A 60,948-nucleotide genomic window follows, 5' to 3' on the forward strand; every position below is an offset into this window, starting at 1 on the left:
ACTGGGCCAAGGAAAATGAAGTTGTGGGTACAAGGGACAATCTGAGCCACGCCTAGGGCCGTGGCCCTAGCGGCCCTAGGCCCTAATCCACCCCTTCTGTTAGGAGTCACTTCCAATAAAAATGTTTACGTCAGATTTATGACAGCACTAATCAAGGACATGGTGGCATGCAGATTAGTTGCCCCTGTTATTTTTCTTGGGCTATGCAGAGTAGTTGCGGCTGGAATTAGGCTGGGTGAGCCATGCATAAAGGGACGAGAATCAAGGGATTAAGCTGGGTGCAACGACGGATTGTTTTTTGTTTCCAAGCCCACATCGTGTCCAAAGCTACAATGATATGCTTTGTGGGATAAAATTTGAATCCTAGAACGACATGTTTTTAGGACGGAGGTACACTATATTTAGGTGTATACAAATATCTATGCACCTAGAAAAGTTAAAATAACCTATAATTTTTGGAATGTAGGGAGTAGTAGAGTGGTGGGTTCAGCGTCAGAGTAGCTCCAATAGACCTTCTAAACAGTTTCTACCCTAAATTTAAAAGGCCCAAGTTAAACACTCACACTCCAGCAGACCCTCTACTATGCTCCCCATTTTTGGAAAGCCTTCAATTTTCCCCCTCCACCCTCAGTTCCTAAAGGTCTCTAAGGATCCCATTTATGGAGACCATTGCTAGAGTTCGAGACATTTTTATGACCCTTAGAGCCTCTATTGAACCTGAGGTTTTGATATGATAACTATTGTTGGAGTTTCTCTCAGGCCGTCTGTACACCCTAATTACCCTGACAAAGATGTCGATGTGGAAGTCAGAGTGTCAACGGGAGAGATGAGAGGACAAAGAGAGTTACAGTGTATGACCCGTATAGTGTCGACAAAAATTCCATGGAGATTCTTTCTGGCAGGTACGAAGGGCATGAAATAAAATAAAAAATTACATATGTCAGTACTTCTCCTAGGATTGTTGTAATTGTTGTAATCTCTTAAATGGCATACACTATGTGTATTCTCTCCAACAAGCAACAGAATAGTTTACAAATATCATAATTATGCTGCAGGGAATCGGTGCTCGTAGCCTAAGAGGAGGAGGGGGTGAATTAGGCAACTTAAAAACTTAACCTATAGCTTCCACTACTTTGCATCAAAATATAAACTAGATCATACTATCTAAATGTGCAATCTATGGTTGATCTAGGATGAAACCCTCATCCCAAAATAAGTTTTGCAACCTATAGCCAATCCTATCAAGATACTACTATAGGAAAGTAAAGGTACACAAGTTGCAAGTATGAAATGCGGAAGCGTAAGGAGGAGATGAGGGGAAATAAACTTTTGACACAAGAATTTTTTCCATAGTATTAGCAGGCAATAATCCACCGTCAATCCATGTTAGCAGGCAATAATCCACCGTCAATCCATGTTGTTGAAACATATTGCTTCCCGGTCACCAACGTTCAAGAGGGAGCCCAAACGGATGGTACAGCCTGTGCTAGTTAATTACATTGTTAATATAATATTAAAAATGAGGGTTAGCACAAACCGGATCCGTGGCGCAATGGTAGCGCGTCTGACTCCAGATCAGAAGGTTGCGTGTTCGATTCACGTCGGGTTCAAAACCCCGAACTAACCGGATTACCTTTTCTTTTGTTTATCAACACATTTCCGCCTCGCAACCTTTGTGCTCTGATTTTTTTTTTTGGCACAAACAAAACGAAACGTCAGACGGCCCAACCCTTTTAGTAATCCGGCCCATAGGCCTGCCTCTGGCGCTCCCAAACCTAAACCCTCACCACGCTTCTCGATCCTTCTTTCCTTCCTCCATCTCCCCTCCTCTCCGACCTCCCTCCCTCCCCTTCCGCATCCGCACGAACAAAGCCGCGCGAGCGAGGAGCAGACGAACCTTCACGACTTCGAAGCCTCTCCCCTCCGAGCAGCAGCCATGGCGACCGTCATGCAGAAGATCAAGGACATCGAGGATGAGGTAACTACTGAGGAACCCCAGCTAGAGCATCGCCAGTTCGCGACGCTAGGTTCCCAGCCATCCGTCCGATGGCTGGTAGATTTGCTCTCCCTAGCGGTTACGAGGTGTGTGGTTTTAGGAGTTGTAGCTTAGGGGAAGTTTCGAATTGAAATGGTTTTGATGCGGACTGGCTGTGATTGTTGCATGGCGCTGCTTTTGCGATTCAATAGGTACTTTCACGGTTCGGGATGCGGGGAATACTAATTAGAATAACCGGGTTTTAACTTTTTCGGTTCCGATTTGAACGGTTAGATTTCACCGCGAGGAGCCTGTTTGTGTTTTGGTGCGGTGGGATTGTTCTGTTCATGTAGCTGTGTGCTTGGGATTACCTGAGCTGGTATTATTTGTGAGCACAGATGTTAACCCTAGTTCCTGGACTTGGGCCTCGATGCTGAAGTTGAGTCTAGTGAGAAGAGAACGGATGTTAACCCTAGTTCCTGGACTTCACCCTAGTTTGTGTAGCATTTTTTTTCCTGCTTTCTTAATAGGTTGAAATGCTTCCAGTCTCCTGGGATAAACGGTACTAGTTTTGATCAGAGGGATTGTTCCTTTTGCTGATGAATTTAGATCAAAATGTCTGGAACTAATAAGGCTGGCCTTCAATTGGTTACATGTGGACTTATGGTGAATATTGGCAAGTGGTGGGGCTTCAACGCTAATCTACCATATATGATCTGGCTTTATTCCTTGTTGGATTGTTGGATTTGCTTGCTTTTCTATGTCTCTGATGCGAAGCTGCAGGTTTTAGGTCAACACCAATGTGTGCACTTGCAGCTTGTGTTCCATGGCGGTAATTGATGATTGCCACGTTCCTGCCTCTGTTGAATAGATACACGTGTAGTTGGTATCTCAGTTTTTGAGTAATACTTAATGTTGGGAATTGAAAATTTATTCTCATATATCTCCTGGGCTCCTGTTGCTGTGTTTGAAGGACTAGGAACCGAGTTTTTAGTTTAACTGCCGATGATAACCATATTCGTTCAGTTTCTGATCTCTATACTGATGTTGCCTGCTTTTCTTTGACTATATGCAGATGGCAAGGACGCAGAAGAACAAAGCCACTGCTCACCATCTTGGCCTTTTGAAGGTGTGATTTAAACTGTCCCTTATTTTCTTTCGGAAAACTTACCTATGGTGAATATCTGTCACACACTTTATTGATCGCATGCTGTAGTTGTCCAAGTTCTAACTCCAAAAAAGCCGTGACTTTGGGCAGTTAAGCTGTTTTCTAATGTTCATGCTGCCATGTTTGCAATTAAGAACATTCCAATACATTTTATTGTCATATGATACTTATGAGACTGTCCTTTTGTTCAGCAGAATTTTTTTTCGTATGTCAACAGAGTTTGTCTTACTAGGTGTTCATTTGGCCAGGCTAAACTTGCAAAATTACGGCGGGAGTTGCTCACTCCAACATCGAAAGGTGGTGGCGGTGCAGGTGAAGGATTTGATGTCACAAAAAGTGGAGATGCACGTGTTGGTTTAGTTGGCTTTCCTTCTGTTGGGAAATCAACATTGCTGAACAAGTTGACAGGAACATTTTCTGAGGTTTGCTGCACCAGTGCCTTTTGCTTATGTCTAAGTTACTAATTAAGGTTTATCCAGATTTAGCTGCACACCTTCTGTATTAGATAAGGGAATACTCAATGCCATCCTTGCGCAATGTTTTTGTTATACTGTACAATCCTATGGATATGCTCCTAAGAATACTGCATACATGTTAGCTTTAGTAGGCACTTAGTCTGATTCTACTTTCAGGGATGCATGCAAGTTCTGGATTATCCCTGTCATTTCTGAAATTGGAGTTGTTAGAAACAAAGTCGTTTCAGACTTGCTACTCTTTTCGACCTCCCTACAGACCAATATTTCCTGAACAGAATTACTGTTAGTTTTCTGTATATTTAATGACTGCTTTTATTCTTTTTTTGTTTGAAAAGGTTGCTGCTTACGAGTTTACAACTTTAACATGTATTCCTGGAGTCATCATGTATAAAGGTGCCAAAATCCAGGTAATTGTTTTCATTCAGAAAAGGAAAATATAAGTTTTTTCTGAGCATGTTCGATCTTAAATAATGTTTGGTTGTTCATTTCAGCTTCTAGATCTTCCCGGGATCATTGAAGGTGCTAAAGATGGAAAGGGTAGAGGAAGGCAGGTAATATTTAAAGTTCCAAAAGTTTCTTGACGCAAATTCTGCCTTGAAATCAACCTAATTGCAATCAACAATTTTTCTTTTACGTTGGCCAAAATATGCTTGTCAGACTTATATGGCGTATATGGGCTTAACTGAGTCGTTGCATAGTATGCAAGGATTGTTGTATCCTTACAAGTATTTCATGTGATGTTCATAAGAACAATGACCATCCACATTTTCTGGAAGTCATCTGAGCACCCACTTATTGTACAATCATATGTGGCTACAATTCTATATAAAAACCTGCACCTGCACAAGCACTGTTTAATTTGAAATTTGAATTTCACTTTCTAGTTAAGAATGCACAGCTTTACTTTGTATGGGAAACTAGCTATGCTTTCAGAAGTACCAGGGCAATTAACTAGCCATATTCTTGAAGGTACCAGAGGCTGAATGAGTTCTTTATCCTGGATATTCTGTGTTATAATTTAAATGAGCTTCTCTTGTATAAAAAATGATGAATGTTAAAGTTGTCTATTTTGCAGATTATTAATGTTGTGGCATCTGATCTTATTTACCTTTTTACGCAACTATGCTAATATGTTTCACTAAGAATTAGTTTATATGATCTTACATCCTTTTGTTTTCTCCACCAGTAGTACTCCCCCAAATAAAATAGTTGTGCCGATTGCCGAACACTATTGTCTTATAATTCCCTGTGCTATTCCCTGTTCTGTGCATTCCGGATTTGCCATTTCTCCTCAGCTCAATAGTTTCTTTGATCCCAGGTTATCAGCACGGCTAGGACATGCAATGTTATTTTGATTGTTCTTGATGCTATAAAACCAATAACCCACAAACGTCTCATTGAGAAGGAACTTGAGGGATTTGGAATTAGGTAAGTTTTCAACATGGATACTTTTGACAACTACTAAACAGCTTGGATATAGTGCTCTTGGGATGTTTTCTTGTTTTGTTTGTTTGCACTTGTATGGCATCAACTAGCCATTAGCAGCTACCTACATGCTAGATTCTGTTTTTCCCCTGGGTGTTTCACTCACATTTATTCAATTGCATCAAGGTTATAGTGCCAAAGTCTGTGTCTTTCATGTTATCATGTTCCTTTTACTATAATGCTATGTTATGATTTTGTCCCTTTGCTTTCTTGACTAATTGCAGTTGTTTTTCTTGTGCCCTATATTCTTACCCACTGAAAGAAGTTTTGAACTGTTTGTTCTTTTCATTGGTGGTAGGTTGAACAAGACACCACCCAATTTGACATTCAGAAAAAAGGACAAGGGTGGAATCAACTTTACATCAACAGTGACAAACACACACTTGGACCTTGAGACAGTAAAAGCCATCTGTAGTGAGTACAGGATCCATAATGCCGATGTCTCCCTGAGATATGATGCAACAGCAGATGATCTCATAGATGTAATTGAAGGAAGCCGCATTTACACACCTTGCATCTATGTTGTCAACAAGATTGATCAGATAACTCTCGAAGAGCTGGAAATCTTGGACAAACTTCCCCATTACTGCCCAATTAGGTGAACATATACCTGGTATCTTGCTATGTTTGGGTCTCTTGATTTTCCTCCCAACAACTAAAGCACTTCCTTCTGTGTTTTTTCCTTCTAAATTTCTTACAGTGCTCATCTTGAGTGGAATCTTGATGGACTTCTGGAGAAGGTATGGGAATACTTAGATTTGGTTAGGATATACACAAAACCGAAAGGGCTGAACCCAGATTACGAGGATCCTGTTATTGTGTCATCTAAGAAGAAAACAGTGGAAGACTTCTGCAACAGAATCCACAAGGATATGGTGAAACAATTTAAATAGTGAGTGCAGTCATATTGACTCTTTAATAAATATTTATTTACTCTGTTTCTCCCTCTTCGAACGTCAACTAATCTCACAAAACCTTGCAGTGCTCTGGTATGGGGTTCCAGCGTCAAACATAAGCCACAGAGAGTTGGCAAGGTATGCATTCAACCAGCATTATGTTGCATTGCACCAGGTTTTAGGTTCTGGTATTGATTCATAACGCATATGTGCAGGAGCATGAGCTTGAGGACGAGGATGTTGTCCAGATCATTAAGAAAATATAGGTATACGGTGGAATGACAGCTGTTCTGCAAAACTGGATGGAGCAATGAGGATTTTGAGTAGCAGCCTCATGGGAAACACCTTGAACACCGCCTTTGCTTGCTGTGATGGTTTTATGCCCTTGGTTTGCCTATACTGCCTTGAACAGAAGACAATGCAGACATGTTTTCTTTTGCCGCTGAGTCATGTAGCTGTGATGTTCTCCATTGCTGCTTGCTTGGTGCCATGTGGAGTCAGTGAGTCACAGATGTACCAACTACCAAGTGTCCTGCCGCTATCGTTGAACACATGGAGAGATGCTCTCCACATCTTTAGAGGATGATGATGATAAGATGATTCCTGTACTGCAAGTGTTCCTGCTTTGTTAGGTGTAACTTATTTAGTGTATCACAAGTGTCACAGCTTCCTTTGTACTTACATTTTCCAATGATATGGCGGTATGAGCTTATTAGTAGCGTGGATTCCGTATTATCCTTGCGATGATGAAAGAACGTTAGGATGAGTTGGCACATTTATTATTTATTATGATTTGGTCGTAATTGCAGATTGCATGGCTGAGTCGTTTGTTGCCTGTTTGATGGCGATTGTCGTGGTGCTAGTTGCTACCAGTAAATTAGTATTATAATTGTTAATGATTTGACTCTGATCCTAATCCTGTGTAGTGTAATGGAGATTGGATATGATGTGTTGCGACGATCCAACGAAATAGAAGACTGTACGGAGCCTCGCTGTTCCCCGTTGCATGTGACGGTGTCCTGTCCTATTGGCAGTTGCGAGTTGTTAAGGTGGTCGTTGTGGGTAGGTTGCGAGACGAGCTGTACGAGCATGTTCCCCCCGAATGATTGGGTTTCGTGCGCTTCGTGTTGCCCTGCGCGTAGTAGATCTCTGTTTGGTAGCCTTGTCAGCCTGTCAGGGTAATCGGCAAGGTGACTTTAAACGGGGTGATGCTACCTTCTCTGGAAGATACGGTTCATACTTCATCGGAACCATTTGGTCCTATTGTTTGGCCCCTGTTACCATGGGCAATTGGCTTGATATAAATGTCACCAAATGATCATGCCAAACTGGTGACAATAACAACAGTATATTGCCTCACATGTAGCATCTGGCTCATTTGGAGAATGTCATGTGTGCAATGTTAACATCAGGGAAGTACAAGAGGAAAAGAAAGGGACACGTTTTTCCTGTCACTGCTTGACACGTCGTCATTGTCCTCCGGAGCCATGGGAACTGGGAACTGTGCACCTGAACCTAGCAATTTCTATCGGGGTCGTTGGTGAGGTCCCCTTCAAGTTCCTTACGTTCTTTAGAGAAAAAAAAAGGGTAATTATTTGTAGCAAAAAAAATCTCCTCAATAAACAAGGATGCCCACATGCAATAATTCTTCTGCCCTGGCACCTTCCCAAATCGAAAGGGACGGCAGCAGGGGTGAGACGAAGCCCATAAAGGTGTCAGCTTCTCTTCTATTCCATTTGGTTTCCTCCTCATTCCCCTCTATAAAAAAAAATCTCTTGCACATCGTCATCTGATCCTTCCTTGCAAAAGAGAAATCTTTTTTCTGCCCTCTGCTATTTCGCCATTTCTGTTCGTCCCATCAGACGAAATCCCCATCCCCCCAACCGGGTGTGCGTCACTGAACAAGAACACGACCGATTCCTGTTCCCTAGATCTGCGTGGAGGCGGCGAGGAGCCTGAATCCGGCAAAAGGGTTCGAGGTTGGTTGGCCGGAGCGCACGAGCCCGCCGTCAAAAACCCAATCTTGCGGCCGTGCGCCGCCGCCGCCGTCCTGCGGTGACAAGGAGCAGGCAAGGTCGGCGGAGATGGTGCCGTGGGAAGGGTACGCGAGCGACGAGACGATGGGCACCTTCGCGCCCATCGTGCTCTACTGGGTGTACGCCGGCGGCTACCAGCTGATCCTGCACCGCCGGCCGCTCGAGCGGTACAGACTCCACACGCGGGCTGAGGAGGAGGAGAAGAACCTCGTCAGCCTCCCCGCCGTCGTCCGGGGCGTGCTCCTGCAGCAGCTCGTGCAGGCCATCGTCGCGATGATCCTGTTCATGGTAAGCAGATAGCCGGCTTTCTCATTGTTCATTTCCATACGTTCAGTTCAATTAGTTGTATTGCCACTGAGACGCACAAAATCAAGTTCAGAATCATTCAGTCGGTGCAGATTAAGTTATCATGCTAGTCTTCGTGTTGGAAGGTTGCCAAATCGTTCTTAGTAGCTTTTGGTTTTCCACCATTTACGTTTGCAATTTAAGAAATGAACAAATATAGGTGCCACCATGCTGCCATTATTGTCTGAATACAGTGGTTAATCATTGACAAGTCAAAAACAATTGGAAACTTTTGGAATGTAGGGTCACTTCTTTTGCCCTTTTCACGATGACTCTTAGCCTCTTAGGTAGTTTAGGCTGGACAGAACTGAACAAAGGGAATGTTGCAAGCTAGGGGCTTGGACATGTTGAAGCCAATCATCCACAATTAGTATATACATCATTGTAGACTCATAGCCGTATAGGCAGTCTGCTTGCTTTAGCATTTTGTACATCCAAAATTCATATGGCAAATATGTTATGTTTACTACTATCCTTCGACCATGGTAGATGAGTCTATTTCCTTCTTTGTTTCCCTTCACTTCTGGCCTTTGCTTTTATGCTTCTACATTTGTATTTTATATTTATTCACTGGCTACTTGTTAGCCTATCCACATAAATAAACTCTTTGAATATTTTAACTATTTTTGTTTAGAGGACTGCCCTGCCTTTGATTTTATAAACCCCTGATGCAAAATGTGTGGAACTGGTAGAGTACTTTTCTATTTCTGTAGAACTTTCTCAACCATGGTGCTTGAACTGACTCTTTTTGATCTGTAAATATTCACATACACTTCGTCCACCCAAAGTCCCAACCCCCATTCGCACCACAAAAAATAATATAAGATTAAGCAAAACTACCAACTATTCCATAAGCATAATAGCTTATAAGTCAATAGACTGTTGAACATTGGCTCCTTCATAGGCCCGTAGCATTGTTAAAGGGCCGTTGCATGTTTGTTTGTGGATGTTACAGCTTTCTTTGTTTGGTGTGGAAATTGGCTTCCCACCTGTGTAGCCTACCTGTTTATTTGTATGCATTGGTTTTGCGAACCTCATGCAATTCCTGCATTTTGCTTGTAGCTGAGGATGGTGATGGTGAAATTAGGTTTAGATTATTGTTTTTCCCTCCCAGGATGATGATGAGTTTCAAATTAAACATGAATTTGCGTTTGACCACTCTAACCCAATTCTACATGATTATTTGCAGGTCACTTCGGATAGCTCAGTAACTGTAGTTCAGCCACCTATCGTCGTTCAGATCTTTCAGTTTTTAATCGCAATGCTCGTGATGGATTCATGGCAATATTTTGTGCATCGCTACATGCACCAAAACAAGTTCCTCTACCGGCACATCCACTCTCAGCATCATCGTCTCATTGTTCCATATGCAATTGGGGCTCTCTACAACCATCCATTGGAGGGGCTACTTTTGGACACCTTAGGTGGTGCCATCTCCTTCTTGGTATCTGGTATGACACCAAGAACGGCCGTGTTCTTCTTCTGTTTTGCTGTCCTCAAGACAGTCGACGATCACTGTGGACTTTGGTTGCCCTACAACATCTTCCAGAACTTGTTTCAAAATAATACCGCCTATCATGACATCCACCATCAGCTCCAAGGAACAAAATACAATTACTCCCAGCCCTTCTTCTCAATCTGGGACAGAATACTCGGGACCCACATGCCGTACAACTTAGTGAGCAGGAAGGAAGGTGGGTTCGAAGCAAGACCGTCGCGAGACTAGCTTGAGCTCAATGCAAGTGTACAGATCTCCGGTGAAAGAGTAAGATATAATGTTGGGCCTCCCTTTCACATGATTATTAGAAGCTCACAGGGGCCCCATCTAACTTCTAAGATGATGAAACGGCAAACAGTACCAGCGCTTCTTTCGGCATCTTGGTCCAATCCATATGTTGCTTGGGTAATGGGAAGAGACTGAAGCTTGCATCACATGTTATTCGCCTGCAGTTCTTCTAGTTGGAGGGTCCACTTCAAAGTTCAAAGCTGGGAATGCGTGTGACACTGTGTGGTTTGTATGCATGGTTTTAGCTGTCATGGTTCCCTTTTATTTTTCTTTTTGTGCAGAGCTTCTATTACATTGATGTGCAGATAGTGTATTTGAAAAATCACACTTCTGTATGTACCCAATTATTCGTGTAATTTAATCTCTGGGCATGACGGGTCTGACTTCTGTACTCATATATCCTCCCCTCCTTTTCTCGCCTCCTGATGGTTTGTAGGCTGCCTGAAATCACGCCGGCTTGTTTAGGCTTGCAAGATGCTACATTATCCCTCATTCGGCAAACAATTTTCGCAATGGGTATTGTTTGGCATGCTTCCAACTGAGAATGATTGCAGCCTAATTTCTCTTGTACCTTAGGGACCCATTGCCATCAACACTAGAACCTGAATGGGAGAACCTGAATAGGAGATGAGCGACTGCTCTTCGAATGCTGGGAAATCCTGAAAGGGAGATGTCGAGTGCTCTTTGCATGATGGGAAAACTTGGCTTCGTGGATCGGAGACTGGGCCGTGCAAGTCTCACCTGCCGTTCGTTCAGTTCGGTGGGCAAGCAGCAGCAAGCACCCACGAGGCAGCCCGTTGTCGCGAATGGATCGAGCCGGCTGGTGGTGGAAAATGCCGTCGCGCGGCGGGGTTTTTTGTTGGGTTCGGTGCGCAGCCGCGCGACTTGGTTTTCCTAGGTGTTTGCGTGCGCCGGGGCCGAACCAACCGAGGATCCGCCGTGGGCTACTAGTGCCTAGCCTAGATGATGTTGTTTTCGGAGGACTAGCCGCGCGGTGCGGGGATCGGAGGAAGCCACTCGACTAGAGGTGCTCGAAATCGCCAACGGTGCGCGGTGCCGTGGGTGTTTCGTGGCGCTCCTGGCCTTGCTCGGCCGGCACCGTACCGGCCTGCTGCCCATTGCCCCGCTGGCGGATCGAGCTGTGGCTACGATGCAAGTGTTACTGTTGGCCTGTTGCGATTTTACAAGGACGGCGACTGTTGCCATTCGCTTGTGAAAACGCGTTAGTTCAAAAAGATGGAGGCAGGTGTCGAATTAATGAAGCTCTTCCATGCATAAACACGGATGGTCTGCCAAACTGGAGGAGATCGATCGAGTTGAATGAACAGTAGTGATCCCCGTGGGTGGCTCGTGCGCCGTGGCCTTGCATGTCCCCGCGCGGCGGGTTGTTGGCACGTCTGGTGTCGCTGTCACCGGACGGCTCACCGGCGAGCTGTTCCCGGGAAGGAATCCATATCGTGCAGATGCCGTGCTTATCCGCTTCCATCTCACAGTAAACAAACGCACATCATCATCAGTTCATCATCGTCGCCTGGATCAGTGGAAGCTTTGAAGCAACCACGCTTTTACGAGTCCAGACAGCGCCAGCGCAGCAGCTTCTTCATTTGCACGACGAGACTTGACGGAATCACTGATAGGATATGCCCTAAGCTCGTTTTCTTTTTCTTTTTAACCAACCGCCACGAGACTCTGCCAATTTCATAAGCAGAGGAGAGTGTACAGTCCACTAATTAAGGGCTAGGCCTAGAGCTCAGTAAGCTGACAAAGAAAAACTCCCAAAAATCTTAAATGAAGAAACGAGTGTTAATCTGAGTTTAAAGCTACTAGTAATCTGTGTTTAATGTAGCAGTAGTAACAATATTTCACTTGAAGCAGAGTTCTATAGTTCATAAATTATTCCCCTTATTACTACTGCTACTGCCATCTTACACTACCATATACTCCATACTGTATATAGATTGTGATATGCACATGATCAAGCTAAACGACGCGGATCCGGAGAAATTATTAGCTTAAGCATTGGAATTCAGAAGCCGCCGTTGCCATCGTCGTCGTCGTCCTGCGAGTAGAACTCCACGATCTCCGACAGGTCATCAGCGGCCGCGGAGTCATCTTCACCGCCCACCCCCTCTTTGCCGCTGGCGCTGGCCTTGGTCGCCAGCCACAGCAGGTGCTCGAACAGCAGTGCGTCCACGGCCACCGCGACCCCGCCGCCGGGCGCCCGCCTCCCCGCGGCCGCCAGCAGCCGGCGCACCGGCCCGGCCTCCAGCACGGCGGGGTCGACGTGGAACACGCTCTTCGCCCGCTCCCTCGTCGTCCCGACCTCCACCCTCACCGCGGCTGCAGCGCCCTCGAGCGCCAGCGCGGAGTCGAGGCGGCGGTAGCCCCCCGACGCGCGGTGGTGGGAGCGGGTGAGGAACGCGTAGCAGCCGGCGGCCGAGGGCCGCGGCGACGGGGCCTCCTCGTCCGCGGCCGCCGCGCCGCCCTGATGATGCCGGTGGTGCGGCATGGCCGTGGCGGGGGTTCCTTCTTCCGCCGCGCGCGCCGAGCTGTGCCGGCGCCGGGAAGAGGCAAGAGAGATGCGTGCGCGCGAGGCGTTTGGCGTTTGCACTTTGCAGTGTCGTAGTGTGTTGTGTTGGGGTGCTTTTCTTTTCTTGGGCCGGCGCGAGCCATTTATGCCGGGGAGGGAGGGTTGTGGGTTTGGAACTAACGGTCGGCTGGTGTGGGAGCCGGGTTTCCTGTCCGGTTGGATTCGGATCGCCGGAGGTGCCGTACTGCTGTCTGCGTTGGTTGCATGGATTTTCCTTTGCCTACACTAAGGCATCAACTTTTGATTCGAGTTTATCTGATAGAAGGACTCTTAAAATTAGAACCAAGAAAAAGATAAACTCCGGAAAACGATGGACTATAAACCAAGATTTCCATTACTTGGACTATAAAAAGCAACAGGAAGAAGCTGACACCGTCTTTGGGGGGGTCTGCATGGCTTCTGCCCTGATGGAGCAACGAGAGCTCCGAGCTGCTGCTCGTCTGTTACAGAAGTTTTTGTATCTGTAGAACCTTTGCCGAAACAATTTGGGAGCGTCCTGTATCTGTAATGTGCTGAGAACTCTGACCTTGAGTCCTGTTGCAATGCATACGGACGGGGGCGTTCATGCCCTGGAATTCTAAAAAAAAATGCTCAGCATTCTAGATGGTGGCTGGTAGGCCTAATCAATCGCACTGATAATTCAGTATTCCAATCTCCGGCCGGCACGGCACTACGAGCACACACCTTCCACCCTTGTCCTTTTAGATATATCCAAGCTAGCCTACTATCATTTTTACAAAAACCGGGTCAGCTTTGTGATTAGCGTCCAATAGAGCAGAGACATGGAATCGTCGCCGAAGCCTGTCGGAACGATGGGACGACGATTCCCTGTCAAATGTCCAAACAGCAGGAGGCCAGGAGTCAACACGTTTGGTGAACGAATTGCCCGCTCGCGATCAACCCAGCGATCGGTCGAGACCTCCAGGTGACGGCCGTCCGTGCGTTGGTTTCACCGTGTCCGTGTACTTGCGAGAGAAGCAGATCGTGGCCAGGTAGGTCAGGTCTCGTGGTCCGATTGCGCTTCGCGACCGGCGATCTTGGCTGAAACCATCTGCGTGGAGCCTGTTGCCTTCAGCGTGCGTCCTGCACGTACTCGGCCTAGTCCGGCGATGTACGCCATCTGTAGCGTGCGATCAACTCTTCTCTGCCATGTCTCGTGAACACTGAAACATTTTACAGTATGTTAGCTGCATGCGTGTAAGCATACGAGGAAATCGAGAGATTGAAGAAGAAACACGGGCTAACACAAGGGCTACATTGTGTGTTGGCCATCGGTTGGTTGGTCGGCTCTTTTTTCTTTAACCAAGCAGCAGCCTACGTGGCGTGACACGTACGCTCGCTCCAGCGGCGGGGGCGCCTCGGCCCAACACGTGTCGCCGGACGTGTCCGCCCGCACGAAGAAAGCTCCCGGCAAATCCCATGGGGGGGCGCCGGACGGACATCCAGCGTTCTCCCCCCAATCACCACCAGCTGCGATCGAGTCCGCAACAATGCGCGGCGGCAAGAACAGGCGCGCGGCGAGAGACGGCGCCGCCGACGATGCGGACGACGCCGCGCGGCCCGCGGCGAGCTGCATGGCCGCCACCATCGTAGCCGTCGTCGTCCTCCTCGTCGTGGCGTCGGCACTCCTGTTCCTGCTGTCGCCGCCGGGGGCGCCGGGCGGCGGCGGTGGCGGGGAGGGGAAGGGCGCGCCTCGTGAGCCGGTGGAGCTGGCGATCGGCATCGCCGGCCACGAGCGCTGGCTCGACGCGCTCCGCGCCTGGGCGAAGCTGGCGTGCTTCAAGCTCCGCCCGGCCGAGCCGCGGTAGGTTTTGCTGCTGCTTCTTTTACCTTTAGATTGCGAGATGTAGGCCTATTCTTCTCATGGCGTTTTCTGTGGCGAAGGTACGACGTGCTGCGGAGCCCGGCGTCGGTGAAGATGGCGGCCAAGGAAAGCCTGGAGATGGGCAAGGAGACGGTGAGGCACTCGGCGGAGTCGGCGGCCAGGGCAACCGAGGAGGCCCTGGAGAGGACCACGGAGAAGGTCAAGAGGAAGGTCTCGCTCTCCCCCTCGCCGTCAGCGCGCCGCCGTGATGGAGACCTCTGAACAAAACTTTTTTGTTTCTTCCTTCAGAAAGCTTTGGGTTCTGTACTGACCATGTACTCTGTAGCGTGTAAATGTGTCAAGAACGTACACTGTACGACGTCTTGCAAGCTTTGCGACGTGTAATCTTTTCCCTGTACCATGTCGCCATGTCGGTATGAGATGTTAACCTGCTGCGATGTAGAACGATGCTTGCAAATTCAGTCAGCCAGTCATCTGGTTGGCCAGGATGCAGAAATATGCAGACGAAAATTCAGCCAGCCAGTCATCCGGTAGGCGTATAGGATGCAGAAATGCGGATGAAAATTCAGCCAGCCAGTCATTGGTTTCGCATACAAGACGCAGAAAAGCAGACGAAATGTCATGAAGGAAATTGCCACTGTACCATGGAATACTTCCTGGAGCTGAGATACCAAGTTTGCAAGGCACAAAGTTTACATCAGCCGATCAACGAGAGGAAAATGGCTGCAGACTCATCTACCAATTCATACCAGGATTCACCTCCAAGCAACGACAAGCAAAACGGGTCAATTGCCGACCTACTCAAGTATAGCATAATTTAAATTTCCTCGCTCAAAGAGAAGAGAGATTCTCCCCTAAGGAAAAACTAGAAATAACCATCCAGACTGCAGACAAATTACTGCTACATACTCAGGCCTATGAACACAAGAGAGGTACACAGAATATACACGGCCAAGAGACTCCATTCACTTTCCATATCGAGGATGATGGCCTTGTGCTCATTCAGGGCAGATGTCCCTGAAAATGGGCAGCCTGCGGTGACCACGGTGGTGACTGTAGAGAGCTTCAGCTACTTCCTCCTCAGTTGGCTCTGCAGGTTCAGCTGACGCCTGGGCTTCAGGTTTCGGCGTCGAAAACTCTGCGTTGGTTGCCGGGATGACACCATCTTCTGGTGATCGGAGGTCGGCAGGCAGCTTGATGGAGTTGGAGGGGCCTCGAGCTGCTGCAGTAGGATGATCAGCAGTTGCCTGATGCGGAGAAATGAAAGGAATGCCGTCGTCGAATTCCTGGAAACCTGGCGCAGCAGCAAGCCTGCCAGCCTGTGCAACATGAGGCAGCTCCATCTGTCAGCGTAAAACACAGCAAGAGAATTGGATTAAAAGAATGGTGTTAGTTCACACATTTTTGCCTGTGGTTCTATTGATTCACAGTGATGCTGGATAAACAAGCTACCCTGCATGAGGTTTGTTATATGGAGGCTTAGCTACATCTAATGTTGCAAAAGAAATAGCTTTATTCTGCACTGCATCAAAAGACCTGAATATCTAATAATACGCCACAACAAATGTCTACAGTTTATCTACCAACAATGAGTGGAAGGAAATGAGAACACAAAAAAAATGTACTGAAGCTTAAAACATTACACATTTTTATCTGGTTGGCAAGAACAACTAGTAATGGATTGGAACCTCATCCAAATCTAGTACTTTTACAAGAGAGAAACAACAAGATTTTTTCCCCTTACAGCAAGAATGACAAGCAATTATGCGCTGAACATAAATAACAAGAACAATCCAAACCTAACTTTACGAGCACAGACATTACAATAAAAATCCAATTCCACAGTGATGCATCTCTAGATCTGTAGTTATCTCTATCAGTAAACAGTGGTGAACTAAGAACTGGTAGTCTTGCCACAAAAACCGAGAAACGTCTGCAGTTCAAGAAGGAAATGAGAAAAGAACTAGTGCTGAAACTAGAGAACTTTGAATATTTCCATATTTCAATAAGAACATTGCAGTGCAATGTCTATTCTACCAGTCATGTGTATGTGTAACATCAGGATTTTTTTCTCTCATCAGGCTAGCAAGAACCTCATCCAAAACACTGATGAACCTCATCAAGATTTATAAGAGACAACAGCATGATATTTTTCATTCCAGGAAGAATGACAAGCAATTAAGCACTGAAGCTAAAAAACTAGAACAAAGTCAAAGCTTTCCAAAGAGTGCAGACATTAGTACAGGATTTCATTTTTACAGTGATGCATCTCTATAATCTGTAGCTATCGCTAAAAGTAAACCGTAATGAACTAGTTAGCGCCTAAGACGAAAGCATTACCAGTTCTAGGGATCTAGAAATAAGATGAACCGAAGGAAGAACTTATACAAACCTAAAAGGCCTAAAAGATAAGAACTTAATGACAAGCAGATTTAGTATAACATTTTGCATTGGAAACATATGTGCACCGATGCCAAGTAAAAATGTGGGCTACATGTAGAGTAACATACACGGAGAATAGAATCACAGATCACTATTGATACATAAATATGATGGCATGAATTAATCGGTTTGTTGCATTAAATCACAATCAGCAATCCTTAGTACAACAAGGCCTACATAATGCCTATTTGCATTTAGTTTTCCCGCAAACATGAGTTTTCCCTAAAAACAGATTAGGCAATTCCACAACACTGTCCAGCAGACTTTCATATTGTTTGAGATCAAAAGCAGAAAGCATTGAATCATGCATCCATGGCATTAACTAAACTAGCGGTCCAACCATCACAGCAAATCAGAAGCCATTAGTACTTGATGACCCCATCAGCTAGGCATCTCTAACTATGACAAACCGGACCCGACATGTCAGTGAAACTAGATCTGGAGAGCAGCACAATTACCTCACGCTTGGAGCCGTAGCGGCCACCACCAGCCGCCCAAACCCCATCATCCGCCGCCGGGTACGCCGTCCTCATCTGCGGCGGCGGCGGCGGCGGCGCCGACTGCGGAGAGTAGAGGAGGACGCGGCTGTCGAGGTCCGCGGACGCCGCGAAGCAGGCGCGGCGGTAGCGGAGGAGCGAGGCGTCGAACCCGAGGTCCAGCCCGCCCGAGGACGAGGAGGAGTACCCGGACACGCCGCCATCCCCAGCGGCGACGGCGTCGAAGGCCGGCGTGAGGTAGGTCCTCAGCGACGGTGAAGAGAGGCGGCGCTGCCGCCGCCGCGCCGCCGACTCGCCCGCCCACCTGCTGCCGGGGGTCGCGGGCACGTAATCGAAGTCCATCGCGGCGAGCCCGTAGCTCTCACCCGGAAGACCTGCGCAGTGGATCGAGGGTTAACGCCCTGCGGGGGCGAGATTTGGGAAAGTGAGGAATTCACGGATAGGGGATTCGAAATTTGAACCGGTTATTAGGGCTCCTCTTGGGGGCACTCTGGATCGAAAAAATCTACACCTTTTCGTCTCGAGAAGGCGCACGCGGCCAACGAGGCGGCGGTTGCGGAGTCACGATGAATCCGCGGCGTGCGTTAGCAAGAGCGAATTGGTTTTGCGTGGTTTGGGGGATTGGGGAAATCAAATAAAATTCTTAAATTTTGAAAAAAAAACAGTTTGGAGAAACGAATGACGAAACCGCTGCCAGCCGGATCACAGAACACAATGGGGCACGAACTAGCAGTTCGTCATGTCCAAAACCTACCGCACGAACAGGCAGATCAAGATCTAAAATGGAAAAAAAAAATCAAACGAGTCGGGAAAAAGAATCAGGAACAGATCAAATGCCAGAGCAATCTGGATCTCTCAGACACCAAAAATTCGAATGGGGATAACTTTTCCCCCCGAGAAAACCTCGGTAAGAGCGCATTGATTGGACTAGCTCTTGAAGATTTAGCATATAAATAAACAAATAAAAAAAAGCACAGAAAAAGTCCAAACTTCAAACGATGAGAGAGATTGAGACGGTGATATGAGACTGATGCTCACCTTGCATTGTCGGAAGCTTCTAGAAGCCTCCCTCAGTGCTTTCCCCTGCTCTCGCCCGCAAGGTCAAGCAGCCATTGGTGGCGGCTGCTAGTTCGCTTCGGCCGGGCGGGAAGTGAAGACGAAGTGAGGAGGATACAAAGGAAAGGGAGGCGGGCCAGGTCAAGTACACGTGCCTCTGTTCCTCTCCTCCTAGGATTCCGTTTAATTGGGCTTGGCAGGTAATGGGCCTGCACTTAGGTTACATGGGCTAGGGGCATAGCACTCCAAATCGTAGGGATATATGACCGGAATCATTCCTCGTTTTTGGCTTTTTGCAGTTCATCTTGTGATTTTCCCATTCAAGAGCCGCTCTAAAGAAATTTCCCTTCAAGAAGATACCAGGATTTTCACTATGGAGGTCAGTTTGGCAGATTGCAACTTTTACTATGTCAGTCAGTTTGGCAGATTGCATGATGTAGTCTTTGTTGACAAAGCACAGGACAAGATGCACATATCTGGAGGCCTGGGAAATACAGGATGTATTCCATTCTAAAAATGGACAACAGAATACAAGTACCCAACCACAGGAATCATACACTGTATTCAGGTTCAATCTAACAAGCCCAACAAAAGAAACCCATTACATCACACTACACACCAATCTGATATACCTCGCAACAGGAGGAACTAAGAGTTAATTACACAAAGAATATTACTTATTCTATATTTTGAATACAAGCTGTAACCACTTACACCACCACCACCCTTTTAATTCCTGTATGCTAATGCAACCACACCAATGCATCATTATATACACATCAAACAAAGCAAACTATGAGACCCTTGAGGTAGGCACACTTCATGCAAAATAGGAGTATAAGACAGCCAATTTTTGTATGTTGTGGAGCATAGCAGGCTTTGTATTCCTGGCCCTTTGGCCCTGAAAACAGGAGAAGCTTCATTTCAAAGGCTATTGAGAAGAGCCCTTTTGCAAGATGGCTGCTGAGAAGTTTCTGGCCTTGAGCCTGGTGAGGTCAGCTCTATCACAGACAGCAGAAAATTCCTCTCCTGAAAAGATTGAGAAATATAAATGTGAGCAGCTTTTGCAACGTATTTGTTATTTATACTTCATCTATGATAATCTTCCCAAATATGAATCTCAAGCACAGGTCATAGCAAGCAAAAGCTTACACTAGCAGTGAATTTTGGAGTAGGCATGTCATCAGCGTAGTCGGCGTACGGTTGGAATGTTGCAACTGTATGAGCAGGGGAAGTGAATTCCATAGATGGAAGCTTACTATCTTTCGCAACCACAGTACTTCTTGGGGATGCAAATGTTTCTGCACCAGCTTTAGTTCGGAGAACTGTGTGAGCAGGGGAAGTGAATTCCATAGATGGAAGCTTACTATCTTTCGCAACCACAGGAATTCTTGGGGATGCAAATGTTTCTGCACCTGCTTTAGCTCGGAGAACTGTGTGAGAAGGGGAGGTAAATTCAACACATTGGAGTCTGCTATCTTCAACAACCTCGTTAGGCTTCTCTGGTGCTGGTGTTTCTCCACATTCCTTAGTTTGAAAATTTGCTAGAACAGGAGAGGTAGATTCTATGCATTGAAGTCTGCTTTCTTCGGCAACCTCGCTCGAATTTGTAGATGCTGCTTTTTCTTCACCTATTTTAGACTCAAGATTTTCAATGATGTAGATGAAACAGAATCTGCCTAAGTTATGATGGACAGAGTAGGTTACCTGGGCAAGGTTCCATACTTCCAGAAAGCACATTTCTGCAAAGACTGTTATCTTCTTTGCAACTATCTGCTGGGCAAGCTTCCATCAATTCATCAGGGGCCATGCCTGGTGTTAGTTCCATTGTAGCTTGTGAATGACCATAAGACTGGTTATTGTGCGCATCAATCTGCCCATTCTGTTCCCTGTTCATTGGAATGATGATACATAAGCATCTGAACTATTTGACCAAAAAGATGAGAAATTGCCCATCATTTACCTTATGTTCTGTTCATCTTCCTCTGTATTCTCATACGGGTCTATGATAAAATCATCAAAATCTGTTAGACCAGGAGATGTAGATTCCACTCGTTGAAGCCTGCTATCTTCGGCAACCTCGCTCAAATTTTCAGAGGCTGGTATTTTTGCATCTGTTTTAGCCTCGAGAATTTCAGATAATCCGTTCTTGATAATGCAACAAAAGCTAATTGAGTTATGATCGATAGTGTAGGTTACCTGGGCAAGCTTCCATACTTCGAGAAAGCATGTTTCTACAAAGATTACTAACTTCTTTGCAGTTATCTACTGTGTGATCTTCCATCATTTCATCAGGGACCATATTTGATGTTACTTCCATGCTAGCTTGTGAAGGACCGGTACAGTGCTCATTCTCCACATCGGTTTGTCTTTGTCCATTCTGCTCCCTGTGCATTGGAATAATGATGGGTCAACAACTGAAGCAATATATTTGAGAAAAAGATGAGCCTTTATTCAAATTTACCTTATCTTCTGTTCATCTTCCTCCTTACTCTCATAGGGATCTACAATTAAATCATCAAGCTCCTCTAAGAGTGAAGCTATTCCAGACTCACTATTTTCTGACATTCCATTGTCGTCTTTTTTCACTAAATGATGTTGCAGTTGCTGAAAAAGCCAGGTATTGAACAGTTAATTAACAATAAAGTGCTAAAAACATTAATCCGAGAACTTCACAATAGCAAGTTGGTGTAGCCCCCCATACCTGCCATGCTTCATCCATGCTTTGGCTTGTATCATCAGTTTTAATTTTTGTTGCAAGGGAGCAAAGCAAATCAGCTTGCTGCAATAAAATAGCAACTTTTGGATCATCCTTGTTCATGAAATTACCCTCCTGCTTCACACCTGAAATTATTCGCGCAGAAGTGATTCAATCACTGACACAGGACATACAAGCAAAACCAAATGTTCAGAATCAAGGATGATAGACTTACAATGTTGTTCTGGACCAAGTAATGGTTTTGTGGTTGTGGTAACAAGATTGTGGGATTTCACTGTATTCACATTTTGTTGATTATTTGAAGATAAGGTAGCAAGAGGTTGCCGGGCATCTTGATGTGTGCCCTTTTCCTGTCCAAATAATCTCATATTTGGTACAATGTTCTCCTTCAAATCAGAACTGCAAGACCTAGTACCAAAATCAAATAAAAAAGTGTAAAAACATGCAGCCATTATACATAACAACAAGTTCTGCTGGTATTTTTTATACCTCATCTGCTTCATGGGTGCTGAGGAGCTCGCTGCACCAGGCGTCACACACCCTGTTTGTGTGAGAACCCTCTTCGCATTTGTGTTGGAACATGGTGTGCCATTTTCTTGGAATGGCTCGTCATCCTTGGCCCTCCTTTTGCATAAAGTAGAAAACCTATTCTTCACTGCATTATCAGTTCTGTTGTAGGTAAAAACAGAAAACATGTATCAGTTCACATGTATGATTGTTTATCTTTGTTTTCACCTTGCAAGAAAAGGTAATTTAGTAAGGAAAACCCACCTTCCTGATACAACCTTAGCAATTTCGGTCCACCTGTTGCCAAGAAGTTTTTGAGCCTGTATAACAGTAACCAGCAGATAAGAATACACCGTTCGATAGCAAGAACAAACAGTTACAAAGACAATGGCAAAACAGTGTGTACAGGAGGTTTCTAATTTCCACATGCCACCAAAGCAAATTTATCATAATATAAGTAGAAAAAACTAAATGATTGGAGATGATACTACACAGTCATGATATAATATTACATAATCTATTAAACAGCATGTCAGCCATGTGTCTTGGTAAGACACAATACAAACACATTGATAACTTAAAATCATGCTACAGATATAGGCTCCAATCAGCAAAAATGCTAAATTTCACGGTCATATTTCTATTTCAACAGTAGAAAGTCGCTAATGAAGTAACCGACAGGTAAGGCTAGCATCTAAATTCTATGTAAAATCATAAGCAAGGCAATTTCTAGACTCAAGTAAATTCACTGCCAGATGTAGCAATTAAGCCGCTGCTATTAAAACATCAAGATCTCACCTCACATAATAGCATGTCCTCTTCTCGGGACCACCCGCCTTTCTTGCACTCTGAGTTCAAATAATTGTACCATCTGCAGCAACAACCAAGCAAAAATGGAATAAAAAACATGCAAACTATGTTAGGAACCTGATAATTCTAACCAATGTTTACTCCTCCATCAGAACAAAAAGGTGTGCACCTTCTCCTGCACTGTCTGGCCGTCTTGTCCTTGAATTGCGCCGCTATAATTGTCCAGCTACCCAAATAAAAGAAAAACCCAATGAGGAAAACAACGAGGCAGCTACGATGCGATGAGTTGAGCAAAGAATGCATACTTATCGGTGCCATGAAGCGCGATTTGAGCACGAAGCACGCTATCCTCCTACAGGAAAAAAAGTTGCAAGCATCAGAATGAATTCAATCCCAGAAGAGAAATCACAAACCCACTCCATGATAGCATAAAAAGCACCGGAAGAGAACAAATGCTTAAAATTCCAAAAAAAAATCACCAGGCAATAGAAAGTTCAGTAGGAATCACACTGAAGGAAACCTACTGGTGGCCAGGGAGACGGAAAATTCCTTCAACAGTCAACATTAGGTACGGAATCCAGTAACCAAAGAGCAAAATCCCGTTCTGTACGAATTACTAAAAGCCACCTTATTCCCTCGAATAAAAAGAAGCCCAATAATTACTTCGTACATGGGTCCAACCCCGAACCCGAGGCACCAAAATTGAGGAGAGGAAAGGCACGCGCACAAAATTCTGCGAATTGCGAAGCACACAAACACGCGTACGGACGAACAGGAGCGCTCTCACAGACACACCTCGGCGCTCCAACTGACGATGTGGCGGTCCTTCTTGGCGGCGGCCCCCGGTGCGGCGTCCGGCACGGCCGCCGCGGCGGCGCCGGAGGAGGAGCTCAGATCGGGCCCGGTCGCCATGGCTCGAGATCCCGCATGTTCCGCCCGAGGGCCCCCGGCGACGTGCGACGGCGACCGGCGAGACCCGCCGGCCGGAGCGGCGCGGTCTGGTGGCCGGCTAGGGTTTGGGGTTTGGGCGCCAATGGAGGAATTTTTGAACTTGGGGTCCGGAGGAAGCAGCCAAGGGAGGAGAAGAAGCGGAAGAGAAGGAGGGTGACGGCTGGGCTGACGACGGGCGTGGATGGGTGAGGGGAATTTTTTTGCAGTGGGGTGGGGTTTTTAAAGGTGGGCGGTGGCGTGCGTGAAAGGGAAAGTCCTGTTGGGAACTGTCAACTGATGCAACTAGTAGTGTGTTTTGAAAGGAAAAAAAAAATGATGCAACTGCTCCCACGGTAGAACGGAACGGAACGGACTGCCTGGCCTTTGGACTTTGGAGTTGGACGGCTGCCGAGTGGTGCGAGACTGACACTTATGCCTCGTCGCTGGAACACGTGCATCAAAGTACGATGAGAAAAAGTTTTGCTCTAGGAGATTTGGAGCTTATTTCAAATTGGTGGTTATTGTAGAGGTTTAGATTCTGACCTCTCTATAAACAGTCTTGCAAGGACAGTTGTTTTAGTATTCAAACAAGAAAAAAAGGAAGAAGAAGAAAACATGCTACGAGCATCATGTTTACGCAACTAGAGGTGGTAACGGTTACCATTTTCATTCCGACCGTAACCATATGGACGCAGATTCAATGCATTGCCGCATATATATATCCTTATCCTACACATAAATATATAAGAATAACTTTTTAGTGGAACCCACGTGTCAAACTGTAGTTATTGTACGTTATTAATGCACGAATCATCGTCCGTCCGTACCATAAATTTCCTTATTCTACTTCAAACAATACTTTTTTTAGCGGAACTTACGTGTTAACAAACGTTACTACAAATATGCAACACGTGTAATACTGCATGGGATCCTACTTTTAAAAATTATTGACATAACAGAGTTTTCCGTACACCCATATTTCTCATGTTTCCTCTTTATCTTTCATTCACTCGATGAATTGGGTTCACATGAGTTGCTTCATGCCGTAGGTGAGAGAGGAGAGTTCATGTGTGACTCGTTTTATGGTGCCACGCTCCTCCTACGTTTTATCTACTGTTTGAAGGGTACTGAGAGGCTATACCCCAAGCATACGACTCTTGTGAGAATGATTCATCTTCGTGCACCGAAAAGGGTACCGTAGCCGCCTTCTTTCAAATTTTGAAATTTGAGTTTCAGCCTTTTGTTTGCATTTCCATTTAATCAAGTGCTAGTAGCATTCACCTTCAGGCTTCAGTTTACTCTGTGACAGTGCAGTTTTACAGTGTACGGCGGCTAAGTATGCGGCTAATCCAACCAAGTATACCAAATTTGGCCCGAAGAGAAAAGTCCGGCACTGGCACACTACAGCAGAGGGTGCCGGTTGCTCAGTCAATTAGTCAAATCACTTGAATCAGGCGGCAGATTAGTTTATTGGTTTCGTCGAGTACTCTGAAGTCTGACAGATGGGCGAGTAGCCAGACAGAAACTAGGTACGATGGGGATCCTCTACGTCACAGGACACTGCGTCCCGGTAGGTACACCCGTACAAGTATACTCTGTAGCTACTAGGAATAGAATTTAAAAACATTAAAAGTGACACGTTGGCGTGAGATGCCTCTCAACTGCTGAACTGCCGTATCCATCCGGTCCGGCTGTCCCAGCAACTTCTACGCCATGGTTTGAAAAACACGGCCGGTAATTTGAACGGCTGAAAAGAGGATTTGGGAGTTTGAAAACCGAGCATTTGGAGTCGGGTAACCTAACTAGTGGTAAGTGGTTAGTGAAAGTCATCGTTTGTGCACGGTATGCGGGGGTGATCACGACGCCCCGGCCATTCGCTCGGTTCCAAGCAGCTCATTTTCAAAAGGGGCCGCAACGGCTAATCCCGAAACTCCGGCCACCGTCACTGTCAGTGCCAGGATGCAGTGGCTCCAGAGCACTACTGTGAGTGACTGACCATTGCTTAACGAACTGCTCCATATCTTGTGAACGCAAAATGATCAAGTTACCATCACTGTCAGTGGCGGGATCCATTTGTTGTTGATCTCGCTGTTCAAAAATTTCTCAGGAAAAAGCCGCAAACGAGCTGCAGCAGGAACGGGGCAAGGCACGTCGAACGGAAGTAGCGTTAGCGTCAGCTGTCAGCTTGGCGAAAAGCCAGGTGCCGTCACTGATGCGATTGCAAAGCGGCTTTCTTTGGATAGGGGAGGACCGCAGCGCAGGACGGTATCCTATTCCCGTCCCACACACTGGGGTGCATGTGCGCTCGGTGCGTGCGTTGCGTTGGCCCTTTTGGGGTGAATAGTCTGAAGTCTGAAGTCTGAACTGTGTCCTCTGCGCTTTTCTCTTAAGGCTTCAGCCTTTTTACGTTGGTCCGTCAGGCCCGGACCCCTGTCAGGGCCGAAAGTATCCAACGAACCATAGCATCCTATGCGAGTGATCAGCAAGGACGGCGGTCAATTCAACAGCCGGCTGGCGGTCTCTGCCCGCTGCCCCCACCTCGGCCCTGTCCTAAAAACTTGGGGCCTGCTCTCGCCTCGGTTCCCGCGATCGTGTCACCTGCTGCTCCTAGCGCATCGCGTGTTCGGAAAGGAGAAACACATGGCGAGCGTGCTGCATTCGTTCGCGTGCATCTGTTTGTGCTCATCGGCCAAGCGGCAGGAGTGCGTTCTCCTCCGGATCGGAGTCCGTCGTCTCCGAGACGGTTGTCGCGTCCGATGCGGGTGCACGACCAAACCGACGCCCTCTTTGCCGATCCCGTGGCCTTCCGGTAACCCCTTTTCAATATCGTTTGTTTGGTACTAAATATCCAACTAAAATGTCTGGTACTAAATATATCATTTAGTAACTGACCGTTTTAGTACAAGGCGCTTGATCGGTATCGCTCGTTCCCGGAGGTTCCCGCACGAATTTCACAGGTTACATGAATTTCACGCATAATATGCACGTGCACGGTCTGTGGGATTCGAACTCACGACCTCAAGCCTCGCGCAAACCTTCCTTACGATCTCACCTACACAGCACATGTGATTGAGTTAGATATGCTTTCCTTTCGAAGTAAACCGTGGAGAGGCCTTTAGTACCGGTTGATAACACCGTCCGGTACTAAATGTCACTATTTAATACCGGTTGGTGTTATTGATCGGTACTAAATGGTACTTCACGGGGTACTGGTGTTATTGCCCGGTACTAAATGGTCCAGGTCTTTTACTATCGGACAATGGTATTAGTATCGGTCGGTGTTATTGTCCGGTACTAAAAAGCCTCCAAGGATCGAAAATTTCTACCCGGTACTAATTTCACGCGTTAGTACCGGACGACTTTTCGTGTACTAAGTTCAGTACTAACGTGAAGGATGAATGCTCATATTTCTAGTAGTGTTCGGGAACATCGAGGCGGTCATCTGCAGAATCTTACACATCGTGGTGGTCGTCTTCAGGACCGCTGCCAAGGTCACGGCCGCGCTCCGGAAGCAAGCTGAGGTCGAGACGCGGATCGGGCTGTGCAACCCTGTCCCACCTCTCAATTTAGGCTTCCCACCGTGTTTCATCCAACCTGGACTTATCGAGGTATATACCTACCGTTACCCTTCTCTTCCTTAATTTCGTACCAAGTAAAATTAGGCTACTGCATCCATGGGAGAGAGGAGGCCGGGGGGCAAGGATTGGGGGAGGGATGAGGGCGGACGTGTGAGATCTCGCAAGTTAGGTGGATTGAAGAAAATTTTCGGGTTCGTGCTCCATTTCACCGCCGGCTGGTGTTAAAAACCGGCGGCGCATCTTCGCCGATTTTAAGTGTTATTGCCGTATTTACTTAAAAACCGGTGGTGATACTATATCACTGCCGGTTTACCTAAAACCGGCGGTGATAGGGCGTCTTAGATGATGAAATTTGTAGTAGCGGGAAGCTCACAGCAATCCTGCACATCCACCAAATTGGTGTAAGGGGGGATGACGAAGAACCTTGCCTGCTCGTGCCTCCATCCAAGGTGGCTTGGATGACGCTTGGGGAGGAAGCACCCTTGCTCCAAACTATGGTGAAGAATAGTGGTAACCAGTAGCCACCGCCCACCATGGTGAAGCTTCAGTGTCAATTTTCAGTGCGGGCTTTAGCATGGATGCAGATATTTGGGTGGATTTGGCCTCTTGAGGTCTCATCCTTCCTTCTTGTTCTTTGAGCGGTCTAGGATAAGAGCATGTTGACATGTGGGGTTCAACTGCGTGCTGGTTCGTGTCGATGTGGCTAGCCTTGACCGAGTTCGGGATTCAACTAAAGTCAACAACAATTGACACGGGAAATGCCTATTACGATATTGTGGTTTGATCGCCTTGAGAGTAAAACAAAATTAGGTTTGTCCAGCTACCCATTATGAATTTCTTCTTACCTACGGGGCTTGGATTTTGATTAGGATAATAATTACCATAATTTAGGATTAGGTTGTTCACATTTGATAGAAAATATTTAAAATTTACTTTTTGAAATATTAAGTTAACGTAGCCACCGAATGTCAACTATGTAAATGTTTACCTCGTAAAGAAAACTTTAAGAATGTTATTGCAATCGAAGGTATATCACTCTTCCCAGACAATATAGAAATCATATAAAACTTGCTACTCTAAAGATGTTTCTAGATAAATGATATTATACATAAAGGGTATTATATGACAAGCACTAACTATTTTTAGGTGATAAAAATGATAGTGTGTATGTTTTAAATATGACCATATGCGAGCACTAACTAATTTTGATATTTTTATTAGAACAACAACAATACGATCAATTATTAAAAAAAATTATATAGAAGCCAATTGAATAGCGATTTTCTTATCACTTGTCTAGGAGTTGGCTTATCACTTGAGTATGAGAGTTGGAATGATGACGATGTGTCATGACCCATGTGATGAGAGAGTTGGATTATAAAGATCGTAAAGTCGTGCACCTTGCAAATGATATGGAGACTATGTGCTCCTATGTGTCTAAAATTGTTAGTTTATTTGCGAGTAGTTAAAAAATATTTATGATAAAAATTATGTACCAGAATGTCATACGTTTAGCAATAAAATGTGAATCTACAAAATGAAAGTATGTACACTTATAAGAATCATATATAGTATGTGTATGATCACAGTCTTAACCTCCGAACTCCCAAGCACAACAAACGCAACTCTCTAGTACTTGTGTAGCATCACGGTATTAACCTCGTGGCTCTTATAGATAAGATCTAATATGTGTTGCATGCCATATGTATCAATCTCTACAACGTCATTGCTGTGTACTAAGCCTGATCAATAACAAAAGCCGACACATGTAGTGCTTCTCTAAAATTTATAGTGGGAGTAAGCGTAGCAACAAGGTAGTCTATAGTCACCTGGATTGGCAGGAAATGGAACACTGAAAACTCTTGCATACGAAGCCCGAACTGCTTCATCAATCGAGGAACCCTCCTAGGTAGCATCTCTGTACATCGATATCATCGTATACGAGCACCCCAGCTCTTATCTCTTTAGGCAATCACAACACACATATATTCACACACAAGCAAGACATCTTGAACCATGCGGCAGAGACCATAGGCTCCACCGGTCGGACGCGTGCTCTAACAAAAACACATCTAAGGTGTAATTACATAGCTTTGTTATCAAATAGGTAGTATGGAGTGGGATAGGACTACGTAGTGTGCCAGCACTAGCTGTAATAAAGCTACATGTAAGATGTAACATCATAGCCTCGCCATCAATTAGGTATGGTGGTCTCCTCGAATCAGCAACTGGATCTAAAATGTTGCTTATTGAGCCAATTCCCAAATTCAAGATGATTAACGGGTTATGCATCCACATTAGCAATTCCAAATGTAATGCTTATAATAAACATCCACATTAGCCATTCTAAATGTAATGCTTATAATAAACAGTAGAGGGAATGTCAAGAGACTAACTAGAAGCCATGGTAGCTCGCAGGCAGACAAGTAAGAACTTAAGGGAGACGATTGCAGCAAGAACAGAGAATAGCGGAATAGAAGCAAAAACAGAATCGAATGAACAAGTGCGAACATGAAGAGACGAATTGATAAATCAAGCGAAGAGGAGAGGGGCAAGAATAGAAGCATAGATAGGTGAAAAACCATAGAGTATGCGGCAAGAAAGTGGTGGAACCAGCAATAAAGTGATATCCGACGAGTAACCTGTTATGATGTCATATCACGACGAGATTGCGGTGGCACGCCCGTTCGGCTGGGTTGTTTCCAGCTGGGTTGATAAGCGCAGCCGTTCGGCTGGGCTACTAGCACTGACATTGCTACTAGCACAGACGCCCGACCTCCTTTCCTCTTGCTCTCTCTTTCTCTTCCCCGCATCGCATCGCAATGCACTTCCTTATCGCCCCATGTCTGCCGCCATCATCCCCAGCAACGGCCTCCCTCTGTCCTCGACGCGGTATCCACAAAGCAGATCCAGCACTAGGGGAGGGGCTTTTCCCGCCAGTGCCGGACTATTCGCCCCCACCGACGCCAGGCTCGCGGCAGTCGGCGTCTCCACCGCAGCATCTCCTGCCTCATCCACGAAGCAGGGGCCCATGAGCGGACCCACAGTTGTGCATGGATATTCCTAAGCATATCTAACATTTTTGGAAAAAATTTAGTAGTTCTTAGAGATATATATACACGTATAATATAGTTAATGTCTTAAAATTGATATTCTCAACTATTTTCTGGCTCGCATTCGCGTCCAAAGTAGCCCACCCGTCCCGCCATCTAGCCTTCCCATTCCCGGGATCCCCCCCCCCCCCCCCCCCCGCGAGCCCAGAGCCCACTCCCTAATCCGGCCGTAGAGCAGCTTCCGAGCTCCAACAGACGCGGAATCGTGCCGCAGCCGCCGCGTCGCCGCCCGCCCGCGCCTCCAGGTTGCCCGCCCGCGCCGCCGCCAGACTGCCCTCCACCCGGCCGCTCGCCTGCTCGGCGCTCGCGGCGCCGGTGCGCCATCCGCCGCCCCGCCCGGCGCCCCCCGCCCCCGCGGCCCGCGCGTTCGGCCGCCGCCAGTTGGGCGAGATCCCGGCGTCCCGCTCGGCGCGACGGCCAGGCGCCCAGGCCAGCGAGGTAATCTCTTGTGAACTTTTTATGTCGTTCGTCTAAATATTTTTTTGCAATGGGCATACCCTGCTCTGAAATCTTGGGTCCGCCACTGCAGGGGGCTTTTCGTCGCCGGCGCCGGACCATTCGCCCCCACCGGCGCCGGGCTCGCGGCGGCCGCCGTCTCCACCGCAGCACCCCCCGCCTGACAAATCGAGTCCAGCAGCAGATCTCCCACCCGCCACATCCCGGCCCTAGCGTCACCACCAGAGGTAACACCGCCCCCTCCCTTTATATTTGTTCTCATTGCTCTGCAACATTGGATGAATGGATTCCTCTATAAGTTGTTTCGCACAAAATCCTCCTCAAAATGCATAACGGTTCATGATATGTGGTAACCCCATGCATTGGTAAGAATTACTCCGAGCTTGTTGGACGAGATCCTTTATTAGTTACAGTCTAAGAACTCTTGTAATTTTCGGCTATAGATATCCAAATGTGGATATAGAGGCAGATGTTTTATCCATTATCTAAAAAAGTTACAGTCAAGTGCTGTTGCTATAATTCTGCAACCATTGACAGTTGGTAATTGCTCCCAGTTTCCATTTGCTTTTGCACTTAGTTTGCATTCAGTGACCGGTCTGTTTTGCACTAATTAGATCAGTCTGTTACTTTGCATTTTACTTATACTGAGATACATTTGTAGCCCCCATGAAGCATTAATCTGACAATATTTTCTTTTGCACATATGCAGTCCTCTACAGCGAGCCTACTTCAAGTGCACTCTTGTCCTTCGCAACGGTGCCCACACTGGCATCGTCATCCACTTCTTTGTGCTCTCCCCCACCAGCCTGTCCATACAATCTCCGTTACAAACGCGCCAAGACAACTGCTAAGGCAAGTGACATGTTCATTACGTACTGCAGTCATTCAAATATCATCTCAGAAACAAAGATTAGAATCTGATTGCTCTTAGCAAATGAAGGGAAGACCCAGAACAAAGCCAACTTTCTAGGAAAATCCATCCAAGGGTTTATTTAGAAATAATCCACAGCAAACCAAGGAAAATCAACACCCACCACCGAATCCCCTCGCAGGTATGGGTTGAGAGAGCTGGATCGCAGGACAGCAGGTGGTTGACCCAGGGTATGCCGTATGCCTAGCCAAAACTCCAATGTGCAATATGGTATATATAGACTTGTCACCTAGGTGATAAGGCATACCCAAGGCACCACAAGACGCCTTATCACCTTAAGAACCATGCCATACACAATTAGGTAAACAATATTTGGTATTCATGCCTCAGTTTTCTAACGACACACAAAAGATCAGGCTGTGATCTCGGGCTAAGCTTAGCAAATCCCTAACTACTGAAATACTGAATCACATTCATATGTTAACATATACACCAATTTCATGGCAAGCTATGCAAATCTGCACAACAATTTGGCAATTTCAGGCTAAGCAATCACCACTCACCAGAGATGCAGGCTTGCACAGCAGTCAGCAGAGAGGCTGTGAGGGACTCAGCGCGGCCGCGACACGTTGCGGCGTCAGGCGTCGCTGGATCGACGCTTCGGGACCAAGCGGCGGCGGCGCGGCTGGAGGGTCGGGCAGCTCTGTGGCTGGCGCCAGGCGGCGTCGCGCTCGCGCGGGCGGGACGGGGGGTACGGCTGCACTGGCTGACTGGGAGGGAGAAAACGAACTACGGTTAGAGCTGTTGACGAGGCCGCCTGTTGGACTATTGGCCAGGTGCGGAGGCTGTGTGCCCGTGCCAGAGCGGGAAAGAACAAGGTGGGGAGGAAAGGAACTCACCGGCGTCCCGTGGTCACAGCAGCTCTCGGACAACTCGTCGCTGGGTGATGCTGCAGATCGTTGCCGACTTGCCGCCGGCAGGTGGTGGAGATCGAGAACGGATTTTGGGCCGAAGACTTACTCGGGCTCGGAACTGAACAGGTCTAAAAGGCTGAAGTAGGCTCAAACTTGAGCGGTCCATTTTCGATGCATCGGTCCATTTTCAGGCCTGAAATGTTGTCGGGCTGGCTGACTAGTTGGACCTTACTAGTATGCCCTGGATGGATTTTCCTAGAAAGTTGGCTTTGTTCTGGGTCTTCCCTTCATTTGCTAAGGCCCTGTTTGGGAACCTTGTGCTAAACTTTAGCACAGTGCTAAAGTTTAGCACCCTGAAATAAAGTGCTAAAGTTTAGCACTTGAGGTTGTTTGGATACAGTGCTAAAGTTTAGCACCTTGGGTGAGAAATGACTACATTGACCTCATTTATGACTGGCTTGGTGAAAAGTGGAGAGGAGAGAGAGGGGGCAACCAGGGAAAAAGTGGGCTTGGGACCACTTTTAGCACCCATTAGCACCTTTTAGCACCCCTTAGGTGTGCTAAAGAAAACAAGGGTGCTAAACTTTAGCACTCACCTTTTAGCACCCCTGTTTGGGAGTTCAAGTGCTAAAAGTGTGCTAAAAGTGGGGTGCTAAAGTTTAGCACCCTCTTTCCAAACACCCCCTAAGAGCAATCAGATTCTAATCTTTGTTTCTGAGATGATATTTGAATGGCTGCAGCACCTGGTTTTTGAGCAAGCACAGGAGTGGAGATGCAGAGGCTGGGGGATTTCAGGCTGCCGCCCTTCTTCAACTACCCACCTTACTTCACGTAATCCCTCCTCACTCGGGCTCTGTCCACGGCCTTTTGCTCTCTTCCAAACTCTTCAGTGAATACAAACACTAGGCCTGTGTGTGCTGTCAGCAACAATGCCACAAAGTGTTCCTGTTGTCTTCAAACTTGCAGACTGCAAGAGGAAGAGATGACTGAATTGGTGATGGCTGTAGTCATAATCAGAGTTTTCAGGGCAAAGAGTTCAATAAAAATTTGTTCTCCTAGTGTACAAGTGCTATGCTTGTTTAATGGAATGGAATAACTACTTGCTTTTATGCTTGTTGTAGTCAATTGGTTTACTTACAAATGGGATAATGGCGTAGATGGTGCTCGTTTTCTGTCTCTGAGTTTTTAGTTTAGGAAATTCACCATCTATCCAATTCATACTGATGAATTGCTAGTTTCGCATTAAGCTTTCTGGACAATATTCACAGCGCATTAATGATTTGCAGTTACATTTATGTAGCTTACCCTGCAGTAAAGTTAAATTGGTGCAAGTACTTAGGTATTCCAAATTTGTAAGCTTTTCGTAAGCTGCGCTGAAGGAAACTCACCCCATCCCCTCAGTTTTGTTTAGAGATGGTTCGTAAATAAGATATCATGTCATTCCACAGATTACGACAACTGTTCTTGTCTGTATTGGTATTTTCCTGTTCCTTAGTGAAGAACTGCAACATACTTCTTCCGTCCTGAAATACAAGGCATCCAAGAGATTTTAGGACATATTAGCAGGAGTAGCAAAAGACGCATGTACCCCTGTTGTCTGGCTCTTTTAATAGCAATTGCATATAACAAAGAACTTATTTGTCGTAATAATCCACCAATCAGCCACCCTTATCTTGTCAATTTCAGGAAGAATTAAATGAACAATCATCCAAATATGCCTACAATGCTTTGTATTTGAGGACAAATTTTGAACGTTTGGATGCCTTGTATTATAGGACGGAGGGAGTAAATCCAGTAGATGTACATGAAGATTGCAAAACTTTTAAATGTTATGATGCTCTTGTTGATTCAAAGCCAGCCTTTTCCAACAGTTCCTGTTCACAAATTTATACAGTAAGGCCCAGATTAGAATGTACATGGCTCAATAAACATACAAGCTTAAGTCTTTCTGAATCAATACCTTGTTATTCTTGAAAAAAATTACTGAACTAACATTTTGATACATGTATCTTAGTACTATCATATTAGCACACTATGTAGTTTGAGGTGTTCCAATTTCATAAACAATAGTCTTTCCGTTAGATCGTGATACTTCCTGCATATTTCAACAGCCTCTTTGAGATCCAATAATGCGTTATTACATTTTTATGCTTTGCTCATTATTAAAAATAGCTGTTTCATTATATTCAAATCTAGCTACAAGAACTCCATGTGAACTTGTTTTCAACGACTCTCTCAATACAAGAACTGAAAACTGGCATGCTATGGTAACATATTATCCCTCAGTTTGCAGCCTGTGCGCGAAACGCGGGAAAAGCAAGTACAGTTATGGAAAGATCTGATACTTGATTACTGCAGAAGTCAAAAGATACATACGATATCACTGGAAGAAGATTTCCCCTTGTTCTCCAATCCAAAGATCGAGAGTAATATGCATTCATCTTAATCCTAGTTTTGTCATATTGTTTGCTGCAGTTTTAGAGAAAGCATGTTGTATTAGAGTGTTTGTTGGTTACCTGTAAATTTGTGCTGAGCAATCTGGCATGACAGTAATTTACACAAAAGACCTATCATGAATCATTTTGTGTATACTGTACCGATCTATACACATAAAATGGTCCACCACTCTAAATTACTATAATTTTTTGCACACTTGTTTAGTCATTTCACTGCATTTACATGCTTTTTGTAATGCAGGATCTCTTAGCCACGAAGCAAAGGAAGTGTTCCTTGCAGCTCTTGTCAGTGAAGGTTTATTCTATAACCATTAATACTACTTTTAGTTACTCTTGTATCTTATGATAAATTTATGCAGTGTGGTGTCATTTGGTTTGAGATTCAGCATCTTTTTAAAATTTGTGCTGAAACTGCAGGTCGTGCAGAGTGGATGGATAAAGGTCACAAGAAGTGCCTCATTCTTTGGTTAAGGATACAAGATTGGGCCAATTTCCTAATAAACTTTGTAAGATTTCGTTTTCTATTTGCCATATTTTCTTAGGAGCTATCTATTTATGTCTGTTCATTGTGTCATGATATTTCTCTTTGCCTTGTGCTTGTAGGTAAAGGATAATGGATTGGAAGTAATGACCATTGAAGAAATACGCTCTGGAACCGATACTCGTGGAACTGGTGAGTTTGAGAAACTTTGAAGTGATGAGATCAGATTTGCCTATTTCTGTCAGGAAACTCAAAATTTGTTCAGGACTCACTTCATTGCAACTTGCAATACAGTACTCTGGCAAGATATTTACTTTATTTATACTCAGTTGTTGGTGGTACTTCATCGGGGAATAAAGCATACATCTCATAGTTCAATTGCATTTGCCCTCCTAAACTGCACTTTGCCTTATTCAGTTTGTTTCTGTTGCGTGGACTCTGTTACAGAACTTGAGGGAATCGATCGTAGTGTTCTCATGCGGGCTCTGCGGCAGTTGGAACAGAAAGGCAAAGCAGCTATCTTCAAAGGCACTTCGGCCGATGATGAAGGCGTCAAATTTTCTGTGTAAATTTCTTTGCAAATCCTCAAAACTGGCAGACCAATAAACGGATCAGTCAGTGTCTTTGAACATGACGTGAAACATCACATCCTTCCCGAGTAGCAGTATTTTTTTGCATGTTAGTATTGAGTGCTGCGGTTGCTAAACTCCCCTAGTTCATCGTTTCCTGGTTTGCTGTGGTGAAATTTGACAAGAACGGTTGAACTGCTCATGCCTTTTGTGCTGATGCCGTGGAGCTGACCCTTATCTGAAAATGCTGGTAGGCACCGGAACTCGAGAACCTTCCCAGAACTGAGCTGTTGATCACCCAGTTGAGTTCACAGAAAAAGAAACCACCACCAGCCGTCCAGGCAGAAACTGGGATCCACATCCCCTCCAGCGTTTTCTCACGCAAGAATTGGATTCCTCCGTCCCGCCACTGACAGGTGGACCACGAGGAATCAATCAGCAGCAGGCTGTCCCAATCAGTGGAATCTGTGGGCGCAGCAGCTTCTTGCATCCCCATCCACCCGTTCGATTTATTTATTAATTTATCGTTGCTCGAAAAAAGGAGAAAAATATAATTCTCCGATCATGAGCAGCAGCCAGCCACTGGCATAATATGAACCGGGGGTGGTGGGTTAGTGGATGGCAATTGGCATTTGAGGTCATTTCACAAACTGTTTGCGGGGACTTGGGGAGCCTATGCGACTTTGCGAAGTGGTGGATGGAAGACAATCGATCCAGTTAGTGAAGTATGATGGGTTGGGCCTCCCGTCCATATTTGCACTTTGCGCTGCTTTCTTGAAGAAGAGGACGACAAACTCAGTTTGCCTTTATATTTTCGCACAACTCAATTCCCCCCCAACACAAGAAGTTTATACTTAGATGACCCATTTGTATGAACAGTTCTTAAACCTTCCCACGCGACGTCTGATGGCCCATTTGTATGAACAGTTTTTAGGCCCGAAAGATTTTGTCACTACTTGATTATTAATTTTATAACTTGATTGAAGTCACCTTGTTAACAAATCACATTGCGACACATTAGCATCTATCTTTTTTAAAGGAAAATATCCATTTTACTCCCCTTACCTATTCACTTTGTCCGCTTAAGCTCCCGAACAAAACTTAGGCTCACCTTATTGCCCTTAACTATTTCATTTGATCCAATCTATCCTAATAAGATTTCTCTTTTTTGTTTCTCCATGTACGAGTTGAATTTTTTGAGCTGATATAAAACATGATGCCTTATGTAAAAAAATATACTAAGAATCTTTCATGACTATTTTCATAGGTTAGGAATATTTAATATGAAATTGATTTTAGATATACAAAACTGTACGACAAGTAATCATGAAAAATTTCTAAAGTATTTTTCTATCGTAGAGCATCAAGTTATAAGTCAAGTGACAAAATCTGAAATCAAAACTCAACTTGTATGCGAAGATATAAAAAAGAGAAATCTAATTAGGGGTAGATTGGATAAATGAAATAATTCGGGGGAGTAAAGTGAATTTAAATTTTGCTTAGGGGGTTAAGAGGATAAAGTAAATAGGTGAGGGGAGTAAAATTGACTTTTCCCTTTTTAGAAAACAGCATAAATCGAAATCCGACAGAGAAGGCAATAGGATATCAGCCAAAAACAAAAGGTAAAAGAATATAGAATAAGTAACTAATAATTAACTAAAATATCAGTAAAAAAGATTTAACATATCACTGACCAGTGGACATTGTAATATTTAAATGTCATCAGAAATGGGAAGCAAAATCCTGGTTCCATTCAGTTTTACCACAAGAACCAAGATAAATCAAGGATGCCACCCCCCATCTCTATCACTGCTGCTATGCTATGCTGAACACTGAGCTTGTTCAAACCATCAACTCAGTTTGGCAAGCATGCACGGAAGAGAGAGACATAGTAATCTTTGATAGTGAGCATACTGTTCCCGGGAAAGGCTTCCATTTCCTAAAAGGCAGCAGGCAGGTGTACCAAGGAACTTCCCCTGCCAATTTCAGGACCTCATCAGTACAAATTAATTTGCAGTTGACAACACTAAACTGACATGTATCTGAACTTGCAGAACAGAAGAACAGAAGCAAAGGTGCATTGAGTTGAGGCGCCTCTGCACCAGCTACCTCCATGCATGATGCATCATGGTTATGTTCACCTGCGCCTACATTGAAGAAAAAGACACGTAACTTAGACTCGGAATCAACGTAAACAGCGCAGCGCTGGTTAGTTCCCTGACCAATTGGCTGCGTGTTCATTTCATTGCTGCTGCCACTGGACAAGTGGACATGGAGGAGCAAACTGCAGCCGAGCAGATCAAGGTAGCAGAGACATTGAACCTGATGGCCCTCGGCGACAATGCAACCCGAGCATAGCCCTGCAGATTGGCATCGCCTCGCTGGTGCTCCCAAACAAGAGGTACGCCCCGTCGATCGCGTTCCAGGACGCGAGCACTCCGTCGAGCAGGCGGCGCGCATCGTCCACGCCTCATTCCGGGCCGTACCTAAGACCAGCATCGTCTCAAAGAAGCAACGCCATCATCGTCTTAGTCTAGGGAACTGGTGGCCAGGGGGTGCGCGTGAAGCTTCCTGCTGTCTGCGGCTGCCCTCGTGGCGGCGACACCGCGACAAGATCCGGGACCCAGCCTCAGTGCTCCCGAGCAGGCGCCGCCCGGGCCACGAGCCGTTGCAGCCTGCAGTGCTTGACACAGGTCGCCTTCTTTGCAGAGCGACTTCAGCGAGGCGGACGTGGAGTGGGAACTGGGAAGGCAAGGTGGTGAGTGCAACGGGAGGGGGAGCTCGGTGGAGTGGTCAGTGGTGGGAGGGAGAGCGCGGCGGTGTCCATCGCAATTCGCAATGGCCTCACCGGCGCGAGAGCAGAAATCGACAACAATAGCTTACAACCGCGTGTCAATTTGAAGTTGCTGCAGGGCTAGGATTCAGGAGCCCCTACCTGCCGCCGCCGGCTTCTGTCACCAGCTAGAGTGCTGGACCCAGCTCACCTCAATGGCCGCCGGGTCCCGGCCACGACACCCGCGAGTTCGGCGGCGCACCACCACCAGTCCACCTGCATCTCGGCTGCCCCCGTGCCCGTAAAAGTTGAGGAATCTCAGTCTCCGACGTTTCTGCCCCTGCTCAACGGCACTGTATGGCGGCGTGCTCCGACGGTGCCGTCCGCCCGTCCCGCCGTACTCCGATGAACTGGTCCCCATCTCCCCCTCCAGAGACAGCCTCTGTCGGTCCGCCACCTTCAGAGACAGCCTTTGTCGATCCGCCATATTCAGAGACAGCCTAGGCACTACTAGTTCCGCCGTCCCGTCCCGCTGGTGCCGAGCTTCTTCGCCGGCGGAGCCCGCCGTCGCCATGCGCCGGCCGCCAGGCGCACGCCAGGGTCTAACCCGGATTTGGGGTGTTAAATATTTGGATCGCGATTACGTTCCAGAGGGTTTCACGTAAATAGTTGGATCGCGATTAACGATCGCGATCCATTTTAAAGGTTTTTATATAAGTAATTGGGTCGCGATTAATACTAGCAATCCATTTCAGAGGTTTTGTCTAAATATTTAGATCGCGTTGATCGCGATCCATTTAAGGGGGGTTTTATGTCGGATCGCGATCAGTTTTCGCGATCATTTTAGAGGGTTTCTGTAAAATTATTGACCACGTTTTATTTCACCGGCCCGCGCCGCCACACTTCTCACCTCCCGGCTCCCGCGTGCCCGCGCCGCCGCGATCGCCATGGGTCCTCCTGCCCCCTCCCGCCCGCCAACGCCGACGGCTTCAGCGGCGACGGCCACCTCTTCGTCGCGGATAGACTCGCCGTCTCTGAAGGCCGCGCTCGCTATGGCTCTCATCCACTACAACCGCCTCCCCGGCAAAGCCGCCGCCACCGCCTCCGCCGCCGCGGGCACATCCACATCATCCGCGCCTTTCCTCCACTGGAAGCGCAAGGTCCATCTCCCCTAGCCGCAGCACCCCTCGTACTGAAACCCTAACCACGCCTCTCACATTCGATCTCCTTCTCCCGCCCAGGCCAAGGACCGAAAGCGCGAAATCCTCCGCCTCCGCGAGGAGCTCAAGCTCCTCCAAGGTATGTACGCGAGTGCCAATCCATCCGCCGCGCTTGTTCGATTAACAAACTCCCATTGCCGGGCTCAGGTAAATTCATTGTGCTGTCGGGTCAGATGGGGCGCGCGGGGAGGAGATGGAACCGCCGGTCGCCTCGTGCCGGTGCCATTTCTTCGACGGGTGCGGGGACCTGCTGCCACAGCCGGGCGGCGGCGGTGGGGAGCACTGGGTCGACGAGGTGCTGAGGAGGAGGTTCCTCAGACTGGGTATGCCTCCGATTGGTTTCGATGTGCTACTTTTTGAATTTTATGTGGGTTCTACTTGAATTTTACGCTTCTGTTCTGATGTAACAGTGCGGTGGAAGGAGAAGAGACGCCGAGTAGATCGACCACTTCCAAGGAGTAGTTTGATTGGTTAGTTTCAGCTTGAATTTACTGAGTCATAATTTGATGTTGGGCACCAAAAATTTTAAGAAACAACTTTGCTTTGGACTGCAGATCTTCTGTACCCATCAAAGTACAGTAGAAATTTTTTTCCGTGTTAAACTCACTTCTTCTGACTATAGGGTTCCTATAGCACGAGGAAATATTATAATTGTTTAAGCTGTACTTTCAATTGCTTCACTTGTGCAGATCTCAACAGTGAGGATGAGATGCAGCAGCTTAGCATGTCGACTGATTTCCTGGTGGAGCTATCAGACGGCCTTTTTGCCAAAGTACAATTCTACCATCTGCTTGTAACAAAGATCGTTTATTCCACATTTTTGAAGTTAGATTTACTTATGCAGAGAGAAGCTGCCCCCTCATTTGTTACATTTTCTCACCAAGCAGTGGATTTCATTCTGGGTAAGTTACAATTGAGCTGTTGTGTGTTTAACGAATCTGACCATTAATCTGATACAAAAAGGTGAATGCCACAGAAATTATTGTTATTCAAATGGCAAAGTTTACTCATGTTTACTGTGCAATCTATTATTTGATTGAAACGATCATGGCTAATCAATTGGTAATCACTTTACCTGCTCAGCTTCACTGAAGAACATTCTATCATCAGAAAGGGAGAAGGAGCTAGTTGGGGAGATAATCGATGGTTTAGTGTCTCGTTTGATGAAAAGGATGTGCACTGTTCCTGAAAATGCTGGTACTTCAGATTCAGGTGACACCTGTTACATTCTTAATGAGTTTAATATATTTTGCATGTGTTTTTTCCTCGGGAGTAGCATAAGTAAAGTGATACCATGGTGCAGTTTCATTTTTTTGGGCAGTTCACCTGTATGGAATGACATTTTTTGGTTTATTCATTGTTTTCCTCTGTTGATCAAATCTCATGCACCTGTCCTGCATGTTCGAGATAAAAACTTTGTAGGGCAGTGAACTTGACCTTCAATCAACTTGATTGGAGTTTGGGCACCTCAGCTGTTCTTTGTTAATTCATGTTGATTGTTTTCATATTTCACAATATTTTGTGGTGGCCTTATGCCTAGGCCCCTTTTGTTCTATAGTAGAGCACAGGAGCTTGATGCTCCAAGGATACTGTTTTTTTTTCATGTGGCCGTATCTCTCTTAAGGAGAGTGTTAAGTTGAACTTGTCAAGTCATAGATGATATTCTGCGTAAGATACTCAAATGCAAAGTAAAGTATGCCTTCCTTCCTTAATATTTCAGTTTGAAAATACACCAGGATGCATTGCAGCTTGCGAGTTTCCTCTGAAGTGAGATTAGTATGAGCAGTTAGCTGCACTTTACATATTGTCCAAAGTAACGTCGAGGACAACTTAGGTACCAGTTGATTCGTGGTCCTAATGAAAGTGGTATCAAGTATGATAAATTGGTTGGAGGCTTTATCACATTTATATTGCACATTCTATTATATCCAAAACATCTTAGTGTTTTTTTCATGATGACATAGATTGGATTGGAAATGTGGGAGAGGCAAGACATGGCGTGTGCTCACCATCAACAGAGGCTCTGAGCATCTAGTTTAAGGGGAATTAAATTCACTCTTCCTTAACAAACTCAATGGCTGATGCCCAACATATGGAGCCATCACTAAAAGCCAAACAAACAAACTAGCTAACTTAATCCCCAAGCTACTAGCTGATCTGAACAAATTGAAGGACAAAGCCTATCTTACTCTGGTGCTGCAGTTGTGGGCGCCAGCGTAGCATTATCATGCTTCTTGCAGCGCTGGTAGGTCTGACCAGCAAAGGCGTACACAAAACACGATCCGTCTACTTTATGCTTTATTTTAGTCAAATCTGCTATCTATGTTGTTCATATGATCTTATTTTGCTTGGTTATAGCGTATTGATTTGTGTTCCTTCCATTTTGTTCAATATTTCGCAGGATCAGTTGACTGCTCAGATGCCCAGTTCTCTGTGCAGCACTTGTTCCGTAAGTTAGGGAATGAGGAGTTTATTGGTCAGCGGATAATCCTTGCAGTTTCTCAAAAGATCTCGAATGCATCAGAAAGGTTACTTCTGGTTGATCCTTTTGATGATGCTTTCCCTGATATCCATGGCAATATATTCATCATGTAAGCTGACTGTCAATTCATTCTGATTTAGATTTCATTGAAAGAGTCTTGACTACTTAAGTCAATCTTGATTGTCCATTGTATTCGTTTTAACTTTCTCACTTGGGAGTTAAGAAACAAACATTTGACTTCCTTGGCGTGGAATTATGGATGAAAACGTTATCTACTTCAGCATTTTACACATTGCCTGCTTCCTGATTTCATATATGGAGGATGTGTCAGACTGTCACTAATCTGTTTCTCTGTATGTATTTGTAAGGCTACCGGTTTTACTATTTGGCTAATTCTTTTCAAGTTTGTTAAGATGCACTCAAGTATCTGAACATTATTTCCTTTTTATTGGCTTTACTCATTAATTTTCATCCAAACAAGCTATACTCTGATATTTGTTAGAGCCATGAAATCTCTGAAGAATTCTATTGATGGATGATTGATAATTGTTTATCTTGATTTGATTCTTGTTACCGGACATAATAATTAGTTGCTGTACTTTAACTATATCACTGTACTTTGTCCCATGTTGCAGGATTCAGTTAATCGAGTTCCTAATAACTGATTACATGAAAGATTGGCTTTGCTGCGAGCATTTTGACAAAAGTTAGTGCTTTTGTGCCCTTGATGGTCCTATTTTCTATTTGCTATGCTGTATGAATTGCATCATTACTCAACATGATAGTGTAGACATCCTCACTTGAGCTGAGGAGGACACACCAAATCCATTGTTTTTTACTGTGCTAATCTTCTGGTTCAAATGGTTGTAGTCAAATATCTTTCATTTCTTTATTATGCTGCTGCACTACATGGTTGAGTGCTATATTTTGATGTACAGCCACAATGTAGAAAAGTTTATTAATTGAATATTATATTCCTAATCACAAATCTGAATGGGCAATTACTGAAATTTATACATGCAGCTAATGCCAGTGCAAATACTGCTCTATCAGTGCATGATACATCTCACAAGAGGTGCCTAATTAAACTTAAATAATATATCCAGGACTTTTAGAAGAATGTGCCCGATCTATTCTCAAGGCACGCAATGATTTGCAAATCCTGGAAAACATGAATGGGCTGTATGTGGTGTATATTGAGCGCATCGTTGGAAGGTTGGCAAGGGAGGTGGCTCCTGCTGCACATCAGGGGAAGCTGGACCCAGAAGTCTTCTCCAAACTCTTGTGCTGAGAGTGCCCACCTCTTACTTTTCAATGTATTTGCACACAAGTCATTGCATTTTAATCTGGTTACTTGCTTCTCTATTAACCACTAGCATCTCACCTTCTGCATGTTGATTTCAGGTTGATTATATGCATATAAAAAAATGGCCCAGCAAGCAGGTATATTCTTCATTGGATGATTCAGAACCAAGCATAGTCAAAAACTGAAAATTACGTTGTATTAGCATCGTTGTCTGTGAATGATTACTTACTGCAAACAAATATGCTCTAATCAAAGCATGATATAATTGGTCCACTGAAATTATCACGTATTTATATTTGGTTTACAAGAGGAATTTTGGAATCTATTAGTGTATCTACCTGTGGCCTGGCATCGTTTCATGTCTATTGGTAGTTGATTACTTTCATTTTGTTGACTTGACTTCATACCCTGTGAGTTGCTATAGATATGCTTTGCCTAATCTGCAGATATAGGTGCAGCTAAAAATTTCTACACTGGTCCTTACTATTTACAGTTCTAAACGAATAAATGCATATGGTATTCTAAAGTACAACAAAATTCAAGCTTTTACTCACACATAAGCCATCCATATTGGGTAGGTATGAATGCGCGTGGTCACCTTGCAGCCTTCTCTTATCCTCTGTTTAATTACAAAAATACATTGCACTCCTGCTTGTTCGAGAAGAAAAAAAACTTGCGGCCTAGCTCTTTGTGTGTGCCGTGCCCGTGCAGAGGAGTCTGTTGTCTGCTACCTCTGGCGTGCATGTTGCCGTCATGGTTTCCTTATCTTGCGCGATCAGAAGAAATTTACAATAGGCATGTCTGGAGGGCTTTTAGTCAACAATTAACACACCCTTCACACTTTTGATGACTGGGGTTGCTAATAGATCTGGCCCCTACCTTGTGTAATCTGGACTCGGATCTGTACTTGTCCGATTTATATATCTGATTAACGTTAAGGAGGTATTGCAATTTGCATTTATTTTTTGGTGAACAATTTGGAGCTGATAAGCTTTCATTAAGAATACTGACGAAGTTCTGCCACATCAGAGCCTAAATCTATTTTTTCCTCTCATCTTGAAAGTGGAAAATATCTCAATTCTTTATATAGTTTGAAGAGCTTCAACCAGGTTCGGAATTCCCTCCATCGCTCCTCCGCGGAATTGAACCAAAAATTCCGATGTTCGGTGAGGTCCAGAAACTGAACATAGGTTTGGTGAGGTCCGAAACATGTCAACGCTTAAAATTAAACATGAGTGTCAGTGGATCACAAAATTGTCTACCACAGCCAGATTCTGAATTCAAGAGCACAGAAACTCATGAACAACGAAACTACAGGCGAAGTGACGAGTCCGGCCCATGAGTCACCACGAAACCGTTCGGAGCAAGAGCAAACTCCGGAAGGGAGTTAACGGGCTCCGTTATCCGAATACGGCGCAGCGCGCTCTTCTTCCTTCCTCGTCCAACGGCTGGTTCTTCTCGTCTCGCCACTCCGATCGATCGTGTATTAGAAGTGAAGAGGGAAACATCCGATTCCAGCAGCAGCAGCAGCAACGGTCACCCTAGCGAACCTCCGCCAGCTGTACGGCGACGTCGTCGAGACGGCGACCATCGCGCGCAGCCTCCTGGCCCCCGTCGCGAGCCAGCTCTCCGGGGACCCGTCGGGCCTCCACAGCCGCTGCGTGCTGGGATACTGCCTCGGGTTCTTCCGGGAGCCCGGCGACGTGCACGCCGACGCGGCGGTCGCCGTCTGCGACCTCATGCAGAAGGCGGTGGTCGTCTTCAGGGACGAGGCCAGCGTCGCGGTCGCGCTCCGCCGGCAGGCGGAGACCTCGGCGGGGCTGTTCCGGCCGCGGCCGCTCCGGCCGCTGTTCTCGTTCCGGCACTTTCCTGGCGAGCCTTACCAGCTTCCACTCAGGGGCGCGCCGGGCACGACGCGGTTCATGCCGTCCTGGGGCTCGCGGGTGTACGGGCCGGCGGTGGGAGCCGACGGCCACCTCTGGATGGACGGCCGCCTCGTCTACTACTACGACAAGGGCGTTCGAGTGGATCACGCGTGGATACGAGTCGTTCGGATCGATCGGCCGGGGACATATACGCCGGCGGCCTTCCAACGTTCGTGCTGGCCTTCTCATGCCCTTTAACGTGACTCGCATCTTTAGGAATTATTAGGAGCACGCAGTGCTGGCCTTCTCATGCCCTTTTTGCACACAAGAACGGATTTTTCAAATTAGAAACCCAAAGTGGAAAAAATGCATGTTCAACTGTAAGTTTGAAGTTTCGTTGGTATAAGCATCCCTCCAGTTCGGACTTTATAACCTTGCAAAAATCTCAGAGTTTGCTTTGCTAGCTTTGCATACTGAAACTTTTAACAAGGGAGGTTTATTTCTGCTCCAAAGCTCCATGGAAACGGATACAGAAATAAACCTCCCTTGTTAAAGTGCGAAATAAGTGGCAGCGCACGGAGGCAAATTATAGTGCTCAACACGGCAACAAATTCGGGTACTCGTGAAACAAAAAGGCTTTTACGTTCATGTATTTAAAAAAATGTACAATTGGCATTGGCAACCGAAATGATCCAGAACTTCAACCAGCGAGTCGGCTGGCCTAGACTCCCCCAGAGGCCAAACGAGAAAATAGCCACGCATAACATACATTTGATGAGGTCCGAAACATGCAAGGCTTGAAATTAAAGCGTCAGTGGATCACAAAATTGTCTACCATAGCCGGATTCTGAATTCAAGACCACCAAAACTCAGGAATAACACCTAAGGATTCCAACAAGGTTCATTTCACATTTCAACCAATTGCTGTCGCAAAATCCTATGCAGCTCTTACTCTTCATCCTCCTCGGCGTCACCGCCACCGCCAGTGGCCTTATTCTGGTTCTTTCTCTTCACTCTTCCAGCAGGGCCACCACCCAGAGGGCTGGTGAGGGAGAAGTCGATGTGCTTCTCGGATTCAACCCTGACCATGAATGACGGAATGTTGACGAGCTGCCTCCCCACCCTGTGAACATACAAGGTTAGTACAACGGAACAAAATGAATGTCAATCACAGTTGCTCAATGAACCCAATTGCCAAATTTACTGGACTGCGGCAAGGATTTATAAAGTATGGATTGCCATGACAAATGAAAAACGTGCTCTCTTTCACTGGCATCAAAGTTCATTATCAACGGAGTATAATACTCTAAAGTGATACATGTTACAAAACCTCACATTATGCTAAAGCAGCTGTATGGAAAGAACTCAATTTTAGCAGACTCAGGCAAGCAATGAAATGTAGCACTAACCATGGGAAACAGAGATAACATTGTTGCTTCCAGGTTTGAAAATGGCAAAAAGGATGAATGAATTAAAATTAAAGAAAATCCAACAGAAATTTGACGACAATCAAACATTGAAAGAACCCAAGAGAAACAGAAACATATTAATTGAACATCCAATAGGGCACTCAGAATGAAAAGGACATAAGAGTCATTGACCTTCTGGCCTCAGAGATACATTAGCAAAATTGGCTCCTCATTGTGCCACAGAAAATATAAAGATAAATATTACTAATAGCATGGCAGAAATGAGAAGGTATAAAACAACTTACACCAAAAACACTGATTTAAAAACTAAATGTCAATCTATGCAACTGTGATCCAGATGACTTACCATGAATTTTGAACAAAAAAATATTATACCCTTAACTCAGAAACTGCATTAAAATATAAGCAATGCAGGACAAAAGACAGTAGAAACCATTACTGAAACACACTCAAAACATTTAGAGTCATGTCACCAGGATTACACTGCAATAAAATGAACCATACAGAAAAGGCAACAGTCACACAAAACTATTCCTCATGGTAACAAAAAAAAGTATTGAATTTGTCAAGGGGCATCAGAGAAATATGACTGCAACATTACACACAAAGTGTCTCAGACGACCGTCGTGAGAATTGCACATGGTTTTTCATCATATGACCCATCAAAGATCAACTTTATCATTACAGTTAATATATAACCAGTAGAACCAAACAATACCAATTGTGAGAAGAAAAGGGCATTGCAAATTCAGTATGAACATAATAGCACCCAACCATTATTTTCATATATGGCATCCAAATACAACAATTCTAAGGAACAACAGTCATATATACAAACAAAACATAGGAAATGCTTACACTCACAGTTACCAATTCAACTCCCTATGAGCATTTTATGAAAAAACTGTAGATTTTGATGCATAAGTGGATACAAACCTGATGTGGCGCTGCCTGATCAGGACACGGGCGTGGTGGATGGACTTGGCCATGCCATTCTTGAAGACAATGGTCTGGAGGCGGCGCTGGAGGAAGTTCTCAACAGTGAGGGCAAGCACGTAATCGAGCTTGTTCTGACCCTCACCAAGGAGACCATAGCGGTTCATGCGGCGGAGGAGCGCCTCACCCTCAAAGATACGGCGGGGGTTCTTCTCATCCAGGGTGAGCAGCTCCCTGGCTGCATTTCTGATACGGCTCAGGGCATACTGCACACGCCACAGCTCACGCTTGCACCTCAGGCCGTACTCACCCACCAGCTTCAGCTCAGCATCAAGGCGCTCCTTCTCGTACGGACGCCTTGGCTTCTTGAAGGTCTTCCCATCTGCAACAAGTCACAACATCATTAGTTACTTATGGCATTGGGAAAATTAGCTTCCAGATATAACTAAAAAGAGTGGAACCTGTAACAAATAGTATACACAGTAATAAATTTATAGTCCCATAAAGTTTACAGCATGCAAAGCACAGCTAAATGCCTTGGATCATGTTCATAATCAGTGTTAGGGTGAGGAAAAACCAAAACTGCAACTGAAAAATAAGGCTTGGTGTTTCCTCTAAATTATTATCCAACACGGTTTGATCCCGGTATACATGGGTCTGGTTGGTTTCCTGGTTAGCCTAGCCTGGCTCGTATCCTTAAGACAGGCTCCCGCTGCTCAGGCTCAACGGATGCAATATGAGTTTGATTGGTTGCCTGCATTCATCCGGACAGGCCATGGACAGAAGTTGTTTGGTTGCCCGCACAAGTACATCTCGCATGAGAAAAAATATTATAAACAAATATCATTATGATATTTATCGTGTGTAAGCATATTTTAAAAGTTCTTAGTTTACCTCATTAAAACTTAATCACCTTTAAAAAATATTAATATCCCTTAATATACACTAATCACTTGCTTAATACGCTCATTAGCCGGTAGCCACCCGCATCCATCGAGCCAGACCCCGGTGAAACGGACCTTATCTGCGTTCCCAGGAGCCTGGCTCGGTGGTGGGTTTTGCATGCGCAGAGCCAGGCTGACCACGGTGTCAGGCAACCAATCAGCTACATGCTGCATCCGTGGAGACTGGCTGGAGCTTGGTGCAGCCAACCAATCAGGCCACATATTTCAAACCAAATGCATGCCCGACATATTCACAGAACCGCAATCACCAAAACCAAAAGCTTATTCTCTAGCGCCTGAATTGCTACCAGGGCGTGTATATGAAAAACATGCTCACCATCTTATACTACATATGGTGTTATTCAGAACCTACTAGCACTGGGAACAAAGGCAGAGCATTTCCCTTTTCCAGAACACAACACTACTAGATGCTCCTCATGGGAACATCAGCACGAACTGGATCGATCTAGGCAACAGCGTTTCTCGCAAGTTACAAGGCAGCACGCTTACAATGCAGTGGAGAAGGGGATCATGCAGCGGAGGAGGGGATCTTACAGTTGCGGTAGAAGCTGACGTGCACCATGGCTGCCGCGGCAGGTAGGCGCGGTTGGTCGTCGAGCTCGCCGCCGCCGGAGGAGGTGTGGGGAGAGATGGAGGCGCGGGGGTGGGAGACGAGATCTTATAAGGGAGGTAAACCCTAGCTTTGATTAGGTGGGCCGGGCTTGAATTGCTTGCGTCTGTCTGTTCACTTATTCAGAGATGGGCTACTTTTGCTAGATGGGCACCATGAATCCGGCCCACGGCGACTTGCTCGGGCGGGCCGAACTGGTCAAACGACGAAACGCCTCCGCCGCGAACTCGAGCGCCGCTCGTCCAACCGAGCGATGCCGCCGGGGAAGCCGCTGACGGCGCTGCTCAAGTCGGCGACGAGGCCGGGGCACCTGCTCCAGCTCCACGCCCTGATGCTCAAGTCCTCCCACTTCCCGCACAACGCCTTCCCCACCGCCAGGCTCCTCGCCTCCCCGCTCGCGCCGCTCCCCTACGCGCTCTCCCTCTTCACCGCCGTCCCGCGGCCCACGCTCTTCCACCACACCGCCCTGCTCCGCGCGCTCTCCACGTGCGCCTCCGCGGCATCCCTCGCCGCGTCCCTCTCCATCCTCGCCTTCGCGCGGGCGCGCCTCCCGGTGCTCGATGAGTTCGCGTTCCAGCCGCTGCTCGCGCTCTGCGCGAAAGTCCCCGATGACGCCGAGGCAGCATCCATTGGCAAACAGCTCCACGCGCTCGTGCTACGGTACGGGTTCCTGGACGTTGTGAGCCTGCGGAACGTGCTGTGCCATTTTTACTGCAACTGTGGGGGCATGGCGGATGCGCGGAGAGTGTTCGATGAAATGAAAGAGAAGGACGCCATTTCTTGGAACACGGTGATCGGGGGCTATGTCAGGGCAGAGGATGTGGGCACAGCGGTGGAGATGTTTACCGCGATGAGATGGTCTGGCATGGATGTCAGCCTTACTGCTGTGATCAACTTGATTGGGGGTGTCTGGCGAGGGGAGTCAGTGCATGGCTTCTGCGTCAAGGCGGGCCTCTGCAGTGATGTGAAGGTTGCGGCAGCAATTGTGAGGATGTATGTGAGGGAGGGAAGTGTTGATTGTGCAGGCAAGGTATTTCAAGAGACAACCAGACGGGACTTGGTGCTGTATAACTGTATGGTGGATGGCTATGCAAAGGCTGGGCGAATTCATGATGCAATGGACTTGGTTGAAAGGATGAGGCAGTCCGGAATGAGACCAAGTTCAGGGACGCTTGTGGGTGTGCTCTCTGCGTGTGGAGCTTCAGGGGCATTGCCAGCTGGTTGCCGCGTCCATGAGCTTGCTCAGGAGGCACGGCTTGAGCTTGACACTGCGCTTGGGACTGCGCTTATGGATATGTACTTCAAGTGCGGGTGCCCCAACGAGGCAGCTGCAGTCTTCGATGAAATGCGTGATAGGGATGTGAAGGCATGGACAGCGATGATAATGGGATTCGGAGTCAATGGACAGCCAGGTGCTGCTATCTCCCTGTTCTGCAGGATGGAGGAAGATGGTGTGGCTCCTAACGAGGTCACCTTCCTCGCGCTGCTGAACACTTGTAGCCATGGCGGGTTGGTGCAGGAAGGTAAAGAGTTCCTGGAACGCATGGTGCGCCATCACGGTTTGTCTCCCAGCCCTGAGCACTACGGATGTGTCATTGATCTCCTGGGAAGGGCAGGGCGGCTAGACGAAGCTTATGAGCTCATACGAAGCATGGCATCCCGGGGTGATGCTACGGGTTGGAGAACGTTGCTTGCAGCCTGTAGAGTCCATGGCAACGTAAAGCTAGGGAGGATGGTGCAGGCGCAGTTGGATGCCATGGGCCACTACCATCCGTCGGATGTCATTCAGCTGTCGAACACGTACGCATCAGAAGGCAGGTGGGACGAGATAGCTCGGTTGAGGGATTTAGAAGCTCAAAAAATCTCAGTGGAGCAGAAGGAAGCAGGCTGCACCTCCATTGTTGTGTCCTACTAGTGTATCCAGGATTTGTTGAACTAAAGCAACAACCAACTCAACTCAAAGTGGCATTCCCACTGAGGAAAATGTACTTGTGTAATTAACAGTGGTAACATCAGAAGGTTTTTTGTTCAGAGCTATCCATTAAATGCATGTACAGAACTACAGATACATAGAGAGTGATTAACATGTTTTCTATTATCTGGTATTTACTCTTTGAACTTTGGCCTGACACAACAGACTAAAAAAGATAGATTGCTCCCATCAAAGTAACTAGTTGACGAGTAAGTTCAGCTGATACAGAGTAAAATGATATTTACACACGGAGGCACAGAGACGTATAATTTTCTTTAGCACACTAGCTATAGCAAGATACAACTAAGAAACTTCTCAGGTTTCGACCAGATCTCTCATTCTGTACTTAAGCTGTTAATGGTTGCCTACACCACCTTCCTCTCCACTACCAGTAGTGCCACTGCTACATTGCTCATCTTCCATTCTAGGAAGGATTGGATATACATGTACAGGCAAAGTGGCCATTGTTGTTGGGTATCTTGCCTGCGGCCGCATCACATGATTAGAGATCCCCTGGTCTTGTGGTGGTTCAGTATCTTCAGTGGATGCAGCTTCAGGGAAGAGCTGTAGCTCCCGCCGTGGGGCAGTATAAGATTGATCAAGGACTGCTAGCTGTTGCAGAGGGGGTGCCATTGTTGTACTGACTGCTGGGGCAGTATAAGATTGATCAAGGACTGCTAGCTGTTGCAGAGGGGGTGCCATTGTTGTAGTGACTGCTGGATGCGACAAATGTTGCAGTGCAAATACCGTGGTTGCGGGATGAGGCACTGTACGATTTGACCTTGTCACGTCATGACTCCAGATAGGGTTGCCTTCCATGTGCATCCTCAGCTCATTTTGCAGTTCCGAGATTTCAGTGCGGATCATGTTGTTTTCATCCAGTAGTTCATTTCTCTCCAATGCAACCTGTTTTGTAACATGAAGGAAGCACATATTGAATCAGTGGCAAAGACATAGCAAGTTTTTTCAAGTGGTAACAATGGCATGAATTATTTGCTAATATATTCTGAAAGTATTACCCAGCCTTAATTCAATTTTACATTAATGAAACTGGGCCCCTAGGGTAGCAAATTCTGGACATAGCAAAACAAAATCCGGACTTTCTTGTTCATAAAATATCTGAAATGAGAAGACCATACACCCGTACTTACATAACGAGATTCATTCTTCAGTGCACCATTCTCCTGTCGAAGAGATTCTACTTGTGAAAGTAGATCCTTAAGTATTCGAGTAGTGTCGCTCAATATGCATGCCTTCCCGTTGTTCTGCCTATCAGGTTCTGAAAAGAGATGACAAACATTGCTTAGGAAGAATATGAATGTAACTTTTAAAAAATGAGTAATTATAGAGTTGATGTAACTTTTAAAAAATGAGTAATTATAGAGTTGAGACAAACAATCAATAGTCGTAGACACATGGATCACTTGGTGCAAATTTTCTGTCTAGAAACGTTAAGTGTAGGTTGGATTATCAGTCCAGATTAACCAATGACCATGTAAACATATTTTTTCCCCCTACAGTCCTTCACATATGTAATGACACTCAACTCTGAAACTTGCAATCCAAAACTCTACCTTCAAGCACACAATTTCACTAGCCATGACCAACAAATAGCAACCACACACAGGTTTGTCTCTAACTGACCTGTAAGCTAAATTAATCTGCAAGTGATATGACAAACAAAATGACACTCCACAAAAAATACACCATGTATTATTCAAAGTTAAAAAGCAAACACTTCAATGCCGTGCAGCTAGGAATGATAAATTGCAGATTCAGTTTGTAACAAAATACATACCTAGCATATTTCCAAGCTCACCAAAGAGATCATTCTGCTTGTCCCGCTTTCGTTTCTCCCTCTCAGATTTATGCACTTTCTTGGGAGCCTTCTTTTCGCACTTGTTCAAGATAGGCCTGTCAAATGTTCAACATCAACACTAGATCGTGTCACATGGCTTATAGCAGATTGGTACATTTTTTGTAGGGAAGGGAACCGTTCAAGATGTAGTAGTAGAAGTTTGCTAAATCACAAGTCATGCTCCAAGAATATAACAAACCTAAACCGCTCTGGATCTCCATTATCCACAAACTCAACATAAGAGAAATTACTGACTATCCAGTAAAAAATCTCCACATTTGTTCCCACTAGTATACAGGTCAGGTGCAGAGTATACACGGCTAAGTGTGTCGATAAATTTCCATATCTGTGTTTGGCTCAAATTTCTCATGAAGCCTCCTTTTTACTCGGTACACGCAGGAGAAAACTATGTATCAATTATCATTGTATACTAAAAAAGAGGTTTAAACCAATTTGGTACACATGATTAGTTCTAGATTCGCCCATGATTAGTTCTAGATTTGCCCATGGACAAGTGAAACACTACCGAACGACAAAGCCTAGGACTAAGGAGTGAGGATTGATGTATAGCTAGTTCACTTCCGAACGACACCTAACGACCTACCGCGATCAAACTAGAAAGAGGAACTACAAAATGTGTCTGTTTCCTTTTCTGATCAGTCGCCGAGGGCTCACCCTTGAACGAGCTTCTCCGTCGGGGCCGCGGCGGCGCCATGCGCCCTATCTCTGGGCACCATGGTGATCGAGAGACTTGATTCGATAACCTTCCTGCGCAAGAGCTCCGCATCAGTTCCCCACACCCTAACCGCATACCAACAGCTTGTTCGTCAACCAACACCGAGGGGGGGGAAACAACGGGTTGGGGAAAAAATTCCTCACCTTCCCAAAAAGTACCTCGGATCGAGTCCAGGATGGGACAGGGCGATGCGACGCGACGCGGCAGGATTCGAGGGCTCGGCTCTGCTCCGCCGTCTGCTTCTTCGATTGCGCGAGAAGAGAAAGGGGGGCAGGGAACAAGAAGAAGAAAGGGGACGAGGGCGGGTCCCACGCCGAGTCGTCGATCTCCTCGACGGGGCGGGGCCGAGGAGAGCCCGGGGAATGCGATGTCTGGCTCGCTGATCCGTGGGGCCACGGCGTGGTGTGGCCCGCGTGAGGGTGGAAAGGGTAGCGGGGGGATCCGGTGGGCTAGACGGCGACACAAGGGGGGCGTGTGGGAGGCACCCACCTCCCCCCGCCACCCCGGGCGTTCTCCGCCCTGGCGCGTGCTCCTGCGTGGAGCCAGGACGACGTGACGTCGGCACGTCGCCACCACCAGCGCATGTGCCCGTCAGTGCCACGCCTCCCTTCTTTCCAGGACAAAAAAAAAATGGCTTAATTAGTGAGCAAGTGTTTGGTTTAAGATTAGTACACGTGTATGCCAATTGGAAAAGGTTTTGTTTGATGAGGTTGGAAATGATTAAGAAAAATATAAACAGCGTGCAAAGTGACGGCGCCCAAATTAATTCCAGCCATCCTCGTTCTGAGGAATTCGAGTGCTCCGATTCAAAAAAAAAGAAAAAAAGAATTCGAATAGTCCAACAGTCCAAACAAACCATCGATCCTTCTGATCAAGCCGTTTTCGATTCAACGGGTTGGTGAGCCTGCGGGGTCGGATCCCGCAGGGAAAGTCGGGGACGCGTGGTGGGCACACGCGCCCAGGCGGCGCCGTTGGGCCGGGACGGTAGTTTAGCCGGCACCCACAGGATGGCTCGTGCCCTGCGGCCCCCGCCCGCGTGTCGCCGTGCCCCTTTGCCTGCGCCTGCGGCCTCCGCCGAAGACTCCATGGAACCAGCCCCAGCCAGGAGGCAGCCACGCGCCCAGACGCACACGGCCACACCCAGCATCAAGGGCCATCCGCCCTTCTCCGATGCGATGCCCATCTCTCCGAAACCAGCAGATCACGATTATACAAAATAAAAGTACTGCAGCTTAGGCTAAAGTACAAATAGCCTGTTAAACGCAACGAGCGTCACAAGCACTTTTCCTTGTACTTTTTCAATCTGGATGACTAAGTTCCTTGACCATTTCAGAGATATTTTGGTATCATCACATATTTTACTAGTATTGAACACTATAATCTAGTCATCTTGATGCTCACTCCGTCACTCGGACTAATGGTCGCCACCTAACACCAGTGCGTCAGGCTGTCGGATGCGCCAATTGGGCTGACGGCAGCTAGAGGACCAAGCAACTAAGCAAGAGGTAATCAGGAACCAAAGACACTTCTCATGTACTGTACTATATGAACAATTGAACATGTCCATTTACACCAGGATGTTTCCCGGTAAAATTTTCCATGGATAAGTTATGCAACAAAGATGACATGAAAACAAAGATGTCCCTTTTTGCATTAAGAAGAAACTTCTCCTTCTCAATTCCATTCTTGTAAGGAGAGTTCAGATTCGTCTAGTTGGCTGCTGAAGGTACTTCTAAGGTGATGTCTGCAGGCTTCTTGAAGTTAAGCTGAGCTTGCCTCCTGGGCTTGGCAGGGTCTGAAGACAAAATGGAAGGATTAAATTCGTCAGACAGGTGACTAGGATAAGATTCACTGACTAGAGAGGGATGTGGAGCAGTTGAAAGCACTAACCTGGCTTTGTTTGCTTGTTGGAGGAAAGAACTGACGACTTCCACTCATTGTATGCTTGCTTCTCCATCTTCTTGCGCCTCTTGTGAGTTGGTAACTGGCATAGACAGAGTAATCAGACAGGGGTCCTTCAATGAACAGGCGTAAGAGGCTAACAGGAAAATTTTCTTCAAACAAAATAATTCGTATAAATTCTTTTTTAAAAAATCCATATAAACATCACAGAAGTAATTTCAGCAGGTAAACGGTTGTGGATGCAAACTAGACCATGCTTTAACACATCAAAACATCGGAGGATTATATTCAGTTCAATGCTGCATCTCGTTAGGTATTAGTACAACAGATGGAGAAAGAAGCATAAAAGCTTCCTTAAACTTGAAAAAAATTACCATGAGTTCAGGCATTGTTATACATAAGAAAGGACTGAACGTAGTACTGATTTTACATGTCTTTTGGCATTTCAGACTTCAGCCACCTAGCATGTAGATAAACCTCCTATTTGATTGCATTTGACTCAGCCAGGGCATCTATTGATGACTGAAATTATTTGCCTGCTAAAACCAGGATTATATATTCATTCTAAGAGGCTGCGGCCTACATTTCATGCAGGCAAGACAAGTATAAGAAACTATGATAGTAGTGAACTTACACTGCAGGGATGAGTTCAAACAGGATGGCTAGTAAATTATAACTTATACGCAAGATCATTTTTCATAAGGCAAGGTGTCTCAATGTATCATGTTGTGCCCCATGGCATACAATTCAAAAGATAGATAGGCTAAACTTCGGCAGTCATTTGTTCATTACTCCTCAGTAATAGCTTCATGACGCATTTCAGTAAGAAAAAAAAAGTGCGATCGAGAATTCACATGCAATCAGCAGTAATCAGGTACATACGTCTAGTTCATCTTGGTCATCCTCTGAGGACTCGTCAGATGAATCATTGTCATCCTCATGTTTCCTTTTGCTTGGCAGAACATCCAACAGTTCTACAACCAGAACAAAATGTAGAAGTTTAATGGAGGAGCTCAGCATTACAAAGATGTACAAAACTCCCAGGAAAACTACATACTTTGCAGCGTGCACTTTCAGATATGTAGAGTGAATAAATAGCTTAGTGATGTAAGGAATGGATTATGAGTTAGTATATATAGGTACCTCTATTCCCTTTGATGGACTTCGGATCCTTCTTCTCCTTGGCTATCCCAAAAACATCAAAGCACAGGTCTGCCATTGATGTTGAAACCTGCAATCAGAACTCAGTCAGAAAAGAGCATTTGTATTATATACAGTTCCAAGTGACCACATAGCACAGATGCACAGTGCAGATATGCACACACATACAAAGAAGATATGAATAAAATATATTACCGTTGTAAACTCGGTGCTGGATGTACCACATAGATCTATCAGCTTTAGTTTGTCAACTTTGAGCTACAGAAAAACAAGGAAAGATTCAGTACTACAAAAGTCAAATCGTCTATTGCGTCACAGAAGAACAAAGTACACTGTTAATCACCTTGTGCCTCTTCGCACATAGATAGAATGCTGCTGCAGTAAATACCGGCCGACCAAAGTCAGTGCTTGCCCGCCGAGAAGGTGGCAAAGCAGCAAGGAAGCGCTCCTTGTAACTGAAGCAGATAAATTCAATACATAGTAGTCAGTATAACACTGCAGCATCACTTGGCATCTCACCCTTTACAAACTCGAGGATAGTTCAAGTTCATAATGACATTGTCTACAACTCATGGCGATTTAAGATAAATTCGGAGTCAAATGACAGGGACGTTCCTAAGAATTTTGGGAATTCTGGTAGTAGAGTTAGAATTGAGGTTCTGACAATCAACTCAACATGTAAGTGCAATCAAAATTGCTAGGAGAGACGGAACTTACAGTGATAATCCCTTCTGAACGAAAGGTATCAGCCTGACACAGCCAAACTGGATGCCCAACTCGCGCACATCCAACGTTGTCCTACAAGAGCAAAATTCACTATATTAATCACGGGTCACGATTGGACGCATCGACCAGCGAAACAGAAGTGAAAAGAAGCATACTTGACGCCGAGACCATTCTGCAGCGCATTGAACGATCTGATGTATGCCTTCTCAGACATCCCGCTCATACGCACAGCCTCCGCTCGGTCAAATATCACCTGGAACCTGCGCAATCAACAAACAAAATAACACGGGTCACATAAGAATCTAATAAAAGGTTCCCTACGCGGGCATTTCATCGAACAGTTGACCAGCAAACCGAAACTCACTTGGACGCGGCAATCTCCAGGCAGATGATGGCTTTGCAAACCTCCCCCTGCAAAGCACAGAGGTCAGAGACGGATCCGCACAGGCGGGTGAAGGACGGGAGCTCGGGAATAGGGCGGGCAGCCCGGGACGCTTACGATGCCGAGGACGGAGGAGTCGAAGTTGACGTCGCAGAGGCGGCGGAGCTCGCCGGCCTTGCGGACGACGGGGCGGGACTCCGAGAGGCCGAGGCGCGCGGCGATCGCCGACATGTCCATGGTCGCCGGCGCGTCCGTGGGGGATCGGCGCGGGGAGCAGGGACGCGGGGCGGGACTGTGGGATGCGATTTTGGCATTTTGGCGGGGAGGGAGAAATAGCTGCGATCTGGGCGGGCGAGGGATCGTTTTGGCGGGCGAGGGAAATGGCGGGAGGGCGGGATTGAAGCCTTTGGCGCCTATGCATCGGGGTTTTCCTCTTGAGGCTGGTGGGGCCGGGGGTTGTGGGACCTGGCTGGGGTGTGCTTGACTGACTGGTTGGCATGCTGACTGTTCTGCGTCGATGGGCTGAACTGAGCCAATGGCCCGGTTCTTGGCAGGGCATTGTTTTTTACGGTGGATAATGGGTCAATCTCAAATGTATATTTTCAATTTAATTGAATTTGAAAAGGAAATATAGAGCAAACCCTCATGGCTAAATTGAGGAATAATATTTCACTTTTCACACCTACTTAAACTTTTTAAGCGACTCAAAGTACGACTTGATTTGGTCGATAGGTGTAAGGCGAGTATGCGACATGGCTCTTCAAAATTGGACTTTCTCCATTTCGTGCTTAGAGATGTCACGGCATAAGCAAGTTTAAGTGTTTAACATATGGGCCTTCCTAGTGTTGAGAGTTTTTTTCTCTAGGAGAAAGAAAACCACTAGTGAAAGGGAAAATAAGGTCCTATTCAGCTTTGGCTTCTTGGAAAGCTGATTTTTTGCCTTTTACTCTTAGAAGGGTGGCTTTTCGAGACCTAGGGATGAAAACGGTACGGGAAATTCCCGTCCCGACTGATACCGTATACTGCATTAACCGATCGTATACCGTTTTTGCAGGAAAAATAGGAAACAAGAAAAAAAAATCCAAGAATTGTCCGCAGGAACAGGAACGGAATCAGGAAAGGAGTTTTCTCGACCGTATTCACGGTTCCCATATTCAGCCGGGAATAATACCGGCGGTATTCCCGTATTTTATACACCAAAACCTCATATTCAGCCCACGACAACATGTAGCCCACGAAACCTCCCGCACGGCCGCGCCACAGGCCCAGCCCAGCTCCCGTCCGTCCGCAACTCCCGTTCGTCCCAGTCGAACAAAACTGGCGGCCAAACCCTAGCCCTGACTCGGCGACTCCCATCCGTCCCATTTGCGCCATGCTGCCGCCTCCTCAGTCCTCTTTGCGACTGCGAGTCTGCGAGCGCTGCCCCCGGTCGGCCCCAGCCGACGCCACCCCCAGCCGGCCCGACTCTCGGCGTCCCGCCTCCGCCTCGCCCCGTTGTGCGTCCTCCGGGCCTCCGGCCTCCGCCTCGCCAGGCGCCAGCCGTCCTCCTCCCACCCCGCCGCCGGCCCCTGCCGCTCCCAGCAGGCCCGACCTCCAGCGGACCAATGACGCCGCCGACTAGGGGTTCTGCCACCTCTGCTGCTCCAGGCGCCGGCGCGCCGCCTCTAGGCTCCCGCGAGCCACAGCCACGTTCTTGCCACCGCCCCCAGCCGGCCATACCCCTGACGCCCCACCTCCGCCTCGCCCCCTCTGCCGGCCCCTCTGCCCCCGCCGCCGGACCATCGGACCAATGACGCCGCCGACTGGGGTCCTACCACCTCTGTTGCGTGGTGTTGTGATGTGAACTTGTGTTCTGTTGCCTATTGGCTTGCCTAGTGGAGACGTGGAGTGCTGGGCCAGTGGCTACCGGATTAGTGTTTGATTGTTAATCTACTTGCTTGTTTAGTGTTTGATTGTTCATTTGTTTGCATATGGATTGCTTGCTTAGTGTTTGATTGTTCATTTGTTTGCATATGGATTATGCATGGTTGCTATTGTTGCATCGATCTCACTGTTTGAAGTGGTTACATATATCGATGTTCCCGTTTTGTGTTACCGCTTCCCGATCGTAATCGACACGTTCCCGATCAAAATATTCCGTTCCCGATATCCCGTAATATTGGATTCGTTTTCCCATCCGACTTTCCCGTTCCCGCTTCCGTTCCCGGCTAAAAAATACAGGAGCGGGAATGGTTAAGACATTTCCCCGACTGTTTCGACCGTTTTCATCCCTACTAAGAGCTGGCTTCTCCAAAAGCTTAGGTCGTTTGGCAACTTTTTGGATGGTGAGGTGGGTAGTCTGTCCACTGGGATCCACCTGTCAACCGCATCTTTCTTTATCTTCAACTTCTTCAATCTCTCACCTTTTGCCCCGACGCCCGTGCATTCCTGCCGATGAGCTCGCCCCCGCAACCGTGCACCCGAGTTCCCCCATGGCCGAGCTCGCGCTTGTCCCTGCGCTCCTCCACACGACCTCCCAGCCTTCTCTTTACCTCTGCAGTGGTCGGCCCGGTCTGGATCTAGAGCAGGGTCGCCAGATGGGAGGGGGGAGGTGGCTCTGAGAGGGTCGCCAGCCTGCAGCAGGGGCACCTCGCCAGCCCGGAG

At 46.4% G+C, this 60,948-nt stretch overlaps 11 protein-coding genes and 1 non-coding gene across 18 annotated transcripts; 7 read left to right on the top strand and 5 right to left on the bottom strand.

Moving 5' to 3' along the window:
* The first annotated feature begins 1,538 nt into the window (after positions 1–1,538).
* On the top strand, positions 1,539–1,610 carry TRNAW-CCA. The gene has a single exon. It is a non-coding gene; the product is annotated as a tRNA-Trp (tRNA).
* Positions 1,611–1,784: 174 nt separating this feature from the next.
* LOC101764675 (developmentally-regulated G-protein 3) lies at positions 1,785–6,813 on the top strand. Its single transcript, XM_004958336.4, has 10 exons — positions 1,785–1,978; positions 3,051–3,104; positions 3,392–3,565; positions 3,955–4,026; positions 4,111–4,170; positions 4,938–5,047; positions 5,403–5,702; positions 5,805–5,996; positions 6,087–6,138; positions 6,216–6,813. The coding sequence occupies exons 1-10, from the start codon at positions 1,937–1,939 to the stop codon at positions 6,264–6,266; spliced, it is 1,107 nt and encodes a 368-aa protein (XP_004958393.1). The 5' UTR covers positions 1,785–1,936; the 3' UTR covers positions 6,267–6,813.
* An 872-nt stretch (positions 6,814–7,685) lies between these two features.
* Positions 7,686–10,564, top strand: LOC101765094 (sphinganine C4-monooxygenase 1). The gene is made up of 2 exons (XM_004958337.3): positions 7,686–8,324; positions 9,571–10,564. The coding sequence occupies exons 1-2, from the start codon at positions 8,085–8,087 to the stop codon at positions 10,105–10,107; spliced, it is 777 nt and encodes a 258-aa protein (XP_004958394.1). The 5' UTR covers positions 7,686–8,084; the 3' UTR covers positions 10,108–10,564.
* A 3,345-nt stretch (positions 10,565–13,909) lies between these two features.
* On the top strand, positions 13,910–14,982 carry LOC101755773. The gene is made up of 2 exons (XM_012843909.2): positions 13,910–14,561; positions 14,642–14,982. Exons 1-2 carry the CDS (start codon positions 14,248–14,250, stop codon positions 14,841–14,843), a joined length of 516 nt encoding a protein of 171 aa, XP_012699363.1. The 5' UTR covers positions 13,910–14,247; the 3' UTR covers positions 14,844–14,982.
* A 217-nt stretch (positions 14,983–15,199) lies between these two features.
* Positions 15,200–18,707, bottom strand: LOC101765489. Of its 3 annotated transcripts, none has more exons than XM_004958338.2 (3): positions 18,560–18,707; positions 17,483–17,895; positions 15,200–15,925 (listed from the first exon to the last, which is right to left on the bottom strand). In XM_004958338.2, the coding sequence occupies exons 1-3, from the start codon at positions 18,564–18,566 to the stop codon at positions 15,581–15,583; spliced, it is 765 nt and encodes a 254-aa protein (XP_004958395.1). In that variant the 5' UTR covers positions 18,567–18,707; the 3' UTR covers positions 15,200–15,580. The 3 variants fall into 3 exon arrangements, with proteins under 3 accessions (XP_004958395.1, XP_004958396.1, XP_004958397.1); XM_004958339.2 differs by having other exon boundaries at positions 15,200–15,901; positions 18,560–18,706; XM_004958340.4 differs by lacking the exon at positions 18,560–18,707 and adding an exon at positions 17,983–18,378.
* A 347-nt stretch (positions 18,708–19,054) lies between these two features.
* LOC101766438 (transcription factor MYB88) lies at positions 19,055–23,760 on the bottom strand. 2 transcript variants are annotated; one of them, XM_022824683.1, is made up of 14 exons: positions 23,409–23,760; positions 22,919–22,965; positions 22,783–22,839; positions 22,602–22,674; positions 22,068–22,123; positions 21,786–21,965; positions 21,511–21,695; positions 21,282–21,421; positions 21,042–21,184; positions 20,777–20,964; positions 20,541–20,691; positions 20,285–20,466; positions 19,730–20,208; positions 19,055–19,606 (listed from the first exon to the last, which is right to left on the bottom strand). In XM_022824683.1, exons 1-14 carry the CDS (start codon positions 23,523–23,525, stop codon positions 19,502–19,504), a joined length of 2,103 nt encoding a protein of 700 aa, XP_022680418.1. In that variant the 5' UTR covers positions 23,526–23,760; the 3' UTR covers positions 19,055–19,501. The 2 variants fall into 2 exon arrangements, with proteins under 2 accessions (XP_022680418.1, XP_004958398.1); XM_004958341.2 differs by having other exon boundaries at positions 21,511–21,704.
* Positions 23,761–30,390: 6,630 nt separating this feature from the next.
* LOC101767133 (vacuolar protein sorting-associated protein 25) lies at positions 30,391–36,183 on the top strand. The gene is made up of 9 exons (XM_004958344.3): positions 30,391–30,672; positions 30,764–30,917; positions 31,400–31,542; positions 33,216–33,306; positions 34,762–34,901; positions 35,173–35,226; positions 35,349–35,437; positions 35,535–35,604; positions 35,860–36,183. The coding sequence occupies exons 4-9, from the start codon at positions 33,248–33,250 to the stop codon at positions 35,979–35,981; spliced, it is 534 nt and encodes a 177-aa protein (XP_004958401.1). The 5' UTR covers positions 30,391–30,672; positions 30,764–30,917; positions 31,400–31,542; positions 33,216–33,247; the 3' UTR covers positions 35,982–36,183.
* A 3,450-nt stretch (positions 36,184–39,633) lies between these two features.
* Positions 39,634–44,236, top strand: LOC101768066 (protein MULTIPOLAR SPINDLE 1). 2 transcript variants are annotated; one of them, XM_004958346.3, is made up of 11 exons: positions 39,634–39,914; positions 39,996–40,053; positions 40,148–40,297; positions 40,385–40,444; positions 40,664–40,746; positions 40,819–40,876; positions 41,058–41,186; positions 42,376–42,565; positions 43,092–43,162; positions 43,563–43,772; positions 43,861–44,236. In XM_004958346.3, the coding sequence occupies exons 1-10, from the start codon at positions 39,702–39,704 to the stop codon at positions 43,745–43,747; spliced, it is 1,197 nt and encodes a 398-aa protein (XP_004958403.1). In that variant the 5' UTR covers positions 39,634–39,701; the 3' UTR covers positions 43,748–43,772; positions 43,861–44,236. The 2 variants fall into 2 exon arrangements, with proteins under 2 accessions (XP_004958403.1, XP_022679807.1); XM_022824072.1 differs by having other exon boundaries at positions 42,376–42,502.
* A 2,134-nt stretch (positions 44,237–46,370) lies between these two features.
* On the bottom strand, positions 46,371–49,632 carry LOC101768469 (40S ribosomal protein S9-2). Its single transcript, XM_004958347.4, has 3 exons — positions 49,493–49,632; positions 47,994–48,375; positions 46,371–46,750 (listed from the first exon to the last, which is right to left on the bottom strand). The coding sequence occupies exons 1-3, from the start codon at positions 49,518–49,520 to the stop codon at positions 46,576–46,578; spliced, it is 585 nt and encodes a 194-aa protein (XP_004958404.1). The 5' UTR covers positions 49,521–49,632; the 3' UTR covers positions 46,371–46,575.
* A 189-nt stretch (positions 49,633–49,821) lies between these two features.
* On the top strand, positions 49,822–51,483 carry LOC101756172 (pentatricopeptide repeat-containing protein At1g26900, mitochondrial). Its single transcript, XM_004959789.1, has one exon. It carries the CDS (start codon positions 49,822–49,824, stop codon positions 51,481–51,483), a length of 1,662 nt encoding a protein of 553 aa, XP_004959846.1.
* Positions 51,484–51,645: 162 nt separating this feature from the next.
* On the bottom strand, positions 51,646–54,446 carry LOC101768866 (transcription factor BHLH062). 3 transcript variants are annotated; one of them, XM_012843425.2, is made up of 5 exons: positions 54,278–54,446; positions 54,074–54,199; positions 53,339–53,454; positions 52,692–52,819; positions 51,646–52,446 (listed from the first exon to the last, which is right to left on the bottom strand). In XM_012843425.2, the coding sequence occupies exons 2-5, from the start codon at positions 54,133–54,135 to the stop codon at positions 51,895–51,897; spliced, it is 858 nt and encodes a 285-aa protein (XP_012698879.1). In that variant the 5' UTR covers positions 54,136–54,199; positions 54,278–54,446; the 3' UTR covers positions 51,646–51,894. The 3 variants fall into 3 exon arrangements, with proteins under 3 accessions (XP_012698879.1, XP_004958406.1, XP_012698880.1); XM_004958349.3 differs by having other exon boundaries at positions 54,074–54,166; positions 54,278–54,413; XM_012843426.2 differs by having other exon boundaries at positions 54,074–54,162; positions 54,278–54,386.
* A 1,194-nt stretch (positions 54,447–55,640) lies between these two features.
* Positions 55,641–58,660, bottom strand: LOC101769556 (origin of replication complex subunit 6). Its single transcript, XM_004958350.4, has 10 exons — positions 58,423–58,660; positions 58,288–58,334; positions 58,079–58,183; positions 57,915–57,995; positions 57,541–57,652; positions 57,393–57,455; positions 57,180–57,267; positions 56,919–57,010; positions 56,025–56,118; positions 55,641–55,929 (listed from the first exon to the last, which is right to left on the bottom strand). The coding sequence occupies exons 1-10, from the start codon at positions 58,540–58,542 to the stop codon at positions 55,844–55,846; spliced, it is 888 nt and encodes a 295-aa protein (XP_004958407.1). The 5' UTR covers positions 58,543–58,660; the 3' UTR covers positions 55,641–55,843.
* Positions 58,661–60,948: the final 2,288 nt, after the last annotated feature.

Source organism: Setaria italica, chromosome II (genome assembly GCF_000263155.2).
Source record: "Setaria italica strain Yugu1 chromosome II, Setaria_italica_v2.0, whole genome shotgun sequence".
Taxonomy (NCBI): domain Eukaryota; kingdom Viridiplantae; phylum Streptophyta; class Magnoliopsida; order Poales; family Poaceae; genus Setaria; species Setaria italica.

What these genes read in the sequence shown, in the direction of transcription:
- LOC101764675 (XM_004958336.4), top strand. Translation starts at nt 1,937, where the DNA reads ATGGCGACCGTCATGCAGAAGATCAAGGACATCGAGGATGAG. An exon ending in ATAAAGGTGCCAAAATCCAG is followed by an intron (nt 4,027 to 4,110) that starts GTAATTGTTTTC and finishes TGTTCATTTCAG; the next exon opens with CTTCTAGATCTTCCCGGGAT. An exon ending in GAAAGGGTAGAGGAAGGCAG is followed by an intron (nt 4,171 to 4,937) that starts GTAATATTTAAA and finishes CTTTGATCCCAG; the next exon opens with GTTATCAGCACGGCTAGGAC.
- LOC101765094 (XM_004958337.3), top strand. Translation starts at nt 8,085, where the DNA reads ATGGTGCCGTGGGAAGGGTACGCGAGCGACGAGACGATGGGCACCTTC. An exon ending in TCGCGATGATCCTGTTCATG is followed by an intron (nt 8,325 to 9,570) that starts GTAAGCAGATAG and finishes GATTATTTGCAG; the next exon opens with GTCACTTCGGATAGCTCAGT.
- LOC101755773 (XM_012843909.2), top strand. Translation starts at nt 14,248, where the DNA reads ATGCGCGGCGGCAAGAACAGGCGCGCGGCGAGAGACGGCGCCGCCGAC. An exon ending in CTCCGCCCGGCCGAGCCGCG is followed by an intron (nt 14,562 to 14,641) that starts GTAGGTTTTGCT and finishes TCTGTGGCGAAG; the next exon opens with GTACGACGTGCTGCGGAGCC.
- LOC101765489 (XM_004958338.2), bottom strand. An exon ending in GCTACGGCTCCAAGCGTGAG is followed by an intron (nt 15,926 to 17,482) that starts GTAATTGTGCTG and finishes TTACGCTGACAG; the next exon opens with ATGGAGCTGCCTCATGTTGC.
- LOC101766438 (XM_004958341.2), bottom strand. Translation starts at nt 23,525, where the DNA reads ATGGCGACCGGGCCCGATCTGAGCTCCTCCTCCGGCGCCGCCGCGGCG. An exon ending in GCTAAGGTTGTATCAGGAAG is followed by an intron (nt 21,966 to 22,067) that starts GTGGGTTTTCCT and finishes TACCTACAACAG; the next exon opens with AACTGATAATGCAGTGAAGA. An exon ending in CTCCAAAATTCACTGCTAGT is followed by an intron (nt 19,607 to 19,729) that starts GTAAGCTTTTGC and finishes CAATCTTTTCAG; the next exon opens with GAGAGGAATTTTCTGCTGTC.
- LOC101767133 (XM_004958344.3), top strand. Translation starts at nt 33,248, where the DNA reads ATGCAGAGGCTGGGGGATTTCAGGCTGCCGCCCTTCTTCAACTACCCA. An exon ending in CTCCAATCCAAAGATCGAGA is followed by an intron (nt 34,902 to 35,172) that starts GTAATATGCATT and finishes TTTGTAATGCAG; the next exon opens with GATCTCTTAGCCACGAAGCA. An exon ending in AACCGATACTCGTGGAACTG is followed by an intron (nt 35,605 to 35,859) that starts GTGAGTTTGAGA and finishes ACTCTGTTACAG; the next exon opens with AACTTGAGGGAATCGATCGT.
- LOC101768066 (XM_004958346.3), top strand. Translation starts at nt 39,702, where the DNA reads ATGGGTCCTCCTGCCCCCTCCCGCCCGCCAACGCCGACGGCTTCAGCG. An exon ending in CAGACGGCCTTTTTGCCAAA is followed by an intron (nt 40,747 to 40,818) that starts GTACAATTCTAC and finishes TTACTTATGCAG; the next exon opens with AGAGAAGCTGCCCCCTCATT. An exon ending in CTGCGAGCATTTTGACAAAA is followed by an intron (nt 43,163 to 43,562) that starts GTTAGTGCTTTT and finishes TAATATATCCAG; the next exon opens with GACTTTTAGAAGAATGTGCC.
- LOC101768469 (XM_004958347.4), bottom strand. Translation starts at nt 49,520, where the DNA reads ATGGTGCACGTCAGCTTCTACCGCAACT. An exon ending in CGTCAGCTTCTACCGCAACT is followed by an intron (nt 48,376 to 49,492) that starts GTAAGATCCCCT and finishes GACTTGTTGCAG; the next exon opens with ATGGGAAGACCTTCAAGAAG. An exon ending in ATCAGGCAGCGCCACATCAG is followed by an intron (nt 46,751 to 47,993) that starts GTTTGTATCCAC and finishes GTATGTTCACAG; the next exon opens with GGTGGGGAGGCAGCTCGTCA.
- LOC101756172 (XM_004959789.1), top strand. Translation starts at nt 49,822, where the DNA reads ATGCCGCCGGGGAAGCCGCTGACGGCGCTGCTCAAGTCGGCGACGAGG.
- LOC101768866 (XM_012843425.2), bottom strand. Translation starts at nt 54,135, where the DNA reads ATGGTGCCCAGAGATAGGGCGCATGGCGCCGCCGCGGCCCCGACGGAG. An exon ending in ACGGAGAAGCTCGTTCAAGG is followed by an intron (nt 53,455 to 54,073) that starts GTGAGCCCTCGG and finishes AACATTTGACAG; the next exon opens with GCCTATCTTGAACAAGTGCG. An exon ending in TGAGCTTGGAAATATGCTAG is followed by an intron (nt 52,820 to 53,338) that starts GTATGTATTTTG and finishes ATCTCTTTTCAG; the next exon opens with AACCTGATAGGCAGAACAAC.
- LOC101769556 (XM_004958350.4), bottom strand. Translation starts at nt 58,542, where the DNA reads ATGGACATGTCGGCGATCGCCGCGCGCCTCGGCCTCTCGGAGTCCCGC. An exon ending in GTTCAGAAGGGATTATCACT is followed by an intron (nt 57,653 to 57,914) that starts GTAAGTTCCGTC and finishes TATCTGCTTCAG; the next exon opens with TTACAAGGAGCGCTTCCTTG. An exon ending in TATGTGCGAAGAGGCACAAG is followed by an intron (nt 57,456 to 57,540) that starts GTGATTAACAGT and finishes GTTTTTCTGTAG; the next exon opens with CTCAAAGTTGACAAACTAAA.